Source organism: Dipteris shenzhenensis, chromosome 20 (genome assembly GCF_047967505.1).
Source record: "Dipteris shenzhenensis isolate YYH24624 ecotype China chromosome 20, Dip_SZ_1.0, whole genome shotgun sequence".
Classification (NCBI taxonomy): Eukaryota; Viridiplantae; Streptophyta; class Polypodiopsida; order Gleicheniales; family Dipteridaceae; genus Dipteris; species Dipteris shenzhenensis.
The window spans coordinates 54,882,263-54,954,351 of record NC_141615.1 but is presented as its reverse complement, the minus strand read 5'-3'; positions in this window follow the sequence as shown (position 1 = coordinate 54,954,351).

The following is a 72,089-nucleotide window of genomic DNA, read 5'->3' as shown; positions in this document are numbered from 1 at the left end:
AATAGCATACTTATCATTTCTTTTAGAGTCAGCAAAGTCTTTGCCCATTGCAATGTAATCTCCAACTGTACAAGCAAACAAAGGTGTGATGCCACGGGCCAAGGAAATGTCAGGTGACTGTGATCGATGGAACACGTATTGCTTCACAAGTCCCGAGATTGATTCTCCACCTATATGCAAAAGCAAATTAATTACAAGTAAAACTAGTGTTAAAGGAACAACTACATATGCAAAACACAACAACACCCTTACCTGCACTCTCTATGTGATCCATTTCATGTCGCATAGGACTAGATGGTCCCTCATCTAGAAAGAGAACAATCATAAACTTATTAATGCAATGTCAAAACAAATTGAAGACAGCATCAACAAACAATCATATTGTATCTTCCTTACCTTTTTCTGGAGGATGTTCTTGTTTCTCTTTCTCTTTCTTATCTCTCCTTGAGCTTCCCTCCACTTTGTCCTTACTTGCTTCATTGGCTTTTTGTGAAGCATAAGTATTGTACAAGTCTCTTTCTCGCACCAGTACTTGTCCTTTAGGAAAATCTATCCACCAGGGACAATGTGCTAATTCCCATTGAGAGAGACGGTGCATGCCAGGTGGATACATGCATGCAGCATGACCAATCTCCACCCAACTCTTGCACAAATTTGGAATGTCAGAGATCCTTTTCTCTATTGCCAAGTGGGAGAGATATCTATCAACCAAGAAACACAAAAAAATTGGATGTCCCAAACCATCAAAAGGTCAAAAAATCAAGTGGAACAACCATCAATGATTGTGTAAGTACATGAATCAATAGCACAAAAATAGACAAATGAAAAATGAACCTTCGAATGAATTGACAACATACCTATAAACCACCCTATGGGCAGCCATGTCCAACTCAGATAGTCCATCTCCTTTTTTTCCACCCTTGCTCTCCATCTTTGTTTCCTTTGATCTTAGCACCACAAACATATGTTTTCTCCCCTCCAGTTTTATATCCTCCATGTATTGCTGCAATGTGTAATCCTTAGGGGTATCCAAAGGCATGCCCATTGTTGTGATTACCCTCAAATCTTCAAGCACTTTCAATGACTGTCTCTCCACCTTCTCCAAAAATATCTCTCTACTAATCCACCTAAACAGTAAAAGTTGACGCAATTTTATAATAAAAAAATAAGAGTCATGTTATTGGCAAGAAACAAACAAACACCATGAAAGATGATTTGTATTGGTAGAAGAAACACACCCTCTGTACTCAAGGTCGCCCACAGGCATGAAGTACATGTCTCGCATAGGTTTAGTGGCTTCTAACAAAGAAAGGAAAATATTTTTTTTTTCTAATCTCAAATCAGACTTTGCAATGAGTTGGAGCTTCTCCAATGTCACGCAAGAGTCCGCACCATCAAAGCGCAAGGCAAACAACTTTTCCAACCAAGCCTCTCCAAGACCAGGATCTATACAATTCAACACCTATCCAAAGATGACATGTCAGTCACTTAACTTCAAAATAAATGCAACAAAGTATAGAAAATTCAATTCACACCTTTCCCATCCTATCAGCAATTCTCTTTTGAATTATGGTACGCTGCTTTCCTTCTGCCTCTCCCCTTTGATCTAAAGGTAGCTTTGTAGATATTTTGTCCATTGCTTTTTTAAGCTCTGTATTGTACTCAACCTACATACATAAGTTCCAATTAGAGAAAGCAAAGGAGTGATAAAGAAGTAAGCATCAATACAAATGCAACATTCTACCTGGAAGACAAGCCTTGCCAGATAACCTCTTGTCAATGGAAACCATGGCTTCTTCCCTTTACTCTCTTGAGCCCTCCAATTCTCTATTGATTTGATCTCACTCAAAGACAATGTTTTCATAAACACCATAGAGTCACACTCACAAATGTTGTGTGCATTTATGAGTATGTCCCTTAGACTGGGTTTGATAATGGCATGTTCATTCATGCTAGAAAACAAACAATAAAGTACACAACCCAATCAATAAATGCAAAGTAGCATAAAATACAAATGTGGAGAAGATTCAAAGAGTCCATGTACTTACGAATTCATTCGTTGTAGCCCTGCCAAGAGAGCAATCTCACTAATTTTCCTTGGGTCAATTATTGTGCATACCACTCGTACATGTCTTTTCTTGTTTGTAGGAAAGATTTCCTTGATAACACTCATCCATGCAGTGGTCCTATGATTGCCCTCCCAAACAAATAACATCTTTTGCGACATAAAATGAAAGTCAGTGTTAGACATCACATCTTTCTCAAACTCCTCATCCACCTCTCTCCAGGTGGGAGACCAACTCTTCCTCATATCATCTGTCACAACTATCTCCCCTCCATCACTCTTGCAGACAGATACAATGAAAGACCCTTTCTCCGGGAGATAGCCCTCCACTTGAAATGTACTTTTGAGTGAAGATACATCATCACGAAGTCCTCTCACTCTTGCATAAGGTATCAACCTACACAAGGGAATGCGAGGACACTGGTTTGAATCAAGCATCCTACATTTGCCAATCACATCACCTCCTCCTTCCACCTGAACTTCACTATCATCCAACTCATCCTCCTCCACTCTTGGACCTTCATCTCTTTGAGTTGATGATACTTCAACCTCTAGACCCACCACACTTTCTTGCTCTTCGGTTCCACCTACTGATGATTCAACATTGTGATCTACTTTTGTTCCTCTTGTCACCTTTGTAGAATGTGCCACTTGAACTTTTCTGCCTTTTTTTCCTGTCATCCTGAAAAGACAAAAAACAAGGCATTTTTCCAATCATAGTTCTCAAAACGTTTTCAATAAAAACCAAAACTAAAAACAAGAAACAACATGTAACAATAGATAGAGTATAACCTATGGCAGGTTCAAAGGTCTTCTCAAATCTTTCCATATGCTCAAAAAAACATGAGAGCTTTTTCACATATATATATGATAAAGGGTTTGTTTATGAAAACATATGCAATACATATCACGAGGGCAAAGCCCCAAACAGATAATGAAGTGTGTACACCTCATAAGGAAAAAGCTTCAGACAAATATCTCAAACTGCTGACATATATGAATGCAAAGGTGTGTAAACTCGCACTTATGAATAAATATCATTTTACATATCTAGACAAAAATACATGTATCTACCAATGCAATTGATTTCCAGTTTAGGGAACATTCACCCACTTGTGTCCTAAAAGAAAAAGTTTCATCTCCAATGCACATAGTATATCAACTTGCAGTGGTATCTATACACTTAGATATATGGAATTGCAGTGGCAAATATGCACTTCTATGCCTACCCCTTACCCTCATGAAAAGACACCTTGAGAAGCGAAAAAGGACAGCGCGTTAACGTGCTGTCCTTTTTGGCATCTCAAGCTGTCTCTGATGAACGCTTTTCAGCAAGGCTTTTCTACTCAATCCTCCATGTATCAATACTCACAAGAGGTTGCTTCGACTATTTCATCTTTTGTCTCCAAGTATGCTTTGGTATACAAGTCTTATGGTCTTTGGAATGCTATTGAACTCTTGGAGGGATAGGTCACATGGTCTTTTGATCGCTATGCAAGGAGGGGACTATTGGACTGCCCGAGGGACCAAAATAGGCAACGCGTTAACGCGCTGTCTCTTTTGGTCTCTCATGCAATTCTAGAGCATAAATAGGACTGTCTTCGAAATGCTACCTAGATGCCGATGGTCTACAAGGTTTTCTAAAAGTTTTCCTCTTATCTCTCTACACTTGAACATTGGACTTGCACTCGCTCATTTGTTTTGTGAACTTCTTTCATCCGTTCAAGAGTTGAATATCACTTGAATGCCTCACATGGGAGCGGGTCTTGGACTGCCTGGGGCAACAAAAGAGGCAGCGCGTTAACGCGCTGCCTCTTTTACTGCCCTTCACAGTCCAAGTTCCCCTCCCTTGCATGACTCTGGGTAACTCTAGCAACCACATACATGCCTCGTATATATGGTTTGTAGAATATGGGCACAAATTTTTGACGGCAAGTCTTATAAAATGAAATGAAACCTCGGGCTGCTACACAACCAAGTCAACAAAAAACCTGTGAACACCATCGAGTCCTAAGCAACAACCACCGAGCAATGCAAGCAAAATGGAGTAACGAAACAAAATGGAGCAAGAAAAAGTCGTGAAGAGCCCGAGGAGATAAAATCCGACGCCAAAATGCAGACTAATTAGACTATACAGAAAGGCGTACATCCCATAGCCTGGGGCAGCAAAAGAGGCAGCGCGTTAACGCGCTGCCTCTTTTGCTGCCCCAGGCTATGGTGTGTATGCCTTCCCACACTTCCCACAGTTCAAATGCTGTGGTGGCAGTTGGACTGCCTGGGGCAGCAAAAGAGGCAGCGCGTTAACGCTGGTGTGTATGCCTTCCCACACTTCCCACAGTTCAAATGCTGTGGTGGCAGTTGGACTGCCTGGGGCAGCAAAAGAGGCAGCGCGTTAACGCGCTGCCTCTTTTGCTGCCCCAGGCAGTCCAACTGCCACCCCAGGCAGTCCAACTGCCACCCCAGGCAGTCCAACTGCCACCACCTCCGAGATGTTCGTGCTGGAAGTGAAAACTCGGCATTGAATATAAAGCGAGTTTTACGAATTGTTCGTGCTGGAAGTGAAAACTCGGCACACAAGCTAATATCCATCATAACGATGGGCATTACAATATAAGCCACCAGAGAAAGGGAGATGAAAGCGAGGCGCCGAAAGGAAAGAACGAAAGGAAAGAACAAATGCTGTGGTGGCAGTTGGACTGCCTGGGGCAGCAAAAGAGGCAGCGCGTTAACGCGCTGCCTCTTTTGCTGCCCCAGGCAGTCCAACTGCCACCACAGCACAAAAGAAGCTATCGGAACAGGAAACTGCTCTCACAATGTGAATCACGAATCAGAAGCTTGAGAGTTTCAGAGATCCTGTGTGAAGACAGTGGAAACGGTCAATGCAAAACGTAAGGAAGGAGCGGAGGCGACTCTCCGCAACGGAAAATGCAAGACAGTTATTATGGCGCTTCTCCGGTCACACCACTTGATGTATTTTCATCAACAACATCTAATGTCATACACTGATTAGCACAAAAATGTTTTGAAAAACGTCGTCCTAATTCGACGAACCGTCTCAGAGAAGGACAGCTTTACCAATGAATCTGATCTGCCAACGAATCCATACAAACGTAGAAATCAGAGCTGTAAGAATCCTCGTAAAGATCTAGCTTGATTCGCCAAATGCGGCAGGGATTCGTCCACTCACATGCCAGCTTTCTTTAGATTTGCAGCTCTCGCTCTCTTCAAAGCAATTGGATAATAGTCGTTGAAGTTGTCAAGACCCACCACGCCATCGCCTCGATTCTTCTGGGCAAGAGATACGGAAGAGCCAACGAACCTTGCCGCTCCTGTCACCAACACTCCCCTGCATTGCATGACAGGCTAGTAAAAACGAAAGGCACGATTCGACATAAATTTCCTGCCTCGACATCTGTAACCAATAAAGAATGCAAGTGCCTGGAGGGCTGGTGGTTTTCTTGCCTGCCGTGGTCGTCCAGGCAGCACCGAAGTTGGAAGGCCAGGTTCAAAAAACCAATGGAATCGAAATCTGAAAGAAGAAAAAGGAAAGAACCCGGAAAAGCTAGACGAAGAAGAGAGGGAAAAGGCAAACGATCGATACGTTTCGGTGTGACCGGGGAACCCGAAAACCCAACTATTCCATATTCTCTTCGGCCTTAGAAGCACCTTCTAGCCAATCTAGCAAATCAAGAATCTAATCCGCTCCAAATGCTGTGGTGGCAGTTGGACTGCCTGGGGCAGCAAAAGAGGCAGCGCGTTAAGAGATAGCTGCCCCAGGCAACGCGCTGCCTCTTTTGCTGCCCCAGGCAGTCCAGCTGCCACCACAGCTAAGAGATAGCTGTGGTGGCAGCTGGACTGCCTGGGGCAGCAAAAGAGGCAGCGCGTTAAGAGAGGGCAGGAAGGTAGAGCCACAAGAAAGAAGCTACTAGTCGTGGGCATAGAGGTTTGAAGAAGAAGCGACGGTTGGAAAGCATACTAGTCGTGGGCATACTAGTCGTGGGCATAGAGGTTTGAAGAAGAAGCGACGGGCATAGAGGTGCCAGACTTGCTAGTATTGCAGAAGAGGATAGAGTCGTTGAGGCGAAATGGGAGAGTATAAGACGAGAGAGTTGCCTCAGCGAAATGGGCGAAAAGAGCCGGGTGAAAAGAGCGAATTAATGAAGCATGATAGAGCCGGGCAATCAGAGCAAATTCCTACATGACAAAGTGAATTAATGAAGTCGAGCATGTAGAGCTGGTCGAATTCTTTTGAGGTGATGCAAATTACCTTCGAGGCCTTCAGCTTGACAGAGACAGAGAGTTTACGATGTAGCACTTGTGATAGCAAAGACGGTATAGCGCTTGTTGACTTAGAGCTGATGGCAAAGACGATCGAGCTAACGGTTCATTCCCTCACAGCATCCTCAAAACACACTCCATCCTTAAAAATCTTTGAGCTTGGCTGCACATCAGCAAGGAGGACACCATCGCTTCAGTTCACGAAGCTGCTCGCCTTGGCATCGACTTCTTTGGCATCAACGAGAGTTCTCTTGTTACATTTTCATTTTTTGAGTTTGCCGAACTGACGCTCAAACAGAAAACTTTCAAGTTTCGTTGGAGAGTCGTTAGTTGCATGGTCACAAATGCTTCATAGCTGGGAGAGGTGGCGACAGTTCATAGCTAGGAGGCAGCAACGACTTATAGCTAGGAAGCTGTAAACAAGCTGTAAACAAGAACTTGCCACAAACGGAACATAGCGCCATGCAAACGCGGAATACAGTTAATTTGACAGCTGATGGGAGAATGCATACTAGTCGTGGGCATAGAGGTTGGAAACCGTCGCTTCTTCTTCAAGCACGGTTGGAAAGCAAGGATCTGCAAAATTCGAAACCCGTTACTCTTCAGCGCCTCGTTTTCTGCTCTTTTGGTTTTAGCTTGGGGTAACCACTTGAATAATTTACCATCGCTATTCCTATACAAACTATTATAATCTGTGTCGTTGCCTGGAAGAAGCCAATGTCTGCTGCTGCAACCAAGAATGCGCCCCAAAAAATACCGTTACCTCGCAGTTGGAGCAAGCGCCGATTGGAGGCAGCGTCGTACTCGTCCAAGACTTCAATACGACTCTGCTTTATCCGTCAAAAGCGCCGTTAAACCGGGAAAAGCAAGCAGCAGTATGTCAGGAAAGGAGGAGCGGCGAGCATGAGCAGCACTAGGGCGGTGGAGGCGAGTGGGAGGGTGAAGAAGAGGATGCAACAAGCGATGAGGGTAAGCGCGGTGACGAAGCTATTGGCGAAGACGTTGGCGAAGGGGGCGATAAGCGCGGCGAAGCATGTGGAGGGGGCAAAGATGGTGGTGGGACTAGAGGAGGAAGGAGGCGAGGATCATGAGAAGGAGGTGGCGGTGGCGAGGGTAGAGACGGTGGCGAAGGTGGTGAAGGCGGTGGAGACAGCAGGAAGGAGTGTGATGGAGAGGGTGGCTACGGAGGAGGCGAGGCAAGGAATTAACGCCATGGGGAGTTTCATAAATTCTACATGGACGCTTAACAAACTTGGGCTGCGGGTGCTTTTTAGAGCCATTGCCGCTATCTCCGCGCTCCACACCTGTATAACATTCTCGCCAGCGAGTCGCGTATGGCAATCCCCTAGAAAGGCGGCTGTACAAGAAGACGCAAAAGAAACAAAATAAGTATCTTCAATGCGGGAAGGGTAGAAGGCAAGGGGAAAGGGTGAGATGGGCGGTGCAAGGAGGAAACAGAATACCAGTCAAGAGGAGGAGGAAGATAAAAGAGCCTAAAGGGTGAGGAAGCAAAACTGTGGCCATATGGCAAGGAGGTATGGAAATTGTGCATGTAATGTAACGATTTATGGGTTGGACGCACTGCAACTGATGGTTGGCGGAAGTGGAAGTGAAGAAGGAAGTGGACGAGCCATTGGTTGGCAGAAGTGAAGAAGGAAGCCTCGCGTCTGCTTCCTTCTTCTTGAGATCTTCTTCTTTTATGAGCATTTACTCAGCATTTACTCCACTCGAATTCCAATGGACCTATCATCCCGCCCAACACTCAGTCAATGGCAGGCCTAGCCTTTAGAGAAACGATTTTATCAGATTTTGCAGGCCTGGTCATTATTAGACGGTAGGAGAAGACGTGGGTATGGGTAACGCCAGAAACCGCATAACCCTTGTAATAGTGAGGAGAACACCTTGTAATGACTCATGATGGAAATAGTAATATTGCTCGTTCATGCAAATGTGAAGTAAACTAACACGTTTTGATAGTTTTCATTTTAGATATGGATTTGAAGATACTACTCATTCTAACTATTACTCCAGTAAAATATAGTAATTATAAATCTTTAATTTTTTTCTTGATATTTTAGTCGTTCAATTATATAAATTTGAAAGTTGCTTCTCTTTTTATTCATTTATATTAAATGTACACCCTTACTGAATGACATGCAGTTAAACGACCACCTTGGATGCTAATAGTGACATCCATTTGCATTTGACACTTACAGAGACGAACTTGCTTCTTCTCTTCTCTCCCATAATCCCTCTCAGTGGCTCTTTCAACACTTCTCTTTGCTCCATTCTCTTCGGTCTCCAACACATCTATGCCATTTCTTCTTTTGCCTCCCTGCTTCCGGACCCTTTCTGTAGCTAGCTTTTCTCTTGTTCTTTGGTTGGTGTCGTCTGGTGCTACATCTTGGCTCTAGCATTTGAATCATGCCTTTCTCAGTTTTCATTCGCTTTGGAGAACACGAATCATTGACCATTCGTTTTGACACTCCTTTCTTGGAGGTTTCATTGGTGGAGCTTAAGGAACACTTTCACATTGAGAACGAGGACATTGAGCTGCATCAAGAAATCGGAATAGATGAGCTTGCCATTGTACTTCCAGTGGTAAACTTAGAGGATGGTCAGAAAGGGTTCAAGATTAGTGGTAGCCAACAATCAACCTTAAGAGTTCACATGCCCTATAAAAGAGGTTCTCATGGTCACTTTATGAATCATGAACTAAATAGTGTGGTTTCACTGATAGAGAGGATGCCTTTGAATAGTTCTCTTCATGTTGCGCTCAAATCTGCAGTTCGAGTGGAGAAAGTTACTGAGCTTCCTCTAACTTATGATGGATATATTGTCTTCGAACTTCCACCTATGCCTAAGGGTTCACCAATGTCTGGAATGGAACAGAATACTGATGGTCATGTTTGGACAAAATATTCCACATGTTCGCAAGACTGCTTCAATGGTGTTGTGAGAATGAGTAGATGTTCAGGTTATTTGAGATGTTGTAATTTGGATTGTCCTTTCCTTGAACGAATGGGAGTTTTAAATGATACACAATGGAAAGGAAAGCTTAGGAGACCTCCTCTACCTGGTCCCATTGATCCAGCCTTGGGGTCACTTGTGTGCAAGCATTGTGATGCAATACCAGAGTGTGTTTACCTATGCAGTGCTATTATATATTATTGCTTTCCCCATGAACGAGTGAAGACAACGAGATGTGCAGTGCATGTGGGTTTCCATGACCATCCAGTTGAAAAAGGTAGAAGTCGAGCAAAGGAAATGCAAGTAGATGATCTCATTTCAATGCGTGCAAGGTTGAATGGAAATTCCTCTTGCAAAAAAATCGAGGTGTCTGTGACACAAGACCTTGTGATGGAGATGATGCTAGCAAAGGATAAGGATGTTGTGGAGCCGCTAGATGATCAAAAGTTCGAAGAAGTGCTTGAAACCATTACACCAATGACCCAGAGAAGGAGGCTTCAGAGAGTGGTGCAGAGCGCAAGAAGTGAGGCTAGAGGAGGGGATGGTGGAATGGATTCAATACTTGATTTAAAGAGGAGATGCAAATATCCATACCTACAAAGTATCCTATTTCCTGAACAATTGCAAGATGAACAACAACCACATATCTTCAAAATGTCGACCATTGGTCCAGGATCAGGAGTTGATCTAGTGAATCGCATGCGGCCTGGTGGGAGCTTGGGATCACAATGGGTTCATTTTGACCATGTGCATCGAGTGAGGGGATGGTCAACAATGGGTGCTCATGTGTATGACCCATTCATAAGGGAACTATTAACTATAGCAATATGTGAATTCAAGGTGGAGGATAACCATGCTCAAGTTCGATTCTGGGAGCTACTGAACAATACAATGGAGAAGAATGGTTTTGAAAAACCTGAATTCCGTGGATTCATGGCAGATGGAGCAGGAGCAAATTGGCTGGCTGTCCGCACTGTTTACAATGGGGGACCGGAAAATGTGATGGATGGTAGAGAAAGAACTTGTGTTTTCCATTGGGAGATGAGCATGGTTGAGCACACGAGACGATGCATTAAGCCGCAATTTCAGGAGGAGCATAAACTTCTATGTCGGAAGTGGAGAGAGGCAACAACTTCAACTTCTGCAGACCAATGCAAACAAACATTGAATTTGTATTGGTCCCCAATTCATGTGAAGGAGGGTGAGCTACCAACATTGCATACGTGGCTTGCTTGGTGGGATGTTAGAGTCAACCAGTGGGGGGGAATGTTCTTGCAGCAAGAAGAGCACTCTGGATTTGTTCCTACAGTGAACCTTTCAGAGACAAAACATTCTAGCATGAGAGCAGCACATGGATATGCAAAACACATAACATTGTATGATGCTTGTGCAGCAGATCTTGCAATGAGTGTCCTTCAGAGTGCCCACTACAATGCCTTTATGAATGGAAGACACTTGGGTACAGGACCAAATTTGGATGCTCTCCGGCGAAGAATACTTGATGGTAGTGGGTCTGGTAAAGGGGACAGAAATAGGCTTGTGGATTTATCACACATAGTGATTGAAGAGGGTGGGATACAATCTCCTGAGATGAATAGGCCAATAACAGAATCGGTGAGCATAAGAAGAAAGAGGGGTTCAAAATGTTCAACATCGGTCCATGCAAATGATAGTCATCGACCAGAATACATGACAGTGACAACAAGGAGAGTGATAGGAAAAAGAAGACAAATTGATTTTAAAAGTCCATCACAGGACGTGGTTTGTAGAGAGATAGATATTCATGAAGCCAATTGGGCGATCAGGAGAACAGAACCACATAGCGTTGTCACATGCTTTGGCTACTTGGCAGAGAGTCGGAGACGATGTGGGGCACTAATCAATGCACTTGGTAGAAGTGCAAGTTATGGTGTGCCAGCCCCTTGTTTTAAGGGAAGAAGGCAACATTCTCATGGAGTGACAGAGCAGTTTGTATGGTTTTGTAATACTTCTGTCACCCATACATGGAATGTGGATAAATCCATTCAAGGTGTTCCTGGGGTCTCTCCAGGTGTATGGAAGGTTGCAAGTGGGACATCAATGACTGTAGACGAGAGGGGTGCCCTTGTAAGGGCAAGTTTCGTATTTAATAGTGATGATTCTATTGGTGTGATGGGACCTCCTTATGCACAGCAGATCCATACACCTAGCCATGTGCGCCCTTCTCATCGTGATGGAAAGCTTGTTTCATGGAGAAGTAAGTTGAATAAAGATTTCAACGAAAGGATACACAAGGCAGTTACAGAAAATGGGGAGGTGGTGAGAGAGAACATCATTATTCCACATGAGGTGCATGTATTCCATGTTCGTACAACAGGATCAATGTCTAAGGGGCTAACATATAGTGTCTTGATTTCAGAGTTCCCACGTTGCACATGCCTTGATTTCACAGAAAGGGAAGCAAGAAAAAGTCCCTACATGCCTTGCAAGCACATATACTTCGTGTTTATTGTTGTCTTGGGCTTAACTGAAATGGTGCATCAGTTTATGCATCAGGCTGCATTGACAAAAGTTGAATTGTTTCAAGCTCTGGGTGGTAGAAGAAACCCATCAAGTATGTAGTGTATGGCTTGGATGCCCTTTTTTTTCAATTCCTTCAGAATCGGATAATATATGTAGGTGTGCTTCCTTGCATGATGCTACACTAAGTTGTATTTTTTGAAGGTGGAAGAAACCCATGAAGCATTTAGTAGGCAGCCTAGATGCCTTTTTTATATTTCCTTTGGAAGCGGATGATATATATAGGTGTGCTTCCATGTTTTGGCAATGCACAAAAAAACATTTTGTACAATCATTCCAAGGGTTGGTTGTAAGATATTTTAAAGCATCAAATTTTTCTATCAACTTTTTTTTGTATGACATATGCTTTTTGTGCTATGGAGTTAATAACTTTTAGAAAAAAGGTGACTTCTGACAACATGAAGAGCAGTTAATGTAATATGTTACTATTCTCATTATTGAAAGCATTCAATGTTTTATTTTATCATTACTTTTTCACAACAAAGGAAACATGATTTGAACATGTACTTCTGGAAACATGCTAGCCAAGATGCAGGCGAGTGGTTAAGCTTTCTTAGAGCATAAATTGTGGTAATTGGCTGTCCTGGATGAATATGATGTGGCTGTTATTAAACAGATAACACCTTGCATTGTTGTTTGTCCACGCTCGCTTATTTGGCCTCGCTCGCTTTTCTTCGCTCGCTTTTTGGTAATCCTCCAACAAGGCCACATTGAATGGAGGGAGGTGCAAGGTCAATGGGAAGTACTAATAATAGGGGATGGGAAGGAATTCGGGGCCACACTTGGCCCAAGGTATTAAAAAAAGAGAGGAGAGTAGTTGAGGTGGCAAGGAATCTCATGTGCCAACCCACCCAAATGATAAAATAATGGGGAAAAATCAAGGGCATCTAGCCTATGGTTTAGAGCATAAGAAAGTTGTGCTCCCAAGAATAATTGTTTTCAAATCATGGAGTATCCGACTTGAGACTAGGAAGAAGACAAGAAATAATTGTAAGTCAATGCTATTTGAGTTGTATCTATTTTAATAATTGTCTATTTTGGGTATTCTACCCTCAAAACTATTGAGTAATTGCTAAGAAACTTGCAGGGCCAAAAGAAACTTATACATAAAACTATTGACTAATTACTAAGCAATATTAGTCACAAACTCAAATAGCATTGACTTACTGATCATCCATCACCATGTGCATTGAGGTTGCTAAGACTGTCATACCAGTGGGGTGGGTCCCTGTCAAGAAAGCATAGATTGGGTGAACATCAATCTTACGGGCTCTAGGTGACCTACGTGCACTCGGAGGTCATCTTGTGCTGATCCAATCATCTTGAAGGAGGGTCACCTCCTCATCCGCTATGTCATCTGGACCCCTAGAGATAAAGAAATCTATGACATGGAGTTGCCTCCAATCAGTCTCTTGTATGTAACTCCTCGATAGTTGCTTTATTAGCATAAGAGTATATCTATGTGATGTCACATCTTGAGCAGGTACAAACCAATACGAACCTAATCTGGGTAGTGGATAAGCCGTGAAAGTGGACCAAATCCATGTCCCTCTAGGAAGAGGCGTGGTAGCATCCTTTGATCTCATAGCAGACTGGACAAGAGCCTTTGTCTTAATCTCCCTAGTAGTACATAGCCTACATATCCATCTCTCCATAGGTATACCTCCTGCTCTACATGTCTCAATCTCCAATTGATGTGAAGACATTTGCATCTGCCTAATGGCAAATCTCAATGCATGAGAAACTCCTCTGCCCTCTAGGTATCCACGCCTAGTGATGAAGCCATTTGCTGATATCCTCAGAAAGTGATCATGATAAAACTGAGCCTTGGTGGGGGGCTCATGGCTCCTCCTCCAAGTTCGGGAGATGTATAGCTGTAAAAAGTCTAGCCAAATGATTCAATTGATCTCATCACATGGAGGGAGTAGGGCTAAGGGTGCATCCAAGCTGTTCTAGAAAGAGGGGAGTCGATCCATCTGCAATCCATGTATGTCAAACCATTGGGATGTCTGTGCGTACCATCCAGTAGTATCACCACAACTTGCTAAATGGATGGAAGACTCAAGGGCTAGCCTCATGAGTCTCCAACTGAGAAGAGCACAGGTTGTGTGAAGGAAAGTCATAGTCTGGAAAATGGCATCAAGATGGAGGGGTGTCATCGTGAACTCTGTGTGTATAATCTGATGAGGGACAGAAGGGTTACTAGGGATTAGACCTAGAGCCCATAAGTACTTATAGTCTCTTAAATCTCGTCCGCTCTGATGTGGAGATATTGCAACCCCAAAAGGGTGTTACATACATGGCAGTCAGTCTCACAAGTGTATCAAAAAGCCATCCCTTTGTTGGCGGGTCTTGAAAGTGTGCCTGAAAACATTGTCGCTCTAGTCGTGCCAAGGATAAGCATCTCAAAAAGCCTCCTGATCATGCGGAAGCATGGTATAGTATTAAATTGACATATGGTGCAAGAGTAGTGGCTGAGCATCTCATTGGCATTCAATACATTCCCATGACACATTGAGAGAGGTAGGTAACACTTTCGTAAACATCTCTTACACCATTTTTGAAGATTGATTGCTTTGTTTCCTCCAATTGTTTGCCCTCTCCCATTATTACCCATAGCCTAGCCTTGAAAGGAGCTAGTTGTGGATGTTGCTAGAGCTGAGATAGATTTGGAATGGAGAGAGGAAGCGAGAACGCTTGAGTTTTCCATTCAATTTTCTTATAAGGAATTTGTCTTTTCCAAAAATGGTCAAAAAATTATGAAAATTTCATGTTTTTGTTGTGTTTTTTCTGTAGATAGGTAGAATAGCTTCCGCTATATCTCCCCACCACATCATAGTTTGATTTGGAGTCCATAATGTTAGACACAGTAAAAAAATCAATCGACGACCACACAATTGAGATACAGTCTCTCCCAGGAAGATGACAATTCTACGCATAGAATTGTGGGGTTGGTCAAAATCAATTAGGGACAGTTAAAATTCTTCTGACATTCCATTAAATTGTTGGGAAGTTTTCAACCATGTCATACCAATTCTAAGCACAAAATTGCCTAATTCTACACGTAGAATTGTCTATTTCTACGTGTAGAATTACCATGTGTCCCAGTCAACTCCAACTTGTAGTCAAATCATTGCTAGTTAATTCTATGGGTCACAGTTCTAGTCATGCTAATTCTACACATTTAATTGTATTCAGTGAGACCCACTTGTCAAATCTAGTCAAACCTAATTCTATGAATAGAATTAAAAATTCTACACAAAATTGAGACAATTCTATGTGCATAGAATTGTCTCTATATAGGAAAAAATAAAAATTAATAGAACATGATTTTGTCATATGTTTGCTTCCCACTCGACGAACCAAAACTCACAAATACCAATAACATATGCAATTGAGGTCGGGACGAATCATAGGCACAAAAACCCCTCCCAATGAGTGCACATCCACTACGGTACCATCCAGCTATTCCACCAATTACACCTCTTGCACCCACACCTGATCACACATATGCCCTCATGGGAGCCGTGCAAGCATTGGGAAGAGGTGTAGAAGCCTTGGCAAGGGCATCGGCAACAATTGTTATGTTGCTAGGAGAGAGGCGTTTGCATTCAAAATCCAGCCCCATAATCCAAGTTTGCAAGCAAACTCAACCCTATTCAACATGCAGTGCAATTTGAGCAAGTTTGTAATACCTTGGATAGGTCAATGATCTCATCAATGTTGGCGCATTTGTGCTCACACTAGAGTCTAAGGGAGGCCAGTGGTACCACACCTAAGCCCCATACAGACAACCACCTTCATTAGCTTGCGAAAGGCCTTTATCTTAGGTTTCACACCTAGCTACCATAAGTAGATCCTGATAACCTAGCTTTACAATGTAGATCGAAAGCTAGGTGAAAGAATTTAGGATTATTGCCGAATTTTAACACTTGAACTCCTATTGTGAAGAGCATGAGAGGCTGAGCGACACTCAGTTGTTGCCCAATTTCCTCTTAGGTATCAGGAGTGCCAAGCTACATGATAGCCTCATCACTAATAATCCTACTTCCTTTGAATTTTGTTGTAAATTAGCTATCCATATGAGTGACAATATGAAGGATGAAAGTGAGCCAAGTACAACCTTGTCAATGGCACCATTTGTGGCATCATTGTTGATCAACATTGCCAAACCTAGGGAGTCTAAAGAGGTCAAGGATCATGTAGCTGACATGAATCTGGAGGAATTAGGTAGCTTAATCTAGAAACAGATAAACCAACCAAAAATGAGTGTGAAGCCCCTGCTAATATTCATATGTACCCATATGATACCTTGTCTAGTAGAATATCATACCACTCCTAAATGCCCACACCTATGAGCTAGATAGTCTCTCTACTATGAGGACTACATGTAGTACGAGATTTGTAGGCTGAATATCATACCACTTATGAATGCCCATGCCTACAAGCTACTGTAGGTGTACAAGAGCCACACCACTTCTCAATTTAAATGCCCTACAATTCCCAACTCCATTTAGTATTGACCATGCCAACAACTTAGAGCTCCTCCACCACCCCGTGTGACCCAAGGAGCAAGTCCACCACCAAACCTACACCGTGATGGATTCAGGTCATCCACCCTACCACTATCACCATCGATCCTACCACCACAACCTTCAGCACTAGGGGTAGCCCCTATGAACCAAGTGGTATTTGAGGCCATTCGACCTTACTACAACCTCTAGCACTAGGGTTAGCCCCTATGAACCAAGTGGTGGTTGAAGAGCTACATGCTTGGGATGACGGTCACTCCAAGTTCTAGTCAAGTTAGTACCCTCTCCTAGAAGAGAATGTAAATGAGTCGTGGCTACTATGTCCATCAAGATAAGAGACATGTCCATGTCTACCTTAGCACATCCTTCCAACTGAGAGGGCAAGACATTAACATTGTGGCCAAGCAAGACATTAACAGTGTGGCTAAGTGATCACCCTTACAATGATATTTATGTGGAGGCATGCACAAGCAATTTGAATTCTTGTAAAAAACCTAGGAATTGCTATCATTGCCAAGAGAACCATAGGGTGGTGGATTGCCCAAACAAACACCTTCCCCCAGTCCCACCACCCACTACTGCATCCATGCCTAATTGCAATAAATATAGTGTGGACCATTTGTATAAGGACTATCCAAACAAACCTATCCTAGCACCCCCATTGGTGACAAACCTCAACTTCTTAGGGGTCTAACAAGGACATGTCTCCATGGTAACCTTAGACATTCTAGAGCATCTGCAGGCCAAAACCCTGTAGGAAAAGAAGAAAGCTATCCCTTTGGGGCCTAAGACCAAAAGTACCAAATAATCCAATAACAAATGGGTAATGTCCATAGGGAAGCGAAAGGAGAAGGTCGTGATCTAGGAAGGATCCATTGAGGACACCTATATGCATATAGCTAGTGAGAAGTCCTCACAAGGAGGTGAAAGTGCTATCAACGGAAGCAAGAACGGAAGAGGTAGAGAGAGAAACAGAGAGCCACACAAGTTTTGGTGGGTGCAGAACACCTAATCTTCTTTTTCATTCATTTATATATGTGTTTGAGTATTGTACATAACCGGGGTAAAGGCACAGTGACCTTTAACCCCCACAACCTCCCACTTAAAGGACAATGTGCCTTTAAGGGAGAACAACCAGTGAGCATACTATCCAATGTCCATCAATACATGACAATACTCAAATCGCTGACTAGGTAGACTCTTCGTCAGCATATCTGCCGGGTTATCATCTGTATGAACCTTGACAAGCTCTATGTGCTTGTCCTCAAGTACCTCCCTGATGAAATGGTACCTGACCTCAATGTGTTTGGTCTTTGCATGAAAGACCGGATTCCGTGCTAGCTGAATAGCACTCATGGAATCACTATGCAATGTCGGTACACCTGTATGAATCCCCAAATCTCCCACTACCCGATCAAGCCATATAGCCTCCTTGCAACCCTCTGTGGCTACAACATACTCAGCCTCTATGGTAGACAAAGCAACGCACTTCTGTGCGCGAGACATCCACGACACTGCACCACCTGCAAAGGTGAACACATAACCAGAATTGGATCTCCTACTATCCACATGCCCTGCATAGTCTAAATCTGTGTACCCAAGTACACGCATGTCTCCTCTACCAAAGCAGATGCACATCTCCTTGGTACCCTTCATGTACCTCATGATGCACTTAACTGCCTCCCAATGCCTCTTTCCTGGATTAGCCATATACCGACTAACAACTCCCACTGCAAATGCAATGTCTGGTCTAGTAGCTATCATAGCATACATAAGACTCCCAACTGCTGATGCATAAGGAACCTTGGCCATCATGGCCCTTTCCTCATCTGATTTGGGACTATCTGTATGACTCAGTTTCACATATGGAGGCAATGGAGTACTCACTGCCTTCCCCCCCTCCATATGGAAACACTGCAATACTTTTATAACATACTCTTTTTGTGAAAGCTAAAGGAGTTTCCTACTCCGATCACGCGTGATGCACATACCAAGAATATGACCTGCAAGTCCCAAATCCTTCATATCAAAGGCCTCATGCAACTTGGCCTTTAATGCATCTAGCTCATAAGTATTATTTCTAGCCAATAGCATATCATCCACATATAGTGCCAAGATTATCAGGCTATTATCGTTAGCCCTTTTAGTGTAGAGGCAGTGATCAATTTCACTCCTTCTAAAACCCTGGGACCGAATCAAAGCATCAAACTTCTGATACCATTCTCTAGGCGCTTGCTTAAGACCATAGAGACTCTTCTTCAGCTTGCAAACTAAATGCTCTTTGCCCTTTTCTTCAAATCCTTCCGGTTGCACCATGTAAATTTCCTCATGCAAATCCCCATGCAAGAAAGCTATCTTGACATCCATCTGCATAAGCTCCATATCCTCTGATGCCACTAGTCCAAGCATACATCTAAGTGTGGTCATCTTCACAACCGGAGAGAATATCTCATCAAAGTCCACACCCTTCTCTTGCTTGAACCCTTTAGCGACCAAACCGGCCTTGTACCTAGGCACATGATCACCTGTGACCTTCATTTTGTAGACCCATTTACATGGCAACACTTTCTTTCCACGTGGCAAAGAAACCAAGTCCCAAGTCTTATTCTTCATAAGTGAAGTCATCTCTGATTGCATAGCATACTCCCACTTGCGTTGATCCTCGCGCATCATAGCCTCTCTGTAGCAAGAAGGCTCCCCGCAATCAATAAGCATCACATAGTCTACCCTTGGAACAAACCTATCAGGCGGTCTAGACACTCTAGATGATCTTCTCAAGGGCATTTCAGCTTGCTGTCCCACCTGCATATCAGCCACATTTGGCTCATCATTTCCACCAATAGATGATCCATCATCTACCCTTGATTGTATACCTATGGGAGTACTTGGTGGTACCATTTCTTGCACATTTGGTGCATGGACATCTTGCTGTCTATCAACATATGCAGGTGGATTCATATCCTGGAAAGTGATTCTCCTCATTTCCACATCCCTCATGGGTGCCTTATGCATCTTCTTCTCATTAAAGACTACATCATGGCTGCATATGATCTTCTTTGCTTCTGGATCCCAGAGATAATAGGGTCCTAGAGATGATAGCCCATCTGTCCACTTTCACCATAACCCAAAAAGATGCATTTCCTAGACTTAGGATCTAGCTTTTTTCGAAGCTCTTATGCCTCACACCCAAATATACGCAAATGAGAGTAAGAGGGCTTCTTGCCACTCCATGCCTCTTCAGGAATACCACCATCCAAACTCTTACTAGGTGATCTATTGATCACATGCACTGCAGTCTTCATTGCCTCAGCCCAAAAACCACCAGAAAGACTTGCATTGGAAAGCATCCATTGCAACCTTTCTTGAATGGTACGGTTCATCTTTTCTGCAACTGGATTTTGCTCTGGAGTACGAGGGGATGTGAGATCCCTCTTACTCCCACGTGTATCACATAAATGCTAAAAGTCATGAGAGAGACACTCTCCACCATTGTCAGTCCGTAGGCATTTAAGCGTTCTACCTGACTGATTCTCAACCAAGGCCAGCCATTTTTGAAATACCTAGAACACATCACTCTTCTGAGCTATAGCATAAGCCCACACTTTCCTAGTTGCATCATCAATGAATGTCACATAGTATTCAGCCCCGCCTAATGACCGTGTAGGCATGGGACCACATACATCTGAATGCACCAAATCAAGCTTTTCAAACTCTTTCTTTCCCCTTCTTTTATGGGCTGATTTAGTCTGCTTCCCATAGAGATAGTGCTCACAAAATTCAAAATCAGAGAAACTCAAATGCGGTATAGAACCCAAACGGCATAGAACAACATGATGAAATACCCCTGATACATGTAAGGGATACAAAGTCCCACACTTGGCACCCCTAGCCAAAAGCATAGAGCCCTTCTGAATTTTCCAACTCTGAAAGCCAAAAGTGGTGTGAAAACCAGCATCATCTAGCTGACCCACTGAAATAAGACTCTTGGTCAACTTAGGCACATGTCTCACATGTTTCAAAATAAATGCAGACCCATTTGCAAAAGAAAAGTTTATGTCACCTACTCCCACTATGTCACATGCATAGTCATTTCCAAGATGCACACAACCTGTCTTTCCACTGTCATAAGTGGAGAACCATTCCCTATGGGAAGTAACATGGAATAAAGCACTAGAATCCAAAATCCAATCCTGGGAATATGCATCATTTGAAGTGGTAAGCAACTCTGCAGACAAACTAGACATGAAGAGAACGTCATTGTCACTATCATGTGTGATTGCATTGATCTCTTCGATCTTCACTTTTCCTTTGTCCTCCCTTGGACTCTCTTCCTTTTGATTTGCACCCCAATTTGCATTCTTTTTCTTATCCTTTTGCTCTCTTTTCAGCTTGTAGCAATCCTTTTTCATATGGCCTTGCTCTCTTTTCAGCTTGTAGCAATCCTTTTTCATATGGCCCTTCTTGCCACAGTGGTAACACTCAATGTTCCATGCCCTGGATTTGCTACGAGACTTCCCTGTTTCTTGGGACTTCCCCCTGAACTGTGATCTGCCCCTTTGCACATTTAAGGCTGCATCCTGCTTGTTGCCATCCATCGACTTCCGTCTAATCTCCTCGGCCAACAAGCTACCCACAACATCATCAAATTTCAGTACTCCACCAGGTGCAGAGTTACTGACAGCTGTACGGAAGGTATCCCATGAGGATGGCAATGAACATAAGAGAAATATTGCCTTAGTCTCGGCATCAAAATTCATCTTCTGAGCCTAAATTTGGCTGAAAATAATATTGAATTCATTCAAGTGAGAAGGAATGGAGACCCCTTCCTTCGTCTGCAGCTCAAACAACCTCTTCATGAGGTAAACTTTATTAGAGGCAGTTTCCTTTTCATAAGTGGCACACAGTTTCTTCCACAAATCTTTCGTAGTCTGCTCATTTACTACTGTGAAATAAACTGACTCTACAAGATGAAGTCTAATAGTAGATTTTGCTAATGCATCCAACTCATTCCAATCATCCTCAAACATATTTGCAGGCTTAGCTTCAATCCCTGCCAAGGGTTTAATCTGCTTCTTTTGAATAAGCACATCCCTTATTTGTTCTTTCCACAAAGAAAAGTTTGTCCCATCAAACTTTTTAATGCTAAAAAACTCCTTTTCAAACATGGAAGAGGATGCCATGATGCAAATGAAGCAAAAATTTCGAACGCTAGTGCCTACAAGAGAGAATCACACCAAATACCAGGTGCACCCAAATGTGTATGCCACAATAGAGTGAAATATCACCAAAACTCATGTCTCAAAGCATCTGACTCATGTGCATATACTATGCACCCATATGAGCAAATCTGGCCCAAAAGAAAATGCCAACTGCAATGGCAATCCAAAATGCCAATAAGTGCCAAATGACTCAAGCATAAACACCGTCCACTAGCATATACATTAATAATATCTCATCCAAGAGAGCATAGCACTATCAGTGCATCACCTGCAATGTGTCAAAGCTGTCCCTCAGCATAAAATAGCATCCATGTGCAAAGCGTCCATTAAAAAAACATCCCACAAGGCAATTTGGGCCTATCAGCGCATCCAATAAGGACTGCAATGCATCCAAATGGCATATAAATCATCCACTGTAACCCAATGCACACCACTAATGAGCGTACACTGCTCAAACTGCAACCAGAGTGATCGGCATAAGGTATGCTGAAGAAATCATAGTCCCACGGTAGTGACCGCTATTGAAAATAAAACATGAGATGCCTCAAAACATGGGCGCCATTGCATAATCGGAATCAACAAGAAAATATGCAAATATCTCTCTTCTGCCGGAACTCCAAAATCCCAACTGATGAGTGAGAAATGGGAGTCAACACTTATCCACTGCCATGTGGCATAAATCTAAGGTTTCAAAACCTTAGAATGAAAAATGCATAACAGAGAGACGAAATCGGATACACAAAGATCTATAACTCTGAAAATCCTCCACCGAATTGCGTAAGAACTGATAGGTAGGGGTTTTTGGGTGTCCGGAACGCAATGGGACAGATGGTTTTGGAAACCGTTGTCTCAATCACTTGGTCCAACACACGGACTGAAAAACGTTTTTGGAAACAAAGCTGTTTGTAAACTCCACCGGAGTGCAAATGATGAGCAACATAGAAGTTTTAGGACCTCTTGAGTCCACCGGAAATGACAGATCTGCAAATGGTTGCTCCAAACTTGAGTTCCAACACCCGGGCAGAAAAACGCAAAAACTGACACAGTGAGTTAGAAATCCAATAAAATGATCCCAGATTCAAGAATGAAGGTATTTCCAAGCTCCTGAAGTGAAGTGGATACCAAAAGCAAGCAATAGTTGCCTCTACAAGTCAATACGGAGTCTCTGTCATCGAACGGAACAGGGAAAAGCTCAAAAAACGACTTTTTCTTTGAAAACACTTAACAGGCTCTCAAAACCACTTCGCAAAACCAAAGTGACTTTTCCAAAGGTTCCTCCAAGGTCTCTACACACTCAGATGCAAGTAAAGTCACCCACAGAGCTTCTCCTTCCTCCCACAAAGTTGCTCCTTCCTCCCATAGAGCTGTTGAGCTTCAAGCATTCACGCACGCTTAGCTAGATCACCCGGGCTCTGATACCAGTTGAGAGTGCTCTCAACGGAAGTAAGAACGGAAGAGGGAGAGAGAGAAACAGAGAGCCACACAAGTTTTGGTGGGTGCAGAACACCCTAATCTTCTTTTTCATTCATTTATATATGTGTTTGAGTATTGTACATAACTGGGGTAAAGGCACAGTGACCTTTAACCCCCATAGGAGGCACTTCGGCCATCTTCTGGAAAGGACCAGCCCCAGAAGATTAGGAGGCAATACCATTGTGACACCAAAAAATGATATCTTCATTTGGAACTTGTGAAAAGATGCATGGGGCCCACAAGGTCACAAAAGCCAGCCATGGAGACAAAAGAACCAAGAAGCATGATGGAGAAGTTGGCAGCAAGAGACAGCTTTTGGTGGCTACTCTCGTTGCAACTTATCAATCTTTTGATGTTGACTACTTTATTTCATGTATGGTTATTGATGTGGGGCTTGATACCAATTAAAATTATTAGTGGGATGATTGCAAATATGAGTGTGAGTGGAGTGCATCAATGTAAATACCATGGATATAAATTATAAATACCTTGGTATAGGGATAGAGTGGTTTGGAAGTGAAATATTATTTGGATTGTATTTTTGGGAAATAGAAATGAGTCATATATTTAGAGTGGACCAAAAGCCTACATGGAATCAATAATGTACTAAAATAATAGAGAGAGCACATGGTAAGCATGTGGAGGGTATGTGGAAGAGTGTGGAGTGTGGGATTAAGAGGAATCCTTCTAAAATTCCTAAGTGGAATATGGAGGATGTTATGTGGAAAGAGAGAGGGACCCCTTGGGCTCCATGTGGGCGAACTCTGGACTTTTCTACTCTAAAGGATAAACAAGCATATTTTGATGGGACACTTGTACAAATGTGCCTAAAAGGACAATTGATGGTGACCTGTATCCCCCATGTCACATGGGGGTGAAAGAATCTACTGACAAGAAATGTAAATGGTAAAGGAGGGTGAGAATTGCACTATAAAAGAAGCCCCTCCCCTCCCTCTCAAGCATCTCATTTTTCCATTCTAGTTGCGCCCTTGCCTTGTATCTAGCTCCTCCTATACCCCTTACTTCCCTTTGAGCCTTAGTCCCTTCTAATCTTGTAGCCCTCTCCAAATGGAGCTCTCCTTTCCTTTGTGAATCAAACTTTTGCTACTTTTTTCCTATCCTTCCTCTTCTTTTCCCTCTTTGCGTCAATGCTTTGTGTGCCCATATCAATGACTTGTTTCCAATTCTATGTTAAGTGTATCATCTACTCTCAAAGGTGACCTCATTCGACCATGTTTCTTGGAAGCTGCTTCTTCCATGAGGGAAATCATTGCCTCTCTCCACTAGTGCAATCAGGTATGGACAATTTTGATAGCTTTTAGTAAAATGGTCATAATTTTTTGCTCCAATCTCCGTTTTCAATGAAAATTATATCGATTTCTTCATCTCTTTGAGCTTTATGAGTCTATCTATTCATTTTTTGCTCTGAGTAGCACAAAAATGTATATATGTCTGATCAAAGTAAACTTTGTATATGGGACAATTTTGGTATGTTTTGCTAAAATGGTCATAACTCTCTGCTCGCTTCTCCATTTTCTATGAAACCTATATGAGAAATGTTTGTCTTTTCAAGCTCTATTCATTTGTGCTCTAATATTTCAATATTCTATTTCTCCATAAAAGTTTTTGCTATGTGAACATATCCTTTTTTTTCAATATCTTGCAATCTTGGGTTTGTCAAATTCTTAAGTCTTTCAAACTTTGGAAAAATGATGCAACCCAACAATCCGATCCGTCAAAACGAGCCATATCAGTTTGTTCCCTTAACCTCCATTCATTTGGTAAGTCGTAAGGTTTTCGTTCAACAAGGCTTGCACTTACCTTTAGAGCTGATTGCTTGGTTGAAATCAATGCTTCTCCCCAGCCTTTCCTTTTGCCTCTTTTGTATTACAACCTTTTTTTATCTTTGTTTTGATTTAGTGTGTTTTATTTTGGTTTGAGACTTCTTTCCCTCATCAAGCTTTGTGTCTAAGATGCAACCATAATTAAACCCCCAAAGTTTGTGTCACACCATGAACACCCTAAGGCCTTGGTGAGTACCCTAACCCCTTTATTGAGAGAAACAATGATTGCTCAAGGCCAAGAACATCATGAGAGAATGACAAGCCAAATTCAAGCTAAGACTCAAAGATAGAAAGATCGTAAGGGAACAGACGTAGTCCATCCACAATACATGCCACTCCATGCACCCAGCAAACTCTGACCCTATCTGGCCTGGTGGATGAGGAAGAACGATTCCAATGATGGTTTAACCTTGGTGTTCCAAGCATTAAGAGTGCAGCGTACGCCCAATGAAGATTTAGGGACACCATTGAAGAAGGTGGATGAAGTGGCGGGGGAAGAAGAAGTAAGCACAAGGGCAAAGATGGATGTCGATGTCAGCAAAGAGGTAAGGGTTTGCAAAAGAGAGGTGGTGGCAAGAGTTGTCGATGAAGAGGTGAGGCAGGGAGATGTCGATGAAGAGGAGAACAGAGCGGTGATGGAGGGAGATGTTGAGATGAAGAGGTGAAGGAGGAGAGCAGAGCTATGACAGAGAGATGTCAATGAAGAGGTGACAGATGCCATCAGAGAGGCGGATGTTGATGAAGAGGTAAGAGATGCTGAAGCCGATGATGACACCAAGGAAGGGGATGCCAAGGAAGAGGTAGCCGGTGATACCCAAGGAGGAGTAGGAGCGGAATGGAAAGAGGTAGAGTGTAGTAACCAAGAATCCAAAAAAGAGAAGGAAGGATGACATTGAAGAGGTGTGGACAAGGTTGCAGCTAATGGAGAGGGATGAGCAGCCCGATGATAGGTGATGGCATGAGTAGAGGCAGCTAGTGTAGATGGGGGAGGTAGAGTGTCATGTGGATGGAGGAGAATGAAGGGTAAGGAACCATCATAAGGTATAAATGAAATGATCATATTTTTGGTGAAGAGACATGCATAGCGAGGTCGAGACAAGGAGGTTAAAGGACAGGATGGGTGAACATCAAAAGGTGTGGAAAGGAAATCTGGTAAGCTTGGGAGAGATTTCGATGCATGAAATTCTACATAAGTATATGATAGGTATAGAATCACTTGAGGCAAAGACAGAGATAAACATCATAGTTGGGTCAAACCGCATTTGGATGCGGCTAGACACATACTCAGGTATGTGAAGTCCACATTGCAGTATGGACTATTTTATGAGACTGGGGTTCAGATACAGTTGCATGGATACACTGATGCTGATTGGGCTTGTAGTATTTCTGATAGACGATCTACCAATGGATATGTGTTCTCTTTTGGGAGTGCTGCAGTCACTTGGAGCAGCAAGAAACAGCCTACAATTGCCTTGTCGAGCACAGAGGCTGAGTACAGGGGTGCAGCAATGGCTGCATGTGAGGTAGCTTGGTTGCATAAGCTACTTTATGATATGCATCAGTCTACAGATGGGCCAGTTGTCATTTATTATGACAACATGAGCAGTATACACTTGGCAAATAACCCAATCTACCATGCTAGAACAAAGCACATTGAGGTGCATTATCACTATGTGCGGGAGAAGGTTTTACTAGGTCTTATTGATCTAGTTTATGTCAGCGCAGAGGATCAGGTAGCTGACATATTCACGAAGGCATTGGGCACAGAGAAGCTACGCAAGTTCAGAGACCTGCTTGGTGTGTGCAAGAATTGGGATTGAGCTTGAGGGGGAGTGTTGAGATATCGAGCTCAACTCCTGATATTCCAGGGTGACCGTTGTGTATTTATGTCACCGACTTGTTAGCTGCAGATGCAGTTGGTACACCGCCCACGAATAATAGCTGGATGACAGCTATCCTTATGTACTCTAGTTCATGGCTTAGTTAGTATGCCACCTTATTTAGCTGAGTTTGGTTTGAGACCCACATATAGGGTTCTCCTATTTCTTTGTACTAGAGTTCTTTTGGCTTACACAACTAAGAAGAGGAAAACTGTTTTCAGCCTCCACCTTTGTGTGTATTCCCCCATTGTGTATGTGAGAAAGCCACAAGTGAGATCCTTCCCTCTCTCCCACTATCTTCACATATCATGAGACCGGATTTGATTTATGTTTATGGAAGCTCCAAGGAAGCCACATTTGGATGCAACTAGATGCATCTTGTGGTATGTGAAGTCCACGTTCCATTATGGACTTTGCTATGAGGTTGGCAGACCAGTTGAGGTCCATGGATTTACAAGTGTTGGCTAGGCTAGTAGTATCTTAGACAAGAGATCTACTAGTGGCTTTATGTTTTCTCTTGGGAGTGTTTTTGTAAGCTAGAGCAATAAGAAGCGACCCACAATTAAGCACAAAGGCTGAATACAAGGATGCAGCTATGGCTAGGTGTGAGGTAGCTTGTTTACGAAAGCTACTCAATGATATGGGCTAGTCAATGCAAGGTTTAGTTGTCATATATTGTGACAGCATTAGAAGCATCAATCTTGCAAACAACCCAGTCTATCATGCTAGAACCAAGCACATTGAGTTGTATCACAAAGAAGGTTCTAGCAGTGAGGAGCAGGTGGCTAATATCTTTACAAAGGCATTGGGCACATGGAAGCCTCGTAGATTTAGAGGATTTCTTGGTGTGCTAGAGATGGATTTGATACTGAGGGGGAGTGTTGAGATATCAATCTCAGCCTCTAATGTGATGCATGGGTGATTGTCATTTATGTCATCAGCATGGTTGGTGGTTGTAAATGTTACATCTCCATCAAAAAATAGTTGTATGATAGCTAATCTTGTGTGTGGTAGTTGTGGCATAGTTATATTGCCACATATGTATGGTTTGAGTTTACACTATGGACCATGTACTCTAGGGTTAGAGATATTGTGTATACCCTCTTCATGTTTAATGTTGTGTGTGTCTTTTGCAAGGAAGAAGATAACTTTATCCTCTACCTCTTACGTGTCCCCTCTTGTGTGTCACCTCTTGTTTGTGAAAGTAGATACAAGCAAGACTCCTACCTCTCCCTTGCATCACACCCCCACATTACCACCTTCTTGAATCTTCACCATTGTTACTATGATAGACCTTTTGAACCATTGTGGTACACTTCCCACAATGTTTCATTGCTCCTTTGTTACCTTGCCTTCTATTTTGGTGTTGGTTAACCTCTTGCACTTCTTCAATAGCTTGATTTCTCCCTTGATCTTATCTACTTCATCCATTCCCTTCCTCACTAACACTTTTCTCAGTGTTGAGTACTTTATCTCTATTTTAGTACAGTTCTGCATTTCGTGCCCTTATATCCATGAGCAACAAATTGTGCAGCCTCTTAGATTATTTACAACCCCAAAAATGCATAGGATAGAACCCATCTCATACACATGGGATCATGGATTGGATCATGCTCTTGCAAAGTCCACACAAGGTGCATAAGAGAGGCTCACTAGAGCACCAGTGGAAAGTTCTAACAAGGAAGACAACAAGCTCATTCAAGTAGAGCATGTATACATGGCCAAGGACATGTATCTTGATCCTCATTTGTGCCCAAGAAGGATACCTTCCATTGTAAGTAATTTACATACTTGCCATATTATTCTAAGAGCACGAGAGGCTCACTAGAGCACAAGTGGAAAGAATTCATATTTGCCTTCTAGAATAACAAGGATGGCAACAAGCTCGCTCAAGTACATCACCTAAACATGGCCAATGACATGTATCTTGATCCTCATTTGTGCTCGAGAAGGATACCTTCACATTGTAGGTGCTTTAGATACTTTCCATGTTGCTTTGGTTTGATTCTTTTTTCAATAACTTCATGTGTGTTTGTAGAACTGTTTCCTTCAAATTTTGTGGACTAGGAACCACTCGGAACATTCATTGGTACCGTCACTTCCTTTCATGGTGGGATGGGTGCATACTATTAAGTATTGTCAAAGTGTGCTAATTTGTGCATGTTTTTACTTCAAATTAAGTCAATTATGTATTTGAAACCAGGTGGGTTTACAGGACCAAGTACAAGTCCGACGGAATGTTGGATAAGTACGAGGCGTGGCTCGTGGCGAAGGGTCTCGCACAGGTACATGGTTTTGATTATCAAGATACCTTCGCTCCCACAGCTAGACTCACCACAATTCGCAGTGTTTTGACCTTAGTAGCACGGGAAAATTGGCCCATATTTCATATGGATGTAAAATCCACCTTTCTAAATGGATATCTCAAGGAGGAGGTCTGCGTGGAGCAGCCACCAGGATTTGTGATCCTCGGTTCAGAAGGTAAAGTCTACAAATTGAAGAAGGCACTTTATGGGTTGAAACAGGCCCCACGTGCATGGTACTAGCGAATTGATGCCTACTTTTTGAGAAACGGGTTCAGGAGGAGCCCATCAGATCCAAACTTGTATATCTACAGAGAAGAAGGCAAGTGTATGATCGTGGTCCTTTATGTGGACGACCTTGTCATGACGGGGAACCATGAGGAGAAGATCTCACAGATGACAAAGCAGATGCTGGGAAGAGAGTTTGAAATGACAGACCTTGGACTAAATGCATTTTTGTTTGGGAATAGAGGTTTGGCAAGAGCAAAACCAGATCTTCATCTCACAGCAGAAGTATGCGCTGCAGAGCATTTGGCATAGCTGAGTGCAAGTTAGTTGGCACACCTATGGAGGTTGATGTGAAGCTTTCAACTGAAGACTCATCACCACTAGTGGACGAAGCGAAGTACAGAAGGCTAATAGGAAGTTTGATCTACTTGTGCAACACATGACCGAACATCAGTTTTGCAACTGGTGTACTGAGCAGGTTTTCCAATAAGCCCCGGAAGAACCACTAGAGGGTAGGGATGCGGGTGCTGAAATACATCAAAGGCACGCTAGAATATGGCATCACCTATACCAATGGCAACACGTTGATTGGATTCTGTGACTCCGATTGTGGGCAGGAGACATGGACAGCAGGAGATCAGTGACATGTTACTGTTTTTCACTTAGATCTGGAGTTGTTTCATGGGTCAACAAGAGGCAACCTATGGTTGCTCTTTCTTCTACCGAGGCTGAGTACAAATCAGTGTGCTTTGCTTCCTGCAAGGTAGTATGGTTGAGGAGAATATTGGGAGACATGGGTGTAGCGCAGAGCAACCCTACACAGTTGTTATGTGACAATGAAAGTTGATAACTAATCATTCAACACCTTGCTCGTAGTGATGATGGATGGGATGTCTATCCCTAGATGGTTTGGGGTGAAGAACTGATCATACATTGGAAGACATTGAATTTTCCTAGACTCATTGTGCCCTTGTTGAGCTACTTGCTACACTTCAGGTCACAAAAAAGGTAACATTCTTCCAAGGTTGGGACGATTGGCAAGATTGGGGGGCCATTTGGCGCATTTGTTTATTGATTCCAATGGACATGTTGATGGAGGATAATCTACCTCACAAACACCTAGCACCCAAAGGATAACCACACCTCACAATCCACAATTCTTATGGCTACAAAAAAAGAAAACCGCTTACCAAAACACTAACCAAACACCTTATTGCCTTAAGGTTATGACAACAAGAGATATTAAAAGGATCTTTACAACATTCAATTTATAATCAAGTGAAATCTTCATAGAAAATACCCATAGGGTTGAAACATCTCTCTCATAAAAGACCAAAGAAAACAAGATACAATACTCCAAGAGCAATTTTCCAAGAAGGAAAGAAGGAAAAGAGGAGAATAAGGGAATCGAGTCAAGGCTCTTCCTAGAAGCAACACAACTAAACCAAGATAAAGACAAATTTACAATAGATCTTTGAGAGACTCAACTCATAACATCCATGAAGAATATGATTGAAAGAGGAGACTATCTCCAATCAAGTGATGAACATAATCTTCTTCTATACAAACGTCAAGAAGAACATCTTTCACATGTCTATCACCAAACCGGCATAATCTTGATCCCAAGCAATGAATCCCTTTCTTTTCTTCACATCATGGAAACTTATTATATAGCTTGAGGAGAAGATTTAAGGCTGAGGTAAGGAGAGAAAGACATGATCCACAACTCCATGCTACCATCACTTTGTGTAGATCTTCCTCATGCGTAAGGTAAACCGCCGCTTTGTAATCGTGCAATCAATCAAATCCATAGCTTTGATGAAGAATACACCACCATACCTTGCATCCATGGTTGAAAAGATTCCTTTCTTGATTGTTTGGACAAGAGTGGAAGAAGGGGAGGAAGCAAGACCATCAATTGTCTTCATGCAAGCATGCATTGGAGCTTCTACAAAAGCGCCAAGAAAGGAGGATAGCTCGTCAAAATCGAATTTTCGACCCCATATCTGATGAATTTTGTCCCCAACGTCTTATAGAGAGCTGTAGAATGCAATCCCAGCTTTCCAACTCACTAAAAAGTTCTCCAATCCGACTGGGAGTCAAAAGTTTTGCCAAAAATAGTAACTATTACTTTTTAGGGCTGCGAGATCCACTTTTTGCCTGGAATAGAATATCTTCATGCAACCTTCCCTTTTGCAAAAATTCGTGATTTGCCTCGAGAAAAGGCCTAATTTGTCTTAAAAATCTCCCCATATTTTGTTGGAGTGTGGCACAAGAAACTCCTCATTAATCCTAGTGCTCCTTTTTTTCCCCCCCTTGACCCTAGTGATTACATACACTTTCAATATTACCCCTTGAGGCTTGTTTTGTCCCCCTCCTTGACACCATATGTACCCATATTTTGCAACAAAAATTCATCCATCATATAGCCAAACCCCAAGTCTGGAACACAAAGTGTGAACAGACCATATAGGGAAAGTCAAAACCCAAAACAATACATATATTGGTGTCATCCAAAGTGCTGCAGAAAACTGTCCACCCGGACACATCATCAGAACTTTGATCATATCTTTTCACCCTTAGGTCGGATTGTAGAACTATAAAAAGCAAATTTGTAGCCCATATTCCAATCTTCAAGAAAACTGAACAACTTAGAACAAAATTATGAGTTCTGAAATCTCAAAACAGCTCTGCTCTGTCTGCAACAGAAAATTAATGCATGTTGTACACTGCCCTAGTGAAGCTTTGAAAGCACACATCTAACACATATGAGTTCGGATGACTACTAAACTCGGGTCAGAGCTTCAATACATAAAAAATATCACCTATTACATGATGTCCATTATCAATTTTACAAAATTTCTCAAAGGGAGCTCTATTTTCCATCGTATTGGAGACTAAACTACATACAACAGTCTAAAGCTGTCATAGAAAAAGGGAAAGGCTCTACATACCTCCCGGATCATATACAAAAATCTGATATGACCATTGCATCTTCACCCCCATCTTCCCAATAGTAGGTAGGGTAGCACCCCTTAAGAACAAAAAAGCTATGGATGGCATCCCAAACCAAGAACATGTGTTTGAGCCTCTAGCCACATAGGGCATGAACATATAACCAAGAATTGCCTTGAGTAGACTATCTGCATCACATAGGTGCACCAAACATCGATTCACAATCATCTGTAGCAAAAGATACATGCATATCGCAGAGAACCACTTGAACTAAAGGAAAAACTTCTTTGCATTATAACCACACCAAGATAAGGCACCATAGCACATATGTACTCCACACACAGCAGAATTTGGGGAGCATTTCTTTTCCACATCCGTACTATAATTCACCTCATAGGCACCTTGCACTGTCACCTCTTCATTATTGTCCTCCTGTAGCATCTCAAGTTCACGACATCAGGTATAAGTCTAAACTCACCTTGCAAGGAAAAACCATACTTGTCCAAGTTCTCATCCCCAAAGGTAACAACTGGATTTACACATCCTTTAATGGAACACTCATCCATACCTCTACCAACATCCACATCAACTGCATGCATCACATTAATACTCATGGTTCCAAGTGCACTAATCAAACTCTGGTCATCATCACCTTTTACTACCAAACCTCCATCCTCAAAACCTTATAGCCAAAATCAAGCAAAAGACTACCCTCTCTCTCATCTTTACACACAGACTCGGATATAAGATCATCATCCTCAATTAAATCTCTAGTTGAAACATCTTGATCCAAGCAATAAATCCCTTTCTTTTCATCACATCATGGGAACTTCTTATAAAGCTTGAGGAGAAGATTTAGGGCTGAGGTAAGGAGAGAAAGACATGATCTACAACTCCATGCTACCATCACTTTGTGTAGATCTTCGTGCAAGGGAAACCGCTACTTTGTAATCCATAGCTTTCATGAAGAATACACCACCATACCTTGCATCCATGGTCGAAAAGATTCCTTCCTTGATTGTTTGGACAAGAGTGGAAGAAGGGGAGGAAGCAAGACCATCAATTGTCTTCATGCAAGCATGCATTGGAGCTTCTACAAAAGCGTCAAGAAAGGAGGACAGCTCGTCAAAATCAAATTTTTGACCCTATGTCTGATCAATTTCGTCCTCAATGTCTTCTAGAGAGTTGTAGAACGCAGTCCTAGCTTTCCAACGCATCTGCCTGGAATAGAATATCTTCATGCAACCTTCCCTTTTGCAAAAATTCATAATTTGCCTCAAGAAAAGGCCTAATTTGTCTTAAAAATCTCCCCATATATTTTTGGAGTGTGGCACAAGAAACTCCTCGTTAATCCTAGTGCTCCTTCCCCCCCCCCCCCCTTGACCCTAGTGATTACATACACTTTCAATATTACCCCTTGAGGCTTGTTTTGTTCGCCTCCTTGACACCATATGTATCCATATTTTGCAACAAAAATTCATGCATCAATGTTGGTCTTATGTGAATTCTACTCCACCTCCTTGCAAGGTATCTAGGCCTAGGCTATGCTAGTAATGTTCAGGCTCGAAATTCCATTTATACTAAATCAATCATTCAAACCACACTTTGAGTTGCATGTTGTAATTATATTGGCTGTAAGATTAACTATAAACAAAGAATTATATGTTTCTTTAGTGTCACGCATCTAGTTGAAGTACCAAGATCTCCACACCTTCTTCTCCTTCCAATCCTAGAAACCTATGATGTCAAGATCCTAGTACTAATCTGATGTTTGCATGGACACTGCATTTTGATGGAGCTTACAAGCCTTTTAGAAGGGCTACCAGAGTTGGTGTAATTCTCTCATCTCTTGATGGTGCCATCTACCACTATAATGACACTATTTCTACTAGTACTTGCAACAACTAGGTTGAATATTTAGCTCTTTAACTTGGGCTCCAAAAGTCTCAAGAGTACCATGTCTCCAAGTTGGTAATACACGAAGATTCCCAACTTATATGCCAACAAGTTATAGGCATCTTGTGAATTATGCATATAATCTAGTGAGTGTGCATTATATTACGTATAAATGTGCTGAGGTGGAGGAGCATCTTCAATGGGCCATGCCTCCAACAAGGCCACATTGAATGGAGGGAGGTGCAAGGTCAATGGGAAGTACTAATAATAGGGGATGGGAAGGAATTTGGGGCCACACTTGGCCCAAGGTATTAAAAAAAGAGAGGAGAGTAGTTGAGGTGGCAAGGAATCTCATGTGCCAACCCACCCAAATGATAAAATAATGGGGAAAAATCAAGGGCATCTAGCCTATGGTTTGGAGCATAAGAAAGTTGCGCTCCCAAGAATAGTTGTTTTCAAATCATGGAGTATCTGACTTGAGACTAGGAAGAAGACAAGCTTGGGAGGAGTGCTATTATTTTATTAAGGAATGTCACACCTCCTCATGGCTATTTAAACAAGCCAAATCCTTTGTAATGGACACAACACCCTCTACACTCGACACTTGCTACATGCCACTTAGATTCTCAGCCTTGCACATGCTCCATGCATTTCCATAATCATGAGAAGTATCCATTGATTTTCTATCCACTCTTTTGTGTCATAATTCCATACTCCATGAGGCTTGCCCCTTGTTTCCCTTGTGCATACACTCACCATGCCTTACCACCTATGTTTACTCTACCTTCATGGCATTTTATGACAATGCTAGTGTGGATGCTAAAATGGCATGACAACGATGAAATTATGCATCCACACCACAAAACTCTTTTGTCAATTTTCATGTAACTTTGGCTTGAACCCCTTGGTGACATCCAATCTAAATATCGTGGATATAAACACACCTGGGTTCAAAGTGTGGTTCACATGCAACAATAGGTGGGTCACTAGGGTTTCAGGTTTAATGCCGTATCTTCCGAACCTTCAGTGAGTTGAGCGGGGATGGTGTTGAGTGATCAGTGAGCCAGTCATTCTATTGGTCAGTTGTGAGGACACTATGAGGCTGAGTAAATTAATTGTTGGACACCTTAACATCATTCCGACTATGCCGATAGATAGGACTAGTCCGAGCATTTTGGGTTGGATTTTTCTGCATTTGTTTGAGCACTACACTCGCACGGCAGTTGCTGGGACATCATTGGATGGGAGAGACATGGTGGGCCTAGGCCTGGTCCATGTTAGACTCATCACCCAGCAATCACTATTGCCTGTACACTCACATTTTTTCACATGCACTTTTGATCTTTTTTGAGCTATCATTCCAATCTAGAGATATGTGTTGTTTTGATCATACATGCACCTTAGATCTAGGAGAATCTTAGGATTTGAATTAATGCTAGAAGATAGAGCATACAACTTCAATTTAGAGGCCATTTTGGACCCAAGCATCAGATCTCTAAGAGAAAAGTCTTCTTTAAACAGCACATCTTCTGTACTAGGGCCTTACCTTGAGTACAACTCAAGTACAGATGAGACTTTGAGCATGGAGAGAAATTCACAAAACCCTAAGGACACTCAAGTATCCATTACTCTAGACTCAGGGACTCAGTCCCCAACACAATGAACTTCCAATAGAATTTATGAAGGAATATCCAACTTCTTTGGAAGATTCGACCCACGAGTGCAATTGTTTGAAAATATAGAAAACATTAATCTATTTTCTCATACAAACCCAGTGACCTCAGGACCGCCTATTGACACAAAACCACCGTGAGGGTGATGATGCTACCCTCTGAAAGAAATTTATGGTCTCACAACCTACACACTACAAAGGCATCTACCTTTCGATTTGATTTGGAAAAGACCATCCAAGACTACCATCAATACCAAGAAGTGCAACAACCTACAGGGTTTGCTTCAAGGATTCCACAACTGCTCGATCAAACATAGACCATCAATCCATGTGGCATCTACCTTTCGATTTGATTTGGAAAAGACCATCCGAGACTACCATCAATACCAATAAGTGCAACAACCTACAGGGTTTGCTTCAAGGATTCCACAACCGCTCGGTCAAACATAGATCATCAATCCATGGTGGACCACAAATCCCAAGACCCCAAGTGACAAAAATGGCATATCAAGGGCCAATGCCGAGGTTTAATCTAGTAACTTTGAATCCTACATTTGCCCCAACACCTCCAATGATAAACCCATTAACTAGTGTGCAAAGTGCATCATTCTTTGTGAGTCCTAATATGGGACAACAAACAATGCCAATTCCACCTCAACGATCATATAGACCACAACAATTACCTCCATATTATGGTCAACAACAAATGCCATATCCATAGCCACCTCCTATTCATAAGATGGTATTTTTTTATGAAGCATTGAGAGCGTTAGTGCAAGCTATAGGAAGGGGGGCACCAGTGCAAGTGGCAACACCTGTAGCAAGGGATAATCATGGGTCTAGAAATAGATGCATAGCCATCACAAAATTGATAACAAAATTCCAAGGTGAAGGTGATTCCATCACTTACGTTGAGCGCTTTGAGAAAGTGTGTGCCACCTTTGGAGATGTCTTTGATGGTGACAAAATAGGAACGTTAGGAATACAACTAGATGGCAAGACAGGAGCTTGGTATCGAGCTCTTAAGTTTAAAGAGAAAGACATGGGCCACACTCAAAGTAGCATTTATTTTGGAGTATTCTTCAAGTGGTCCAAAGTTGTGTCCTATAAACTAGTTGAATCAAGTGAAATAGGAGAAAAGTTCCTTGCATGATTACATTGCAAAAATCAAACATTTGAATGCAAGCTACGAGCCCCATGAAAGGCTCAGCACGATGAATAGCTCTTACCTTGATTTTTATTGGGGTTAAGAAGTCCTAAGCTGCATGACCAACTCACAGTGTTGAACATTACGTCATTTGAGGGATGCAGCAACAAGGAAGCAATCAGGTTGGGAGATAACACGAGAGAGGGCGATGAAACCAACATAACATCAATGTGAGAGTGTGGAGATAAGGAAATTGCACCCACATATACCAAGTACTAAATAAAGTGCAGAAACCCAAATTCAAGATACACAATTTGATAAGTACTCATAATATTAATGAATCCAAGAACAATAGTTGTTTGCCAAAGATGATAGATTCCTCAACTTAGATGGAACACTCTCAACCTTCCCTACTCATAGCCAGGCCTTCTATTTAGCACTCGCGAGCCAACTAAACTCTGTCAATTATTGCTAAAAAACTAGAAATTGCTATCCTATGGCACTCACACACTGATGTTTTATGGTCTATTACTACTCACACAAACTAACTCTATCTCAAAAGCTCAGTTCACACTATTGGGCCAGTGTCTCCTTTTTTCCTTTGTTGTTAGGTAGAGGCAATCACTGCTCCACTCTGTGGCTCAATCATCACTTGCCTTTTTGCCCCTCTGGTTTCCTTCTTCTCTTCTATGTTTGTGTTTTTCATTGCCGCTAGTTGCCATCGGTCCTCGCTTCTACTGCTGCTAGCTATTGGTCTTCACTCTTGGCTTCTCAGATTCACTAACCCCATTGCTTGAGTTCATCTCCTAGCACTCCACTTATCCTAGTTATACCAGCCTGAGTATGGTAACCTAGGGATCAACAAATGGCAAATTAACCAAGTGAAGACATATACATTGCAATAACATTTTTATTAACCATAGTCTCAACTATGTGAAGATACAACATTCAATTGAGTGTTATGACATTAACATTGATTTCCATGAGGAGTTCCTTGACAACAAGTGCATCTTCATACACACTTTGATATACCATAATTGTTATTGCTTAGGAAAAGTAATTGCTAGCAGATGGAAGGAATTATCTGAGCAAAATTCTTATGATATAAGTTATTGGATAGAAACTTTCTTTGCACATGAAAATTTGCAAAAAATATATTCACACATTCAAAATATGGAGGAGTATGTTAAAAGTCTTGAAAATTATGACAACAATACATGTCAACACAAACCTTATCATTTAAAATTAGAATACATCATGAAAATGTAGATGTAAATTTGAAAGTGAAGGAAAACAATGCATTTTCAAAACTCATTAAGGACATGCATTTTATACTATGACATCCTGAAATGTTCCCTTTCCCATGCAAAAATATTAAAACTTTAAAAATTTCAAAATTGGAGAGAAGAAATTAGCATGTGCTTGAAAATATGCTTGCAACAAATTTGAATTGTACCTTGGAAGAACATTTACAATTTCTTGATTTGACATGGTTGAATGAGAAATTTCTTATTTTTAAAGGAGGGTTTCCATTTTCCGAGCAAAAACCCCCGAGCGATGAGTGGACAAAAGGTAGGAGGGGTCAAAATATATAGACTCAAGTCATTTTTGGGGAGCGAAAAAATCCAAATTATTTCAAGGAATATGTAAGTAAATATGAAATACTAATAAATAGATATAGATATAAATATACCTTTATATAATATACATATATAATGTCCAAGTGGTGACTTATTTTATCACTTTCAAAAATCCTTTCTTTTCCTTTCACCATTGGTTGGATCATGAAATTTTGAGCAAATATCCTCTTTATAGTTCCTCAGGATGACCTAAGAAAATAATATAATACTTTTTTAATAGACCCTATAAGTGTATTTTTCCAGAGGAATATGGTTTGAAGAGCTTGCCCCCCAACCCTATTCTGCCGGCGGAATACCCTTGGAGAGCCTACGCAGAAGGGGTCATAACTTTTGCTCCTTATCTCAGATTGAGGAGCTGTAAAAAGGAAAAATGTTTAAAATTTCATGATCTATGCAATGGTAGGCTTAAAATTATACTTTTGATAGTTATAAAAGATAAAAAGTAAAAATTTCAAGATGTATATGAGAGTTACAACTTCTCCCTAATTCATATTATGGTAGGAAGGAGTTCAATAGAGACCACATTTCCTCGGGGGGGTCACTCATCATATGTAACCCTATCACGTGAGTTCGACAGAAGGATATTTTTTATTCCTAAAATTTACAGAAATAAATATACATAAGGGACTATTTAAAATATTTTTGGAAAAAATTTACAGATTTGTATAGAAAAGGGGTACATTTTATTAATGAAAAAATTTACAGATAAGGGATTTTAAATATAGGCCTTGAACGCACGTGATATAGAGGGTTTATACATAGTGACCCCCCTGAGCACATTTCCTTAAAAGTACTTAGGTTTGGAGAATTGGGAATATTTTGAAAATTCGTTCCTTGCATTCCCATATTTGATAATGTATTAGAGATTAATTTATGATCAATTATAATGGCCTCAAGTATGAGGTTTCCAATATCTACTATGTGGATTCAAGAATTTTGACATGATGACTTGTGGTTCATTAACATTGTTTAGATTGGGGATTTACTTTCCATGGATTGATTTTCAAAGCTTGTGGCTTTTCCATTGTCTTTCTTTGATTCGAGCTTCATGGGATGGATCATATTTGATCTGATCATTAGAGGTAGTTTGGTGACATTGACTACCCTTCAAGGAAGTTTTGGGGCTTCCTTGTGAACTCAAGAGTGATTTCTTAAAGGGGAGTATGTCAAGTGCATGGTTGTACTAGGGGTTAGATAGCATGTAAGCGTGGGTCAAGAGGCAGCAAAGGGGCGTATCGTTATATATAGGGGATGCTATATATAGGGCCTGTTGAGGATAGAGGAGGCTATTGATGGCGTATGCTATTTATAGTAGGATTCTCATCTGTATAGGCAACAGCTGGTGCTATTGTAGATAGATCAGTTGAGCACTCCTCAACTAATGGTTGGGAGCTTGAACCATGGCTGGACTCTGGCCATCTTCATGGCGATTAGTTGCATTGTGAGTTTGATGGACGGGATTCGGTGGTATGGGACATTGAGGATGATGCACTCTATGGGAGTCGAGGAGTTGCAGCCCACGTGCTCAAGGGTGGATGGGTGGATTGAGATGCTTGCAGATCCTTTTGGTTTAGCTTGGAGACAAGTATCCAAGTTGGTGGTAGAGCTTGGTCCTGCGGGGTTGTGCCACCTCTCTCTTTTGTGTGTTGTGAAGAAAGTTGTAGTCAAGTCTACTTCATGTCTTCCACATTCTTTATAGGCAGATGTGAGAGTGTGGAGATAAGGAAATTGCACGCACACATACCAAGTACTAAATAGAGTGTAGAAACCCAAATGCAAGATACACAATTTGATAAGTACTCATAACATGAATGAATCCAAGAACAATAGTTGTTTGCCAAAGATGATAGATGCCTCAACTTAGATGGAACATTCTCAACCTTCCCCACTCATAGCCAAGCCTTCTATTTAGCACGTGCGGGCTGACTAAACTCTGCCAATTATTGCTCAAAAACTAGAAACTGCTATCCTCTAGCACTCACACATTGATGTTCTATGGTCTCACACAAACTAAGTCTATTTTAAAAGCTCACTTCACACTAGTACACCACCCTCTCCTTTTTTACCTTGGAGCCTGCATAAATTGACTTACCAATCCAACGGCATAGCTCAAATCTGTCCTGGTAATAGTCATATAGATCAAACTTCCTACTATGCGTCTGTACATAGTAGGGTCTTCCAAAAGCTCACCTGCATCTGCGCCCTGCATCTGCGCTCAGCTTCACATTCTGCTCCAAAGGAACTGAAATAGGCTTACAGCTTGTCATCCCATATTTGGACAGCATGTCCAATCCATACTGCCTCTGCAAGAGCTGTATCCCACTTGGTGATCTAATCACCTCAATGCCCAAGAAATAACGCAGCTCTCCCAAATCCTTCATCTCAAACTTCTGCTTCAATAGCATTTTCACATGAAGGATATCTTCATCACTATCACGTGTGATGATCAAATCATCAACATAAATGACAAGCAGCATAATACCTTTCTCTGTTTTTCTCACATAAAGTGAGAAATCTGCCTCGGAAATCTAAAAGCCAATAGTGACAATATACTGTCCTATCTTGTCAGACCATGCTGTAGGTGCTTGCTTCAAGCCATACAAGGCTTTCTTCAACCTGTAAACAAACTCAGGATGAACAGGATGAACATAACCTAGTGGCTGCTCCATCAAGAACTCTTCTTGCAAATCACCATGCAAGAAGGCATTCTTTACATCCATCTGATGTAAATACCATCCCTTTGATGCAGCCATAGCAATGAAGGATGGCAACCGGACTGAATGTTTCTTCATAATCAATGCCATATGTTTGTGCAAACCCCTTGACAACTAATGTTGCCTTGTATCTATTCACAGAACCATCTACATTGTGCTTGACCTTATAAACCCACTTACAGCCAATTGCATTTTTGTCTTTAGGCAAAGGCACCAATTCCCATGTAACATTTGCTTCCAAGGCATCCATTTCTTCATCCATGGCTTTCTCCCATTTTTCTTTTCCCATGGCTTGCTCAAAAGAAGTGGGTTCTGGTTCCTGTATCACTTTGACCATATAAGCATAGTGAATGGCTGTAAATCCATCATATTTTAGCCTATCCACAGGATATCTAGCTCTGGTAGACCTGCGCAAAATAGGCTCACTTCTAGGTGCTCTCAAAACATCCCTGGTCTTCCTTACTCCAGGTGTAACAACAGAAGGAATACCCAACTCATCATCAATGCTCTGTTCTAAGCCACTGGATTCACCATCCACATAAGAGTGACCTGCATTCACATCAAACATGGGCTGATCTACCTTCTCTTTTCCTTTTCGTGATACCTGCGTACCACTATCTGTATTGCTTTGAGGAGATTCTCCTGATCTCAATCTGCCTATCCATGGCGAAGTATGTGAACCACTGCTAGAGGACACTGCAGGTCCACTAATATTTTGTGATTGCTGCTGTGAATTCTATGCAGCATTACCATTTTGTGCATCTACATCAATCATCACATTTACTGGTTTATACCAGCTGCTCATATCATCAAAAACAACATCTCTGCTCACTGTAAACTTACGAGTAGAAGGGATATAGCATCTATACCCTTTCTGTTATAGAGAATAACCAATAAAGATGCACTTCTCAGCTTTTGGATCCAACTTGGACCTCAACTCATCTGGCACATGAACATAGGCAATGCAACCAAAGATTTTCAAATGAGAAATATCTGGTTTCCTACCAGTATACATCTCCTCTGGCGTCAGGCCATGTATTGCTGCAGTGGGAGTCCTGTTCATTATGTAAACTATTGTAGCAACCGCTTCAGCCCAATAATAATGTGGTAGGTCTTTTTCATTTAGCATGGCCCGAGATACCTCTCCAATATGCCTGTTTTTCCTTTCTGCAAGTCCATTTTGCTGTGGGGTATGACTGCATGACTATTGTTGCTTTATGCCATGCTCCTACAGGAACCTTGCAAACTCATTTGAGAGGTACTCTCCCCCTCCATCTGACCTTAGGCATTTTATTTGCAGGCCTGTTTCTTTTTAAACCATAGCTTTAAAAGCTTTGAAATGCCCAAACACTTCACTTTTCTTTTTCATAAAATACACCCAAACTTTTCTGCTGTAGTCATCAATAAAAGTGACAAAAGAATGACAGCTTCCAATAGATGCAGCTTTAGTAGTCCACACATATGAGTGGATTAATTCCAATGGCTTTTTACTCTCTTGAACATGCCTAGGAAATGGTTTCCTTGCCTGTTTTCCAAATTGACAGGCTTCACATACCTTATGCATTTCTGCAACCTTGAATTTAGGCAATCCTGCAACAATATTTTGGGCCTGCATTGATTTAAGTCACTGTACATTAACATGACCAATGCGTTTATGCCAGATATCAATATCTGCAACAACACCGGTCCCAAGTGCAAACATTGATGCACTCAATTCAGGCATGTCCACATCCAACGTAAACATCCTGCCCTCCTTCTTTCTTTTTGCTATCAAGCGACCGTTATTTTTCATATCCTCAACAAAGCATCCATGAGGATTAAATCTGACTTGCAAGCCATGCTCAACCATTTGACCTATATAAACCAGGTTCTTGGTGATGTTTGGGACATGAAATACATCAGACAGGTATTTCTTTTTCCCATCCTACATAGACAAGGGAATTTTACCAATCTGCACAATAGGATGTGCAGTATCATCACCAGTCTCCACAATTCTTGGTCTTTTCATTTTCCTTGCATCCTGCATCCATTCTGCATGACCTGTCATGTGGTTTGACGCACTTGAGTCAACATACCACACATCATTGCTTTCTTTTGCACTTATCACAGAATTGGTCATGTGCTGCACTATAAACAAATGCTCATTTCTGTCATCACCCTATCTACTAGAGGATGCATAATTGCCTTGCTGCAATTTTCCATTCATAATGTCGTTCTGCTTTTTGTAGCAGTCTTTAGCCATATGACCCATTTTACCACAATAATAGCATTCAACATTGCTGTTTGCATTTTGACCTCTCTACCATCCACCATGACCTCTTTGGCTCCCCCTGCCTCTAGAGTTATGACGTCCTCCTCCATAGGACTGGTTATCTTGAGTTTGCTGCATATTTTGATTTCTATCACGGCCTCCAGATCGGCCTCCTCTGCCTCTGCCTCTACCTCTTCCAGCATTTGAGTAGAAGAAACTTTCTTTTGAAGTTTCTCCTGAAGAAGATGTACCGCCATTTCTCTGCTCTTTAGAAATTAGAAGAGCAAACAACTCCTCAAAATCAGGAAATTTTTCACGAACGGCAATGGATGTTCGGAACCGTGCATAATCCTTTCCTAGACCATTCACGGTCACAGAAACTAAATCATCATCTTCCACTGGCGACCCAATGGAAGCAAGTGCATCTGCAATTTTCTTCACCTTCATGTGGTAGTCATTGATGCTCATACTTTCTCTCTGCACATTGTGCAACTCCTACTTGAGCTGCATTTTCCTGGCTTGCGTATTTGTGCTATATATTTTTGCCAAAGTATCCCATGCCTCCTTTGGCGTACTTGCATCCTGAATATGCACAATCATAGAATCCAAAATACTGATAGACAGCCAATACATAACTTTTTTGGCTCTCTCATGCCATCCTTTAAATGCCTGCATTTCTTGTTGATTGGGAACATTAGGAAGAACTGGTTCTTCTTCATTTCCTGTAATGAACTCCCAATAGCCTTTTCCCATAAGGAAATTCGTCATTCTAAACTTCCATGCTTGGAAGTTGTTCTTGTCAAGCTTTTTAGTGACAATCTATGAAAGAGAATCAGACGCCATTACAGAACACTACAAAAAATTCTGTCACTGCAAAAAAACACAGCTTCTGCCTCACACAGGCAAATCTGCAAAACTAACGAAAGTGGTATTTGACCACACAGTCACTTCCTAGTGACGATTTTGCATGAACAGGCAATAACGATGATTCTGTAACTCCCAATATCTTTGCGCACAGGCATATGATGCAATTTCTGTGGCAACTTTTCACCGACTTGCAGAGCAGTGGTCGCACAGCAAAAATAGGGCCTTTTTCCAAAGTGCCTGCAGAGAACTTCCACGTTCAAAATGGGCCTCGAAATGGCCTTCAAAACGGACCCCGCAGCATATACTGCCCTCTTGCCACACCGCGAAGGGCATCTCAATCTGAGACAGTGTACTCTTGCACTTCTGGCTATGCTACCTGCAGAGATTTGCTCCCAAACTCGAAAAAGGAAAGCAACACTGGTCCTCTCGCTAGGACACTGCAAACTTCGTTTGCTTTCTTGAGCTCCTTACCACGAACCAGGCTCTGATACCATGTGAAGATAGTGGGAGAGAGGGAAGGAGTCTCACTTGCGGCTTTCTCACATACACAATGGGGGAATACACACAAAGGTGGAGGCTAAAAACAATTTTCCTCTTCAAGACCGTATTAGATAATTCAGGAAAAACCCAATTCCCAGAATGGCAGTTTTGGAAGAAATTGTAGCTCCCCTCAATGAAAAAACAGGAGAAATATGTGAAAATAGACTAGATAGCCATTCATGAAGTGTGAAATATCAACTACATTCTCAAATAATAAATAGAATATCAGTGTCTAAACTATGTTATCGTCAACAAAATAATAAACTTTGAAACCCATTTGAGTTCGATTCATCTCGTGAGCCATAGTGATGTTCAAAAACACCTTCATAATTCTGGAATTTCCATTGATATTGAGACTCGCTTTTGTTGTGAGCATTCTCATTTGAAAATCTCCAAAACACCGTTTACAAAATGTAGAGTGTAATTAATAACCATGAGTATTGCAATGAAAACGCACAGGCTCTTTAACTTAGTAAGATATGTAGTTGATGGAAAATCAAGATATGTAGTTGAGGAGAATGAATACAAGATATGTAGTTGATGGAAAATCAATGGGCAATGACAAGCATTTGATGTAATTTAGGTGGCAATGACAATCATTTATTGTGCACTTTCAATTTTTGGACTGACTATCATTATTGTAAAATGATAACTTTACATGTCATGTTGATTACTCATTGCAAAGTAAAAAAGTACACTTTAGGATGGAAACATACCAACTTGTTGATACACCATTGAAATCCCTGAAATAAATCATGATTCCAAAGAAACTCTCAGCCACTAGCGGAGAATGGCAGTAGGATAATGGCAAAAGTACCAATGCACATGTGAGTTTAGGATTCCTTGTGCATGTTTTCAGGTCATGATATGAGATTGGCACCACTACCATTCTCCACTGGTGGCATTCTCCACAGAGATTGGCACATGGGAGTTTAGGCTTCTCAATGACATTTCTTAGGGCCTAATAAGAGATTGGCAGCACTGCCATTCTTCACTTGTACAAATGTTTACCCTACTATTCTAGGAGGGGTATTCCAGTGATCATAGGAGAGTGGTGTCCGATTCCAATCGACATGTGAGTTTGACGATCTTAGAGAGTGACACAATTCCATATGATCTCTACACAACGGAGACATTGACCACTACATAGAAGAATGCACATGTGAGTTTAGGCTTCTCAATGCCATTTCTTAGGGCCTAATAAGAGATTGGAACCACTACCATTCTCTTGTACAAATGTTTACCCTACTATTCTAGGAGGGGTATTCCAATGATCATAGGCGAGGGGTGTCCGATTCCAATCCACATGTGAGTCTGATGATCTCAGTATAATTATGTAGGTGCCACCATGAGTTTGGCATCACTGCCATTCTCCACTAGTGGTTGTCTAGACAAACTAAACCTATAGATTGACATTCCAAGGCCTAATAAGAGATTGACACAATTCCATATGATCTCTACACAGCGGAGACAGTGATCACTACATAGAAGAATGAGCATGTGAGTTTAGGCTTGTCAATGCCATTTCTTAGGGCCTAATAAGAGATTGGCACCACTGCCATTCTCCACTTGTACAAATTTTCACCCTACTATTCTAGGAGGGGTATTCCAATGATCATAGGAGAGTGGTGTCCGATTCCAATCCACATGTGAGTTTGATGAACTCAGAGATTGACACAATTCCATATGATCTCTACACAGCGGAGACAGTGATCTCTACATAGAAGAATGCACATGTGAGTTTAGGATTCCTTGTGCATGTTTGCAGGTCATGTTATGAGATTGGCACCACTGCCATTCTCCACTGGTGGCATTCTCCACAGAGATTGACACAATTCCATATGATCTCTACACAGCGGAGACAGTGATGGCTACATAGAAGAATGAGCATGTGAGTTTAGGCTTCTCAATGCCATTTCCAATTCCCAAGTCGGGGAAAAACCCAATTTCCAGAATGGCAGTTTTGGAAGAAATTGTAGCTCCCCTCAATGAAAAAACAGGAGAAATATGTGAAAATAGACTAGATAGCCATTCATGAAGTGTGAAATATCAACTACATTCTCAAATAATAAATAGAATATCAGTGTCTAAACTACGTTATCATCAAAATAATAATAAACTTTGAAACCCATTTGAGTTAGATTCATCTCATGAGCCATAGTGATGTTCAAAAACACCTTCATAATTCTGGAATTTCCATTGATATTGAGACTCGCTTTTGTTGTGAGCATTCTCATTTGAAAATCTCCAAAACACCGTTTAAAAAATGTAGAGTTTAATTAATAACCATGAGTTTTGCAATACGTAGAGGCTCTTTAACTTAGTAAGATATGCAGTTGATGGAAAATCAAGATATGTAGTTGAGGAGAATGAATGCAAGATATGTAGTTGATGGAAAATCAATGGGCAATGACAAGCATTTGATGTAATTTAGGTGGCAATGACAATCATTTATTGTGCACTTTCAATGTTTGGACTGACTATCATTATTGTAAAATGATAACTTTACATGTCATGTTGATTACTCATTGCAAAGTAAAAAAGTACACTTTAGGATGGAAACATAACAACTTGTTGATACACCATTGAAATCCCTGAAATAAATCATGATTCCAAAGAAACTCTCAATTTCTAGCCCCAAAGAGAATGGCACCGGAAAGAATGGCACGAGAGACACTGTAGTTATGAACATGTTTGCATATTATTCACACACAACAATTACGCACCAATTTACATAGTTGGCAAGAAAGTAGTAATTCCCATAAGTAATGATTGTATAAAGATATACAATGTTGTTATTCAAAACTCGTAGTCTGCAAATAGCTCCTCTCCTGCATGTATATCATCTATGGATTCAATACAAATGTGACCATATTCTGCAATATCTATGTTCATCATGGGGTCATACCAAGGTGGAACATCAGGGGAAAATACATAACAAACATTTGGCTTTACATTGGTATTTCTATTGCTGTTAATAAATCCTGCCACATTGCCATATTGAACATCACCAACAATATGCACCATATCCTTCATAGGGACAGTAGGGTCCTCTTGGATCGAGTACTTCTTTAGCCTTGGATGAACTCTACATAATTCCTTCCAGTCTCTGTAGGAGTACTTGTCACCTCCACAATGGAGAATAGTAGTCCCTCTCTTGATGGAGCCATGCACAAACAAGCCCAAGCCAGCTCCTGTAATGGTTGACTCATGCACCTCGAAAGCCACATTTTTTATCCAGAACACTTCGTTGATAGGGACAGGTAACTTTGGTGGTCCAAATGGATCTCGTTCTGGTATGTACCTACTCAATCTTGATTTGAACGTATATCTATCTACATCACAAAAGAAAAATTCAATTAGCTACAACAACAGTTATATATATTGAGATAAAATCAAAAAACACTTTGACATATGTACCTTCATGAAAAATACGCATTCTATAGTCGGGTTATGTAGCCCTTAGCAATGTATTTCTTGATATAGCGACCTTTGTACCCTAGGTCTATAGCCAATTGAGAAACTTGCATAGCATTCATGCTAGAGAGTTGCGGAGCGTTCCTTAAAAGTCTTATTTGGGATGCATTGAGTTTAGGCACCTGGCCATCACCACCATGGGTTGCCCTACCACCTATATCCATCTCTCTTAGTTGATCTGCAAGAGGAAGATTTCTTGTTTTATATTCCATTCTTGACCATGCGTGATTTTCCTCCCTCCATTCATCAATTACTTTCTGGACAAGGTTGAAATCCTTATGCCCCTCCATCACAGGTAATTGTCCATACCGATTTGTCTCAATCATGCTGCGCACATCTCTAGTCTCATCGAGTTGTAGTAAGTACGGCATCAACTCTCTCAGTAGAATATTATCATCCTTGTCTTGTACATCAAACGTTGAAGGAAATATGCAATTTGATGGAGGGCTAATGCAAGCCTTGTATGGGGAGTCATCAACAAGAATTGTCCTTCTAGCATCACATCCAAATGCCTTTGAGATTTTTGCTAAGGGTTTGAACATTGCCTCAACACCAACCTTGTCAGGCCTATTTATCCTTGTCTTACTGTAAGTGTAGCATCCTTGTTGAGACCATATAACAAAGAAAGGGAGGCTCTCATTTGCATAATTTTGCAGCTTTCCTACCATATCAAGTACGTTATGCTCCATCGCAGTTGACCAGATACCTACATTAAATCTTTGTAGCAAGATTTTAAGAAATTCTATGCACCCAGGACGAACAACCATATAACTATTTTTGCCATGCATAATAGACGGATGTATTGGAGACTTGAATAGGCAGCGACTTAATAACAGGCCATTCAAGTCTAATATGATTGTTAATCGTGGCATATCCAAAGAAATTGTATGTGGATATAGATCCAAATTCTCCTTGAAGTTGCTGGCTTCTGACTCATCCAAATTGTCAGGTGCTATGATTTCATGCATGTTTGCAACAACAATAAGATTATCTAGTTTTGTCCCCAATGTTGAGACAGTACGTTCATCCATGTTCTCTTCTAAGAGTATAGGATTCGTGATATTCCTTGCAATTTTCTCCATTTTTGGGGTTATGTTTTCTTCTATACTTCCTGCATCCATCGCGTAATTGATAGTCCCCATAACTGGTGGTATGTTGTCCTCTACATTTGATGTCTCCACATCCTTCCATGCATCATTGGTCCCTGTGGAAGTTGAGGAATATAGAAATATTTTGATTCTTTAGAGTGTATTCAACAATGTCGAAGCACAAAAGCATATGAAACTAATAAATAACAATAAAGTATGAACATTATCCATTGTCATTCACTGATTCCATTGTATTTTTGGGGAATGGCAAAAGTGCCAATCTCTCTAAAGGTCAATTGAGAATGCAAATAGTGCAACCTTTCTCTCTGAACTCATAGAGAGAATGGCAATACTGCCATTCTTCTCTTGGGGTGGTGCTAGTGCCATTTTACATATAAGGTTATGGAGAATGCCACTAGTGCCTTTCTCTATACCCTCATTGGGAGGAGAGAATACTACTAGTGCCTCCCCCATGTCCCAAAAGAAATGTACAATGCATGATCTGAAAGCATAGATACTGTATTACTTTGGACCAATAGATTTGTAGAAAGCACCCAAATCAAAACTTTGGTAGCATAGTTAATATTATACAATTTTTAATCTCTGTAATGCTTTCAACTAACATAGATTCAAGAAAGGAACATAACAGTATTACCATTTCTACATAACCACAAAGAGAGAATGGCACTAGTGCCATTCTCCATATGAGGTCGCATAAAATGTTAATAGTACCTCTTACGTATAACCCGACATAGGGAGAATGAAACTAGTACCATTCCCACACAATTTTATCATACCTAATGTTTAATATCTTTAATATGATGAGAGTATGTGCAATCGAGAAAATCCATAAAAGTCATATTATTTTGAAACTGAATACACAAGGCATAAATGAGTAGCTAAAGACCTTGCTCCAAATCTTCCAATGTAATCTTTGGGATAGCTTCAAGATCTGCTTCAGTTAAAGGTCGCAAGTCTTCAATGTGATGCTCACCCTCTTTAATTCCTTCATCGATAGGTGAATCAGCTCTATGTGTCTCAAGAGGCCTCTCAATGCTAGACCAAATCTTAATATGGGGATTATTTGATGCATGTGCCACACACATAGCCTCGACCTCTGTCGCCTGTTGGGATGTCTTCACCAGCGAGATCACTTTTCTTTTGCTTGACAATGCTTGTAATGCCACACATCCATTAGTAAAGACGTCAACAACAACTTCATGTTCCCTACTACAATAGCACCTGATGCACTCCTTGATGATGCCATGCTTCACAACCGCCTCTTTTCCATACTCATCGCCCTCATCAGAATAAAGAATATTGTCCTCAATTATTGTGTATGGCCTTGTGATTTCTAACATGTGCTCAAATCCATCAAACCCATCATGTGAGCTGACAAATGACAAAAAACAGAAGGTCTCAGACAAACCCTTTTGTGCACTATCCACGATTCATGGATAACACCCACAAACCTTCTATGCCAAAATCGAGCCTCTATCATTGCTTCCTTGAGATTTACCATCTCTGTCATTGTCACAAATGATAGCAATACATACTGTGACGGAGTGGCAACGGTCTCCATCAAGCCACAGAGCAACTTCTTGAAGGCAGCCTTATCCCAACACATGCCTTTGGCAGATCCCTCTGAGGTGTCAAGCACACACAAGCTGATTGGAAGTTGTCCCTTGGAGTGACGTGTTAGAAAGCTCTCCCCCTCCATCTCCATGTTCACTTGAATAATTGTCCAAGGAAAACAAGATTGCGATGTAGACTTGTTACCCTCTATTGAACTAATCACCCAATCAACATAGATTGACGCGGCTTTTGGGAAATCAGGTGTGGACTTGCCAACTTGCAGCTTCTCTTTGACCCATGACTCACATGAACCCTTGAAGCTCTGATAAACAATTGAATCAATTTTGAAGTAAGTTGCAAGGGCATCCCATGTTTGATGTTGGGGCGAAGGGTGACGTGAGTTGAACTCCTTGATGAGCGCTTCTTTCAGGGCTCTATCATGCTTAATCTCCATTGCCCGTTGAGACATTTCAATGGAGTCCTTCTCTTTGCTTGACTTGACCAAGACTATTTCTTTAGACACAATCTCTGCTTGAAGTGCACGTACATCTTCGTCTTCCAATCCTAGCAGACACCTCATATATGTTATTATGGGATTTCGACCCTCAAGATCACCCTCCTTCACCAATGTCAAAATCCTAATCCATTGTTCGTAGATGTCATCATCGTATGTGACCATGTGTGTGTCCTTGGTAGCAAAGTTTGCGCCCATCGATACGCTTGCCACTCCTACAAAATTCTATATAAAAAAATCAAAATCATCTTAGACATTCTTCTAATCCAAATCATGTAATAGAGATAATAATGACACTAGTGTGATTCTCCCATTACCATGTCAAAAGCATGACTTGGTAACTAGAAGAATGGCACTAGTGCCATTCTCACATCAGGGAATTGACACTACTATCATTTCTTTTACAAAGCCATAAACATTCTTGAAATAAAAAATGCATACAAAACAAAGTTTATTACTCACATCCCAACTTTGTCGATCTTTATGCCCTTTGACAAGGCCTTGGGTTGGTTTCTTTGGTCGTCCGAATGCAATCCACTGTGCCCTTAGGTGTTGTAAGATATCGATATATGCTCGGGGGGGTCACTTGTCATATGTAACCCTATCACGTGAGTTCAACAGATGGGTTTTTATTAATTCAATTACTTACATAATTATATATACATAAGGAAGTAATTTAATACCCAAAGGTTAATATACAGAAGGGCATTTTATATTAAAAATTATCTAGAAGCTTGCAACATGTGACATGGATATTTGCGTAGAGTGGCTTATGTCATGGGACATTTTGAAATGCTAGTACTGGCATTTTCCTTTTGAAATGAGTAAGCGCTCCTCTTGCATTTTCTTGAATTCTAGAGAATTCCAAAAATCTTTTCTCTCTTTATTGCTCTTTTTGGCCTTTGCATTAGGATGAGATAAGGATACTATGCTTTCTTGAATTCTAGAGAATTATAAAAACCTTTTCTCTCTTTATTGCGAGTTTATTGCTCTTTTTGGCCTTTGCATTAGGATGAGATTATGATGCTATAATTTTCTCTCTTTATTGCTCTTTTTTGGCCTTTTCATTAGGATGACATTAGAATGCTTGAATTTATTTTTTGAAGTTTTTAAATCTTGTCATTCTCTTTTTTTTTCTTTCTATCCACAGAGGGATTGCATTGAATCAATGGTGGAGGAGTATTTTGAAGTTGATGCCTCTTATACTTGATTTTCTTAAGTTCTACTCAGTCTATTTAGCACTGCCTTTGTAAATATCCTTCTGGCTCTCAAACAATTGATCTATTATTTAAAAAAGGATAGATAGTGGAGAGCCACTCCTATAATTAAATCCATTGGATAAAACCTGTGAGAGTAAAGAAGTAAGGTATTTATTTTTAGATAGCCCTATTCAAAAGGATTCTCCCACTTGGGAAAATATAGGATCCATATAGCAACAAGGGATCAAAAGCAAAATGAGAATTTGTCATTGAGTGAGAATCCCATTATGCTTGAGGGTTTTTCATGCACTTGTGCCTAGAGTTGTAGATCAACAAGTACCATGAGCATCACTACCAGTGACAGTTTGAACTAGAATATGGTAAAAATGATGAATTCAAAGTAAATGAAAGAATAAAGCTATTTCTAGGTTAGGAGAACATAAGCCCTTGTGCCTGCTACATTGAGAGCTAAAGAAGGCTCTTATGTATGGTATCTTCAAAGATTAAAGAAGACCCTTTCTAGCTTCTTTAGACCGTATATTTTCTTGAGGTATTATATACGCTATACAATGCCTAGAAATGTCATCTTGTTGTTTGTAGCATATGCTACACAATGCCTAAAAATGCCTAGAAATGGCATCTTGTTGTTTGCGGCATCTAGTGGTGGATTAGTTATTAGAAGGACAATGCTAAAATTTCCCCAAGTTGTCATGGATGTGGTTGTACATAGGTGTTAGCATGGCGTTGGAGCATAGGTCCTAAATGCAGTTATATTATAGTCATACATCCGATTAACACAATGTACAGTAATAATGAAACCTAGCATAATTTAACAAGAAGTAGCTAACCTAATGTACACAGGGTTGAGGGGGGCACAAGGAAACCCGTTGAGCCACCTCCCTTTCACCATAGCTAGGAGTCTTGGTGGATAGGAGGGCAACCACATGGCTAGGCGAGTTGAAGCAATGGATGAGCAGAGGTCAGTGTAAGGCAAAGAGAAAATGCTCGCTAGGAGGGCTACTATTTCCACAAGGCAAGGGGAGGCACAAGGTGTTGCTAGGAGGACTAGGAGAGAGTGGGGCAAAGGAGGCCAAGGAGCATCCACCATGGTTATATGCCTATGAAAGGGAAAAATAATTTTCACAAATATTTAGTGTGCATGGAAACTATGGATTCCACCCATTACAAGCTATGGATCTTATGGGTTGGAATCTATATTTGCTAAATGCCTACTGCATCTCCATCCTCTTCCCTCTATTGTCTCTACACCAATGATAATGCGACTCTTGTGTTCAGAATCTATTTGGCATCATCGGTCACGAAGTTTCATTTCTTTGGCTAGGCCCTAGCATCCATTGCTCTACAAGAGACCTTTGTCTCACCCTGCCCTACTCCTCCCTTTCCTCCTCTTTTGTAGTGTGCCTCGTCCCCGTTGGCATAGAGCAATCTTATCTGAATCTTGCTAAATCTTGCTGCCAAAATCTAGGAGGGGATTTCAAAAGCGGCGGCCCATTAAAGGGCCATTAATCCTTTTCCATCTTCCTCGCCATCCTCCACGATATCCTCTTGCTAAATCAACACCCTCCACTTCTTCCTCTTCGAACGTTGATAAACATGCAACGCATTACATCCCTCGATTCATGCTTCTCCTCAATTCGAGCTTCTCCTTGATTAGAGCACAGCAAAAGGGGCCTTTCCACCTCCGCCATAGCCAGCATATCTCGAGCTCTCAGTCCAACCTATAGCAATTGGCCTCTGTGGGGATGAAGGAAGCTGAGCACTGAGCAGGTTCTCGATTTTCAGGTGGGAGATCGCAGTACCTTTCTCTCCGCTTTTTTATTCTAATCCTTCTGATAACTGACTTTGATGCTCGTCTCGTAAGCTAAAGCATCTGCGCTAGGCATACCGTAGACAAAAAAGAGATAGCAGGAAAGAACATGAGAGTATAGTTGTAGAAATATTTCTTCTCGACTCCACCTCTTCCTCCTATAGCGCTTCCTAGATTACGTCTTGCGGACGACTTTGGATCGCTTCGCCCTCGTCAGTGCTGCTCCCTTCATCCGCCACCATGAGCTGCACCATGATGATGAGGAGGAGCAGGAGGAGGAGGAGGTTCAGTACTGACTAGGCACTCAAATTTTGATTTTGACCGCTGCAGAAGATTGCACGCTCATTAGATTGCTCGAATTTTCCTCGACGTTCCACACGATAGTCTTGCACGGCCTCGCAACGGCTTATTTGGGCGACTTGTTCTGTCACGCAGTCTGTTGCATCTTATTTCAGAGCGTTGCTTTTCGCGAAACATAAAGAGCAGCAACCGAGCTTACGAGAGAGTCTTTTATGGGCTTGCGATGCCCAGCTTCATGGAAATATGACGGGCACGATCATAATCGTCCTTACTGAATTGACACCTTAATTTGTTATCTTGCCTCGACTATTAGTTGGAGTTAATTATCTGTCAGGATTACTGATAAAGGGAGATTATTAGGCAGCAAGTGAACAATAGAAAGATTTCTTTACCCCGATACATCTGGATATTGTCCATCTGAACACAGACATTGCCAATTATTTGGGCATGTTTAAGCTGGACAGGTGATTGCAAAAATGTGTTCTTTACAGCTGTTTCAGGTTGCAGGGCATGAGCGACACGATGGGATCCTCCATGTTCCAAAGGTATATGGTTCGGGATGCTCTTTAAGAAACTTGTCCATCAAGATGGAGTACCTTGTCTTGATGCCCGATCTGTCACCTGCAGAAAACCAGATGATTAAGACTCGAGAAAGAACTGTCGGTCGCCTACATCGAAAGAACACAGACCTTGACTTGAGCTTCATACCCCAACTCATTAAGATGTCTTCTCTTCAACACACGACTAACGCTACCGACAAGTAGAAACTGCATACACTACAGAAAATGACATCAGAGATACTCACAAATGCGCTGCATCTTTTTTTTCAGCTCCTGCTTCTCGCTGCAGTTCGTGATGTCAAAGTACCAGTCGGTGTAAGTAGCCTGATCGATCTTGTTGGGGGGGTTGGCTCTACCCATGGCAAGAATGGAAGCACGAGGTTTCTCGACGGTGGGAGGGAAAACGCGGGGGCCAGGGGTGAGGAGAGGAGAAGGGGGTTCAACCCAGGTAGGGGAGAGGGGAAGAGGAGTGCGGGGGGAAGGCTGGTCGACCCAAGTGGTGCAGGTGCGGGGGGTGCTAGGAGCGGGATCTCTTTGCACCCATTCACGGCGACCTTGGGCAGCGACTTCGACCTCGAGAAAAATTCGGCTTATACAGAGGTGCAGTATACCTTATACAACAAGTTCTGGCAAAACACATAGCTCTCTGGTATGCAGTGCGCTTGCATAACTTGTACAAAAGCTTCAATTTCCATCTAAATTTTATACTTTTCCAGAAGAGGTTCCTTTGGCACCCCGTCCTTTCTTAGGTTGGCTTGGGTGTCATCACGAAGTAAAGTATATTGTGTGAGCCTATTTTGATGTTGAATGCATTTATGAGCTCCTGGTGATGTTTGTCACCTTGTTGGGATCATGATGTTTGCCATACCACATTCTCAATGCAACGTGCAAGCAATCACTGGATAGAGAATAATAGATTTTGTCTAACGAGGGGGCTAGGATAGCTTTTAAGGAGGACAAGGAAGAGGGAGAGTCAGGAAGGAAAAGGGGGCAAGAGACAAATAAGGAAAAGTAACCGTGTGAGGAGGAGTGTAAGGGTGTGTGGTGTATGAGACTTTAGGCATGGGGAGGTGGAAGCAACATACAATAACAGAATGAGTGTCCATGTAGACCTTTAGTACAGCTATCATTGCCTAAAGAGAATTTGCTTTTTATCTTTTTCTAAAGTGAGGAGATTGGTGGTGCTGCTCATCAGCTGGCTACATGCTCTCTCCATATTCCTGCCATTCAGGAACTATTTGAAACCTGGCCAGTAACTTGTGCTTTGGTACTGATGAATGTATAAAGCATTGCATTCAAAGTAATTTTCCTAATGACTCGACTTGCCTCAACAGCACCATCTCCTTGACTGTACACCTTTTGCGACACCTTTTGCTAGCCTTGGGACCAATTCGATTGGAGCTACTAGGGTACAAGATCACCCGCCTCTCCCTTGCCGTTTGCGATCTGGGTTGATCCAAGTTGGATGGCTTGCACGAGCAGTATCTACCCGTCGAAACCTTCGAGATTGTCACCTGCGTGCTGCACCATGCAGAAGCTCAGTTGTCCCAGGTTCTTGGGTGGAACCTTGTCGATGTATGGTGCCCTCAATATGCCTAGAACCTTCTCAACAGCTGTTGCCCTCAATATACATGCTGGGAAGGACTTCGTATGGCCTGCGCTAAGTCTTTGCTTCTGTCGATAAAGCTAGTCCTGATGCTTGTACATTGGCATCGTCTTCTCCTCCCTCATCTTCTTCAAGTTTTGGTTGATCAGCACAGATCTAAAATTCCATCCAAATCACAGATTCAGTCAACCAACGCAGCATCTTGCTAATCCTTTTACTGCAGACGAAATAACTTCTAGAACAGGTCCTGCAAATCCAATATATCAGCAAGGTCGCCAACAGCAGTTGTGTCATTACCTGCTCCAGTTCCTTGAATAACAAATGGAGACACCTTGTAACATCAGCTGTACACCTCCACCTTTGACAGTCAAGAAAGTAAACAGCTCTATGTAAATATTCATTCAAGGTAGTTCTTGAAAGGCACCCTATACTATTTTTTAAAAGACTTTCCGAAAAGCTCAATTAAACTGACAGGTAAGTACATAGTTGGCATCAGTACTCTTTCACAAAAATAATTGAAAGTGAATCTAGAACATTGCTATGTTCAAGATGTTTCATTAGTCCAAAACACATGAGTAGCTCCCATCGGCAGCCAATTAGTGGAAGGGCTACAAGATGAAAGCTGCAAAAGGTCTGCTACCCTACATATGAAGCAACGGGATTTCTAGGATATCGTCAAGCTAGGAGCGAGTAAATAGTAATCATAGGTTGGGTTTGTACGCAAGAGCGACCAAATTGTGTCAACACCGAGTAGCAGGAGAACCAAGATGAATCACAATTCAGCTAGGAGAGGATTTACTGTTTGTTGTGTTTTGCTATTCAGCCTCCTCTTTCGATGTAGGGTTCATGCAGGCTCCACATTGCTCTAGGCTATTCAAAGCTCATGAGATCGTTGTTGAGTGAGTTCCATGCGTGGCCTGGCCTTTTGGTGTTCAAATTTTTGCCTCTGACTTGGGACAGAATGGCACTCTTGAGAGTTGCAAGCATTGAACCACCCATCCTCGGAAATCTGTAGACTAGGCTCAACAAAGAGAAGGGCAAGCCCTATGTTGCCTTCTTTCGTCTCTTTATCCCCCCCCCCTCTGCCCTTCTTTCTTCCCTCCCTTACACTTTCTCCTTCCCCTTTACCTTACATAAGCTCTCTAATAAGTTTGTTCATAAGGCACTGCGTCTCGAAAAGGCAGTTTTGGGAATGACTCAACTGGAGTTTTCAACTGGAGTTTATAGCTTGCCTTCTACTAAGAGGATTTCTATTAATTGTCCCTTGGATTTGTGCAGGTCACCAAGGAGACTCTCTGTTCCCTTTGTGCTTGGTTAGCAATCCAAAATCAAAACTATAATGGAAATAAAGGTATGATAGCTTTTCTTTCTCTGCTCAATAACCCATCTGTTGGCAAATTTTCGATAAGTTGATAAGCTTTTTTTGGGGGGGGTGTTTCTTCTTCACGTATGTTCGATGTAGTGTCGTTTTTTCATATGGTATGTCAATGTCATAACTTCTTTATTCTTGATATTACATGACTATTAGATATCGACGTAGTGTTGTATATAGCCTTTCGACATAATACGTCGATCATCTGATTTGTAATGTAATATTTGAGTCAATTACTTGGGCCATGCATTTGCATGGTGCTTATCTTTCCGCATTGGATCGTATTACTCGATTATATATGCGGTTAAGTAAGTAAGTTTGCATTTCGACATTTGGTTGTAATATTCAACCTTTGATGTCGTTACAAGGACTCCTTCTCATTGTTTTGAAACTAGCTCGACACTTGGTCGTATCATTCAACTGTATGTGTCGTCTCTCAACCTTAGAAGAGTAATAGAATTCAACACTTTGTCGTTTATTTGACTTTTGGTGTTGTTTCTTAGATATATAATTTATAAAATAAGTAGGCTTCAACACTAGGTCGTTTATTTGGCTTTCAGTGTTGTCGTAGCTTATTTCATAAAACAAATGTTTAAACTTCGACACATGGTCATTTATTTGGCTTTCAGTGTCGTCGTAGGTTATCAGTGTTGTATGATAGTTTCGGCTTCAACACTTGGTCGTTTATTGGACTTTTGATGTTGTTGTCCTCTTTGGAAATATTTTGTGTAAAATATAGGGGACCATTGCATAAATGCTAGTGTGTAGAGGTTGTAAACTTTCCAATAAATATACATATGAGATTCATGCTCATACATCTAAGGTAACAATGCTAGAGCCAATGATATTTGTGTCTTTGATTCATGCCTATCCATGGGGTCTTTGAAAGCTGCTTATGTATAAGGATTCTAAGTTGAATCTTATCTTTAATCAATTGTGGGTCATCAACCATTGGATATTATTTGAAAGACTCTTCCAATGTTGATTATCTATGTCTAACACACACTTCTCCACACACTCAAATGGTAGGCCCATGTAAGCATGACGCAAATTTCATAAGAATGGAGTTCGTTGTGTTCTTTATTGTTATTAACTTTGTGTTCATTGATTATTTAAAATATGAATATATTTTAGATTCTCTCTCAATACTTGGTTTTTTCATGCATGTTTTGTCATAAATCCTTTTGTGAAAAGATGCAAGCAGAGCAAAGGAAAAATTGGCTCAAAGTCATTAGGCGGCATCTTTTTATAGGGATAAGTAAGATGAGCAAGGAGCAAATAACAGACATAACTAGCAATGCAATACAAATAGAGTGTTTCTACAATGAGGTCATAGCCAACACAATGGGAGAGATGTTTCCCAAGAGTGAAATGAATGAAGGTGGAGTACGTCACATGATCAATAGCATCATAGGAAATATGAAGAAATGTGCAGAAGACTTGCGAGATGACGTGCCTCCTAATATTGACATGGAAAAATTAGGTTTTTGGGATTTGAAGTGGAAAGAGGAGAAGGGTAGAAGCAAGAGGGCAAAAGACGTAGATTCACATTTCACTATTTCAAAGAGAGTGCGATATGAGCAATCAAAACATTCATGTGATCCAACTTCTGAGGCATGGTTAGCTATTGACGGTAGTCGCGGGGATGCTTCTCACAAAGCACATTCATTTAGGAATGGTGATTGTTCAATTGTGTTAGGTATCCCCCATGAGGCTATAGAGGAGGGTGAGAATCTTGGTGCTGGCTCATTTGGAGTATGCTTTAAAGTCACTTTTAATGGCATCTCTTTCTTTCCTCGAAGTATTACTTATGCGGCGAAGCGCTACAAAGGGAACATATCTCACACCTTAAAGTCATTTGACAAAGAATATGGAATGCAAATCTTACATCCAGGTATTGTCAGATGTATAGGATTTACTAGAAGCTTGCCTTGGATCAACATTTTTCCATACTTCAATGGAGGGAGTATTGGAGACATGATGATGCAGCTACCTTTGAGAAAGGGACTTTCAGAAAGCAAGTGTTATGCTTGAAAGGCAATGGAGTCACTAGGAGAGAACCAGATCCAATACTAAGTGATGTACAGCTTACGAGATTAAAGGCATTTGTGGAAGCCACCCCAGACATCATACACGCATTGGTTGATGCATTAGCAGCTGTACACCAAGAAGGCATTATACATTGTGATCTACACCCTTTCAATGTCATGCGAGATTTTACCAAGAATCATAGTCCACGGGTTGGCATCATTGATTGGGGATTGCTGCTTCGATACAGTGAATCAAGAGAAGCTGTTAATTTTGTGAAGCGTACTCCAGATATGGATGATGTGACTTATAAGATCAAGAAGAGTACAGCAATAAGACAAAATCGACTCCGGCCTTGGCAAGCTCCAGAAATAATCGACCCTGAGAACACCAATGCTTACAGTAAAGAATCATATGTGTTTGCCATGGGATACATGATTAAAGAGGTTATTAATTTTTATAAGGAGTGTAAGGAATACTACTTCAAAGAGGATTACACAAAACAGTCAGCATGGAGTGGCAAGTTGCAGCAGATTTATTTCAATGCAACTAACTATATGTTTGTGGAAAAACAAAATAGAATGACACTGGCCGAGATGAATAATCGACTAGCAAGATTTAACACTCAACCCCATGCATGTTTGCGGCTTGCAGTTGAGATGATGCCTCAGTTTTATTAATCTGATTTTATTATAAAGCTACTCTTGGACAATTATGTTTATAAACTATAATGTTACTCTTTCAATGCATTTTGAATACTAGTATATGCATCTATACTATTTGAATTTAATAAAGTACTATAATATATATATTTTTTAAATTCTCAAATTTTTATCTTCGTGCTGTAACTTCTCATTTTGAATACTAGTATATGTGTTTATAGTATTTGAATTTAATAAAGTGTAAAGTGTCTTAAAATGTATTTTTATTTTTTTTCAAAATTTTATATTTGTGTATTAATTTGGGAAGAGTTTGTGTTTATTATGGTTAAACTCAAACCCATGAGTCATGCATACAAATTTGTATTATAATGATTAAATTTAAACTCACCAGTTATGCACAAATTGGCAATCCAAATTTTGCAAGTCATGCACACACAGGTGGAGGGGGGTTATAATTAAGGTTCTCATTTTATTTTGAAGTACATCGGTCTCCTATCATGGCATCTTTTTTCAGGATTCAAGTGATTGACTATGATAATAAGGAGGAATTAGGTGTTGTTAGGGTGACAAGAGACACAGGTCATCCCACATTCTCTCATGTTCATGAACAAATTGAAGGTGATGAGCTTCTATTGGAACCCTTTGAGTTTGTTGAGGACGAATATATAATAACCAAACGGCAAGAGGAACGATGGACAATCAATGATCAACTCTTAGTGCACATCAAGAGAAGTCTATGCCGCATAGAGGAAACTCCTTATCCATGTAAAAGACATTGCACTCAACTAGCTGATGACATAAATCTTGATGCCCAAGTGCACATGTCTTCAAAGCTTTCTAGTAGATTACTAAGCCCAACTATTCTTGAATGTTGGCAACATGAATCTGATAGAGTTAGATCAAAGCTAAAGGAAATGGAAGTGTCAAGGGATGATAAGTTTGAGTTGCATTCTGAGGACTTCAATGGGGTGCCCCATGTGCGAATTTGGTGTCATGAGTGTAATGAACTTTATGGTAAAGGATTGATAGAAGGCAAGCATGCAGCATACAATTGCTTCTCTAACTTTATGAGATTTCACATATTGGAAAGTAAAAAGCATGAGCTCAAGTATATGGTTGCTCGAGGACTACGAAAAGAAGATATGCCCAAAGTAGTGCATCAACCGACAAAGGATGACAAAAGAGAGATAGAAGATGCGATAGAGCAGATGAAATCTTTTATGTCCACAAATGAAGGTATTATTTGTTCCTTTATTCCTCAATTAGTATTTGCCATCTTCTTACATTAAGTCTCTTACTCATCTCCTATCGTTTCAATAGGTTGGGATTTTGAGGTTGTTGAAGCTACAATACATGATTTTAAGGACAAAAGCTTGGTGAAGGTGCGATGCAAATATGATGATGCATGGTTGCGTTTATGTCCTCCAAGATCAGATTTGTACACGGTTCTCAATGAACACACAAAGTCAAACTCTCATATCAAGTCGCTCATGAGAAAAGATGAAAATCCAAAGGTAGCACTCACTGGCTTGCGAGGGCATCCTCGAAAGGATAAGGAGCATGATCCAAAGCAAAGATCTCTTAGTAACTTTTTGGTTTCAACAAAAACTAGAAGCCCAAGTACGAGTGCTTTCTCTGTTGATTCAGTTTTAATAGAGAAAATGAATCTTCTTTTGTAAATTTTGACTTGCTATGTTGGGGCCTTTGGAGCCATGAGGTCAAAGTAGGTAACAAGTATGTCAAGGTAAAGCCTTTCTTAGATGATCAATGTGGTGGGAAGTATTGGTTTATAGAGCGTCATGTTAAGGCGACATTAAATAATGGATGTATTGATATTCATGTGGATGGATGCTTTCGTCACATAAGTTGCATACGCATTTCACAAGATGGGCAACCATTTGAAGGCTTTACATGCCACCATTGCAAGGGGATAGTTAAACTTGCTGACTTTAGAATGAGATTGTATAGAGAAGAGAAGGTTGAGAATAAGAGAGGAGATAGGGGTACCGGTTGTGGAAGAAGGCTAGATTATCTTACAAAGAGTGAGCTTAGAAATGCAACTCTTTTTGCTAAAAGACGAGTAAGAGACCTTTCTAAGCAACTATGGTGGACAAAGTCTCAGGTTGCCATTCTTTCAGTAAGAGTCCGCACTTTAAGAGAAGCTAGCATAGAGTCTCTCAATCGAAAGGATGTAAAACGATTTTGCAACAACATAATTGAAGCCCATAGATTGGAAAAGTTTGGTGGTAAAGTTGCCTTATGGGACTTTCTACAAGATGTTGCCACAAACATAATCAAGTCAAGTGCTGGACAAAGATATAGTGAGAACACAAAGGCAATATTTGAGGTTGCAAGGATGTGGGGAGGTCCAAGGTTACATGACTTCTCGAGTTCCAACCTCAATGGACCTTCTTTATCAATGACAAAGCGAGGGCAAAGACTTGCTACTCAGTTTGTACCTGGTATACATGGATATCTTTTTGATGCAATCATTGAAATTTATGAAAAAGAAAAAGAAAAGCATGGAATCATGTCAAGGATTCCCTTCATCATAGTGGAAGATGAAACTGCAATAAAGAAGCGGATAAGGTAACCTCCTTTTTCTCTAAATTATTTTCATAATCTAAATCTTGTTTTTTAATGCAAGAGGATTGCATATGATCTTATAGACTTGTGCTTATTATTGCTTGTAGGTGGAATCCAAAGGATGACATGCTTGTGGGTTTTGATGGATATAAAGTAGATGATGTGGAATATAAAAGAGGGTTCAACCTTTCAGATAGACCTTTTGGAGTAGAAGTCCAGCTTGGGTGGTATCAAAAGGCAAAAGGTTCAAGATGCTTCACATATGACCTTACAGACCTTAACATGATAAATATTGAGAGCGTAATTGCATTGGCAAACCTCACCTATGAGTGTAATAGCAATAAGTATACTTTAGATGAGAATGATTGGAATGTATTCAATGACTTTGTAAAGGGGCATTAAATGCACTTGGTAGGGGCTTCTTTGTTATCTTTCTAATATGATAAAAGCTTTATTACGATTATTACTATGCGCTGAGTTTAGTTTGATTTCTCTTGATGGATTTTTTAAATTATTTTTTTGCAGGACCTTGAATCACACAAGTGGATGATTTGCAACCGCCTGGGTACTTTTGTTTATATGAATGCCATTAAGCAAGTTAAAATGCTATTTTCGCATCGGGTATAACAAGATGTTGTATGAATGTAGCCTCTATGCTTTTAATACCATGGCTTCATGGTTTGATATGACTTAGTGGATGTTTGTATTTGGCAAGAAATAAATATTATATATCGTCATTGAATGCTTTGTAAAATTGGCTAATCTATCATCCCTTCTCTTAGTTAAAACACCCATACATATGGTTTTGTAAAAAATTGAAAGATATAAAGCATTTATAAAAGCTCCCAATCTTTCATGTAGTATTTTTATAAAGGTTGTTTCTTGAGCTCTTTACGTGTTTCAAGTGGCTTTGCACAATTCTTTGCTCTTGGTGTACGGCACACATGATTTGTCTTGTTTGATATTTGTTCCTCTTAATTTTTGCACATATGTCTTTATTCTTTGTTTCTCTTGCCTTATGGCATCATGAGGACACAAACCCATCTTAAACTTATGCAATGCCCATTATTGCAGTCGGTACCTCAATTTTTGGTGTGTAGATTCAAATAATGCAGGTGATGTAGAGATCTTGTAGTTTAAATATCTCATCCTACCTAAAGGGACTCTAAAAGTAGTAGTGTATGACTCACATAAGGACTTTTAAAATTCCTCTAGGAGAATAAATATACTTACACAAGGGGATTTATAAAATTTCCCAAAATTTACAGAGGGGATACCAGGAAATACTACAAATAGGTTACATAGGGATTTAGAAAAGAACCCTTGCACGCACGTGATATAGACATATTACACTAAGTGACCCCCCCGAGGATATATGGTTGATTTTTCAAAACGGTCTGTGCCTCCATGTTGGCCATTGATGATATCTTACAACTTGCTTCAACTGGTGCATTGACAACAATTCTCGCCTTCCTCCATGTATAGAAACCTTTTCGTTGATTGAAGGCTTCTCCATGTGCTTTAGTTATAAATATCCTTGCAGCATAAATTGAATGCTGCCCTGCGAGAATCCAATAATTATACTCCTTTAACTTTTCCACCTTTATCTCTTCCTTGCACATCGGAGTATTTGTGCCAATGTGGTAAGGCATAAGATATGCACATGTTGCAGGAGGTCGTGCATTCATTGCAAAACTCTTGACCAAGTCACTGACATAGCTGAGGGTCAACGTCCTGTACACATATTGACTTGGTGCTCTAAAGCAATTCATCACTGGGATCAACACCTCAAACTCCAAACCAAATGGGAAGTACTCTACGTACTCCATCAAGCCTGTCATACTTGTGTCCTTCCTTTCCAATTTCTTTTGTAGTGCCTTAAAGTCAACATCTAGCTGGATTTTCTTATACAGGATGATAGTTGCTTCAGATGATTTCTCACCATGTCCTGTTATATGTGTCTCACCACTCCCCGTTGCATCACCTCCACTTCCAATTCCATCAGTGACTATTCCCGTACCTCCCTGTGTTCCTCCTAAAGTTGTCTCTTTGTCTTTAGCATCCAGTTTATCCCCAATGCTTGTTTTTCCATCTGACCTTATTTCCTTCTCACCTGTTGTTTCCTCCTCACCGGTCTCTCTAGCCTTCTCTTTCAATGTGTTCTGAGACACTTGAGAGCTTGATCCAACAACATCACTTTTCTTGGTTCTTTTCGAAACTTTTCTACTCTTTTTTAAATCTTGCTTTATAACTTTTGTTACCAAATCAAAGCTTTCTAATATCTGTTGGTTGGTATAATTTTCTGGCTCATTAATCCAACCCCTAGATATCATCGTGTCCTCCCCAGTAGCATTCATCCTCGCATGATCAAAACAAGCAGGATCCAATTGATACACATTGCCTCCCAATGTATGAATTTGGAGACAAGGAACGTTGTCTTTCTCGGTATCCTCCATCTCTTGAACTTGTCCAACATCTTCAAAAGTTTTTCCTTGGATGTTCACAAAACAATGCACTTTATGAAGTTTTTGGAGTTCGTTATTGTATATATCCAAAAACCATCCTCTTCCAGAACTAAAAACCATCCTCTTCCATCATAAACTGACACCTCTCGAACCTTTCGCTTTCCCTTGCTAGCCATTCTTGCAATGTTCTGTTAACAAAAGAACCAAGGACACAATGAAATGTATAATAGAAAATCATAACTGTAGTAGGAAATATTACAACCACAATGCAACTTCTATTAACAAAATAACCAAGGCGAAGCAACTTATATATGCATTATGAAAAACTATACCAACACAGCAAGCAAATATACACAATATCAATCTCCACATAGATTGACACAATTCCATATGATCTCTACACAGCGGAGACAGTGATCACTACATAGAAGAATGCACATGTGAGTTTAGCATTCCTTGTGCATGTTTTCAGGTCATGGTATGAGATTGGCACCACTGCCATTCTCCACTGGTGGCATTCTCCACAGAGATTGACACAGGCTTCTCAATGCCATTTCTTAAGGCCTAATAAGAGATTGGCACCACTGCCATTCTCCACTTGTACAGATGTTTACCTTACTATTCTAGGAGGGGTATTCCAATGATCATGGTGTCTGATTCCGATCCACATGTGAGCAGAGACAGTGATCACTACATAGAGGAATGCACATGTGAGATTAGGCTTCTCAATGCCATTTCTTAGGGCCAGCATGAGTTTCGCATCACTGCCATTCTCCGCTAGTGAATATCTAGCCAAACTAAACCTATAGATTGAAATTCCATATGAACTCTACACAGCGGAACATAGAAGAATGCACATGTGAGATTGGCACCACTGCCATTCTCCGCTAGTAGTAGTCTAGACAGACTCCACTTGTAGAAGAATCCACATGTGACTCTGATGATCTCAGAGATTGACACAATTCCATATGGTCTCTACACAGCGCAGACAGTGATCATTACACAGAAGAATGCACATGTGAGTTTAGGCTTCTCAATGCCATTTGTTAGGGCCAGCATGAGTTTGGCATCACTGCCATTCTCTGCTAGTGAATATCTAGCCAAACTAAACCTATAGATTGAAATTCCATATGAACTCTACACAGCGGAGACAGTGATCACTACATAGAAGAATGCACACGTGAGATTGGCACCACTGCCATTCTCCGCTAGTAGTAGTCTAGACAGACTCCACTTGTAGAAGAATCCACATGTGACTCTGATGATCTCAGAGATTGACACAATTCCATATGGTCTCTACACAGCGGAGACAGTGATCACTACACAGAAGAATGCACATGTGAGTTTAGGATTCCTTGTGCATGTTTTCAGGTCATGGTATGAGATTGGCAACACTGCCATTCTCCACTGGTGGCATTCTCCACAGAGATTGACACAATTCCATATGATCTCTGCACAGCGGAGACAAAAATCACTACATAGAAGAATGCACATATGAGTTTAGGCTTCTCAATGCCATTTCTTAGGGCCTAGTAAGAGATTGGCACCACTGCCATTCTTCACTTGTACAAATGTCTACCCTACTATTCTAGGAGGGGTATTCCAGTGATCATAGGAGAGTGGTGTCCTATTCCATTCCACATGTGAGTTTGATGAACTCAGAGATTGACACAATTCCATATGATCTCTACACACCGGAGACAGTGATCACTCCATAGAAGAATGCACATGAGAGTATAGGATTCCTTGTGCATGTTTGCAGGTCATGGTATGAGATTGGCACCACTGCCATTCTCCACTGGTGGCATTCTCCACGGACATTGACACAATTCCATATGATCTCTGCACAGCGGAGACAGTGATCATTACATAGAAGAATGCACATGTGAGTTTAGGCTTCTCAATGCCATTTCTTAAGGCCTAACAAGAGATTGGCACCACTGCCATTGTCCACTTGTACAGATGTCTACCCTACTATTCTAGGAGGGGCATTCCAGTGATCATAGGAGAGTGGTGTCCTATTCCATTCCACATGTGAGTTTGATGAACTCAGAGATTGACACAATTCCATATGATCTCTACACAGCGGAGACAGTGATCACTCCATAGAAGAATGCACATGTGAGTATAGGATTCCTTTTGCATGTTTGCAGGTCATGGTATGAGATTGGCACCACTGCCATTCTCCACTGGTGGCATTCTCCACAGCGGAGACAGTGATCACTACATAGAAGAATGCACGTGTGAGTTTAGCATTCCTTGTGCATGTTTTCAGGTCATGGTATGAGATTGGCACCACTACCATTCTCCACTGGTGGCATTCTCCACAGAGATTGACGCAGGCTTCTCAATGCCATTTCTTAAGGCCTAATAAGAGATTGGCACCACTGCCATTCTCCACTTGTACAGATGTTTACCCTACTATTCTAGGAGGGGTATTCCAATGATCATTATCCACGTAGATTGACACAATTCCATAGAAGAATGCACATGTGAGTTTAGGCTTCTCAATGCCATTTCTTAGGGCCAGCATGAGTTTGGCATCACTGCCATTCTCCGCTAGTGAATATCACTGCCATTCTCCGCTAGTGGTGTCTAATTCCGATCCACATGTGAGTGGAGACAGTGATCACTACATAGAAGAATGCACATGTGAGTTTGGGCTTCTCAATGCCATTTCTTAGGGCCAGCATGAGTTTGGCATCACTGCCATTCTCCGCTAGTGAATATCTAGCCAAACTAAACCTATAGATTGAAATTCCATATGAACTCTACACCGCGGAGACAGTGATCACTACATAGAAGAATGCACATGTGAGATTGGCACCACTGCCATTCTCCGCTAGTAGTAGTCTAGACAGACTCCACTTGTAGAAGAATCCACATGTGACTCTGAACCTATAGTTGTGGCATTATCCACATAGATTGACACAATTCTATGTGATCTCTGCACATGTGAATTTAGGCTTCTCAATGCCATTTCTTAGGTCCTAATAAGAGACTGGCACCACTGCCATTCTCCACTTGTACAAATGTCTACCCTACTATTCTAGGAGGGGCATTCCAGTGATCATAGGAGAGTGGTGTCCTATTCCATTCCACATGTGAGTTTGATGAACTCATAGATTGACACAATTCCATATGATCTCTACACAGCGGAGACTGTGATCACTCCATAGAAGAATGCACATGTGAGTATAGGATTCCTTGTGCATGTTTGCAGGTCATGGTATGAGATTGGCACCACTGCGATTCTCCACTGGTGGCATTCTCCACAGACATTGACACAATTCCATATGATCTCTGCACAGCGGAGACAGTGATCATTACATAGAAGAATGCACATGTGAGTTTAGGCTTCTCAATGCCATTTCTTAAGGCCTAACAAGAGATTGGCACCACTGCCATTCTCCACTTGTACAGATGTCTACCGTACTATTCTAGGAGGGGCATTCCAGTGATCATAGGATAGTGGTGTCCTATTCCATTCCACATGTGAGTTTGATGAACTCAGAGATTGACAGAATTCCATATGATCTCTACACAGCGGAGACAGTGATCACTCCATAGAAGAATGCACATGTGAGTATAGGATTCCTTGTGCATGTTTGCAGGTCATGGTATGAGATTGGCACCACTGCCATTCTCCACTGGTGGCATTCTCCACAGCGGAGACAGTGATCACTACATAGAAGAATGCACATGTGAGTTTAGCATTCCGTGTGCATGTTTTCAGGTCATGGTATGAGATTGGCACCACTGCCATTCTCCACTGGTGGCATTCTCCACAGAGATTGACACAGGCTTCTCAATGCCATTTCTTAAGGCCTAATAAGAGATTGGCACCACTGCCATTCTCCACTTGTACAGATGTTTACCCTACTATTCTAGGAGGGGTATTCCAATGATCATAGGAGAGTGGTGTCCGATTCCAATCCACATGTGAGCGGAGACAGTGATCACTACATAGAAGAATGCACATGTGAGTTTAGGCTTCTCAATGCCATTTCTTAGGGCCAGCATGAGTTTGGCATCACTGCCATTCTCCGCTAGTGAATATCTAGCCAAACTAAACCTATAGATTGAAATTCCATATGATCTCTGCACAACGGAGATAGTGATCACTACATAGAAGAATGCACATGTGAGTTTAGGCTTCTCAATGCCATTTCTTAGGGCCTAACAAGAGATTCGCACCACTGCCATTCTCCACTTGTACAAGTGTCTACCCTACTATTCTAGGAGGGGCATTCCAGTGATCATAGGAGAGTGGTGTCCTATTCCATTCCACATGTGAGTTTGATGAACTCATAGATTGACACAATTCCATATGATCTCTACACAGCGGAGACTGTGATCACTCCATAGAAGAAAGCACATGTGAGTATAGGATTCCTTGTGCATGTTTGCAGGTCATGGTATGAGATTGGCACCACTGCCATTCTCCACTGGTGGCATTCTCCACAGACATTGACACAATTCCTTATGATCTCTGCACAGCGGAGACAGTGATCATTACATAAAAGAATGCACATGTGAGTTTAGGCTTCTCAATGCCATTTCTTAGGGCCTAACAAGAGATTGGCACCACTGCCATTCTCCAATTGTACAGATGTCTACCCTACTATTCTAGGAGGGGCATTCCAGTGATCATAGGAGAGTGGTGTCCTATTCCATTCCACATGTGAGTTTGATGAACTCAGAGATTGACACAATTCCATATGATCTCTACACAGTGGAGACTGTGATCACTCCAGAGAAGAATGCACATGAGAGTATACGATTCCTTGTGCATGTTTGCAGGTCATGGTATGATATTGGCACCACTGCCATTCTCCACTGGTGGCATTCTCCACAGACATTGACACAATTCCATATGATCTCTGCATAGCGGAGACATTGATCATTACATAGAAGAATGCACATGTGAGTTTAGGCTTCTCAATGCCATTTCTTAAGGCCTAATAAGAGATTGGCACCACTGCCATTCTCGACTTGTACAAATGTCTACCCTACTATTCTAGGAGGGGCATTCCAGTGATCATAGGAGAGTGGTGTCCTATTCCATTCCACATGTGAGTTTGATGAACTCAGAGATTGACACAATTCCATGTGATCTCTGCACATGTGAATTTAGGCTTCTCAATGCCATTTCTTAGGTCCTAATAAGAGACTGGCACCACTGCCATTCTCCACTTGTACAAATGTCTACCCTACTATTCTAGGAGGGGCATTCCAGTGAACATAGGAGAGTGGTGTCCTATTCCATTCCACATGTGAGTTTTATGAACTCATAGATTGACACAATTCCATATGATCTCTACAGAGCGGAGACTGTGATCACTCCATAGAAGAATGCACATGTGAGTATAGGATTCCTTGTGCATGTTTGCAGGTCATGGCATGAGATTGGCACCACTGCCATTCTCCACTGGTGGCATTCTCCACAGACATTGACACAATTCCATATGATCTTTGCACAGCGGAGACAGTGATCATTACATAGAAGAATGCACATGTGAGTTTAGGCTTCTCAATGCCATTTCTTAAGGCCTAATAAGAGATTGGCACCACTGCCATTCTCCACTTGTACAAATGTCTACCCTACTATTCTAGGAGGGGCATTCCAGTGATCATAGGACAGTGGTGTCCTATTCCATTCCACATGTGAGTTTGATGAACTCAGAGATTGACACAATTCCATATGATCTCTACACAGCGGAGACAGTGATCACTCCATAGAAGAATGCACATGAGAGTATAGGATTCCTTGTGCATGTTTGCAGGTCATGGTAT